Genomic DNA, 72,089 nt, shown 5'->3' with positions numbered 1-72,089 from the left:
AATTCTTTGCCCACTGCTGAGCTGGACACATTCTTCATTTTTGGCATAATGTGACTGAAAATAGTTACTGGGCTGAATGACTTTTCTTCAGGATCCAATATTATGAAAAAAAGCTGCCAACCCAAACCAAACACAAAGTATGGCAATGTGGAAAACCAATTTAGGGAGATGTACATCAGATGTTCTGTCTGCTCCTTTCATTAATTTTATAATTTAACTTATAAATTATATTACACTTTGTTTTTCACTAAAACACAAAAAAGAACCATTAAGATGTTCTATCTATCTGAAAGTCTGAAAGCAGCCAGTAAAACATTGTTTATTGCCTGAATACGTGCAATAATTAAATTATAACTGTGGTGATTATGAGGAATATATATGTTGTGCTGTAACTCAGACAAAGTGATGTTCAGAATGAATACGCCTTGTCCTGCATTCATGGTGCAAAGCAGTGACTCCCACAATTGATTGCCAATGACCTAAAACTTTTAACTCAGCTTACACCCTGGGCATTGGCCTCCAACATCTGCTTTCTATTAGTGCTAAAAATATCGCTGGATGAACCTTGTGGAAAATCTGACACAGGGCATAGGAATGTAAACATAAAACAATAGGAACTCCATTTATTTTCCAGAAAAAAAGCTTGGCTAAACTAAAAACATTCTATTTTTCCTCTTTTTCTCCACAGGTATGTAACAGGTATTCTCCCAGAAGCTTTCTTGACTAAGAAATAGGTTAGGTTACTAATCACATTTGTCATACATATAAACATATATGTCAACCACAAGACTTGCCATCATCACCCAGTCAGTCAATTTGTCAGGAAAGGTAAGGCAAACACATGTTTTGATGAAAAACAGAAGTCTGCAAGGCCACAAGGGTCCAGACATATTTGCATGTGGCTTGGAAGAAGGTTATTCTCAGATGACTTGCAGAAAGTTATAAGGTAATTCCGGCTCACAGCTTGGAAAACACATCAATTCCTGCACTATCAGGTCCTCCTGATGGAAATTCCTACATATAAAATAGCAGCTAAGGATTTTTACAGATGTACAGTTAAAATGCCCATATTTGTCAATTTGATAAGCAAATTAAGCCAAAGAATTATTTTGCTCATTAGAAATAGAACATCCTTCCCTTCATAGTAGGAAGAGAACTGTCAAGGATATTTTTCTTTCAGTTTTAGATTATGGTGATGTATTATATAAAAATCCTTCAGTTATGTACTATATATCAAGAACAGAAAGAAAATTAACATCTTAGGGACCAAGATAAGTACATTAACTGAAATAAGGTCTAAGGACAGGCAAATAGAAAGACAAAGAGAATGCGCACCTAAACAAAAATAAACAACATAAATTGTTGTGAAGAGTAAATGAGCTTTAAAGTCATTGCCATTAAATCAAAATAAAACCCCACAAAACATATCGTGAAATATTTTTTTAAATTTAGAATCTTAAATGGTTACCTTCAATATGATACAGACACAGTCACAGATGACATCACCAAGTGTGACTTCCGGCAAACGCTCACTCGAAACAAGTAGATGGGTCAAAACAACAGCAGTACAAAATTGTGATGACCATGCTGAAAACAAATTGAGTTGCCTGAGAAGATATTCAGATATTACTAGATGTACATCAAATAGATATTCAGATATTACCTGTTAATGAAATAAAGCTGTGCAAAAACAAAAGAGAAACTAAACACTCCATTAAGTAAGGAATACAACAAAAAAGTTGGAAAATCTACATTCAGTAATTGTGTGCCAGTACAGTAACCTGAAATAATCTACAACAGACTTTAAAACCCAGTTCTTCTGTGTTAATTTAAACTTTCTTTTCATATGAGTGTCAGGAGTAATTTGTGAGAGACAGTTATTAGCAAGAGTGAAAGGGAAGGTCTACAGGACATTAATGAGACCAGCTATGTTATATGGGTTGGCGAAGGTGGGCATTGACCAGAAAGAAGGAGACAGAGCTGGAGGTGGCAGAGTTAAAGATGCTAAGATTTGCATTGGGTGTGACGAGGATGGACAGGATTAGAAATGAGGACATCAGAGGGTCGGCTCAGCTTGGACGGTTGAGAGACAAAGTCAGAAAGGTGAGATGTCATTGGTTTGGACATGTGCAGAGGAGAGATGCTGGGTATATTGGGAAAAGGATGTTAAAGATAGAGCTGCCAGGGAAGATTAAAAGAGGAAGGCCTAAGAGAAGATTTATGGATGTGGTGAGAGAGGACATGCAGGTGGTGGATGTAACAGAACAAGATGCAGAGGACCGAAAAATATGGAAGAAGATGACCCGCTGTGGCAACCCCTAATGGGAGCAGCCAAAAGAAGAAGAGAGATCACATTTCTTTAGTCTGTATTTTGCTTGTGCTGATTGTTTTTGCTAATGTTGTAATGTTCTTGTTAAATTTCTTATTTTTATTTTTGGTTTCAATATTTCTTATTACATTTTAAAATGTTGGTATGCTCAGCTACATTTCATAATAGGTTTCACTTCGATTAATTCTACATTTATACAAAATGTTAAAATAAACGTTAAATATGATCATTCAACTGGCAAATTCAGATAATATTTTAAGATTTTTGTACAGTGTCTTTTCTGATTATTACTAAAGAAATGTATATTTGTGATATTTTTCAACACACCCTGAGATCGCGTTTTCTATTACACAATGGGGCCGCTCTTATTCATGAAATCCTAAAAGTAACCAAAGGAAATGAGGTACCCCATAGCCTCTTTATTACCTGCAAGAACTACTGATGAGCCACGGCAAGGATGAAGTATAGAACAGAACTGAGCCACTTCAACACCCATCTAGCAATTCCAGCTGTCTAGATATTTTAGCTTTAGCTTCATATATGAAACAAATTTCTCTCTTGAACTGTTGTATTTGTTTTCTTTTGCAGTATTCTGTGATCTTTATAAGCTTGCTCCCAGTGCCTGTATAAAGAATGCTTAATCATCTTAATAGCTGGCTCTAGCATTTTTTTTGCCCTAGGCGAAGCTGAAAAAGACACAAAGCCAGCCAATCTAAAACAGTTTTATGGAATTATTATGTCTTCGATTAAAGAATTATTGCTGTTTAACTCTTTGTTACCTATATATTTTGCTTGTAATCTAGTAGCTGAAATCAGTTCATAATCCATTTTTTTCATTCACATTAATTTATGCATTTTACATAGACTATAGGTAAGTATTTGTTTTAATGAATTTTACAATTTTTAGTAAATGATGCCAAAGAAAACTAGCATTTTATTACAGATTTGGGGTTAAAAGAAAATAAATTTGGCCTAGCATTTTAGAAACAAAGTATACTATGTTCATAAGAATTACTTACAGAGGAGAGATGGTGGGTATATTGGAAAAAGGATGTTAACGATAGAGCTGCCAGGCAAAAGGAAAAGAGGAAGGCCTAAGAGAAGATTTATGGATGTGGTGAGAGAGAACATGCAGGTGATGGTGAAACAGAGCAAAATGCAGAGGACAGAACGATACTGAAAAAGGATGATCCGCTCTTGAAACCCCTAACGGGAGCAGCCGAAAGAAGAAGTCAGGCACCTCCTGACTTACTGGTACAAGAACACCCCCACATGTACTGTAATAAAATGTTTGACTTGTCTTGATGTTTAGTTATGCAGGACATCAAGCTTTTTTGGGGTTCCCCTAATTTTGGCTCTCTAGACCTGAAAACCCCTAATTTTTAGGCCATTTTTGGATCATACTCTGTGCAAGAAATTACACATTTATGATAATGAGGAAAGCAATAGGCATATCCAGCAAAAATGATCAGAAGGACATGAAGTTGCGCATGCCACATCAACCTCACCACCCTAGAAGTTCATCCACTAATAAGATATGAGGGGTCAACGTTACTCCTTTTCACAAAACTCTGAGAAAATAGGGATCTTTAATGCAGGCATGTGAAGTGTCGTTTCATGCTATTTTGAGGTTGCTGAACACAAATATGATAATATTTTTGATATCTGATTCTTTATCGGTGGTCTTAGCCCTTTAAGAGATACTGCCAGAAGGTTAAAAACAACAAATTTCAAACCTAAGCATGTGGGAGTATCGTTTTAGACTACAGTTAGGTCCATAAATATTTGGACAGAGACAACTTTTTTCTAATTTTGGTTCTGTACTTTACAACAATGAATTTTAAATGAAACAACTCAGTTGCAGTTGAAGTGCAGACTTTCACCTTTAATTCAGTGGGTCGAACAAAAAGATTGCATAAAAATGTGAGGCAACTAAAGCATTTTTTTAACACAATCCCTTCATTTCAGGGGCTCAAAAGTAATTGGACAAATTAAATAACTGGAAATAAAATGTTCATTTCTAATACTTTTGAAATCCCTTTGCTGGCAATGACAGCCTGAAGTCTTGAACTCCTGGACATCACCAGATGCTGGGTTTCCTCCTTTTTAATGCTCTGCCAGGCCTTTACTGCAGCGACTTTCAGTTGCTGTTTGTTTGTGGGCCTTTCTGTCTGAAGTTTAGTCTTCAACAAGTGAAATGCATGCTCAATTGGGTTAAGATCAGGTGACTGACTTGGCCATTCAAGAACTTTCCACTTCTTTGCTTTAATAAACTCCTGGGTGGTTTTGGGTCATTGTCCATCTGTATCATGAAATGCCGCCCAACCAATCTGACTGCATTTAGCTGGATTTGAGCAGACAGTATGTCTCTGAACACCTCAGAATTCATTCGGCTGCTTCTGTCCTGTGTCACATCATCAATAAACACTAGTGTCCCAGTGCCACTGGCAGCCATGCATGCCCAAGCCATCACACTGCCTCCACCGTGTTTTACAGATGATGTGGTATGCTTTGGATAATGAGCTGTTCCACGCCCTATCCATACTTTTTTCTTGCCATCATTCTGGTAGAGGTTGATCTTGGTTTCATCTGTCCAAAGAATGTTTTTCCAGAACTGTGCTGGCTTTTTTAGATGTTCTTTAGCAAAGTCCAATCTAGCCTTTCTATTCTTGAGGCTTATGAGTGGCTTAGTGCACCCTCTGTATTTACTTTCATGCAGTCTTCTCTTTATGGTAGACTTGGATATCGCTACGCCTACCCCCTGGAGAGTGCTGTTCACTTGGTTGGCTGTTGAAGGGGTTTCTCTTCACCATGGAAATGATTCTGTGATCATCCACCACTGTTGTCTTCCGTGGATGTCCAGGTCTTTTTGCGTTGCTGAGTTCACCAGTGCTTACTTTCTTTCTCAGGATGTACCAAACTGTAGATTTTGCCACTCGTAACATTGTAGCAATTTCTTGGATGGGTTTTTTCTTTTTCACAGCTTAACGATGGCTTCTTTCACCTGCGTGGAGAGCTCCTTTGACCGCAAGTTGTCTGTTCACAGCAAAATCTTCCACATGCAAGCACCACACCTCAAATCAACTCCAGGCCTTTTATCTTCTTAATTGATAAGGACATAATGACGGACTTGAACACACCCGCCTATGAAATAGCCTTTGAGTCAATTGTCCAATTACTTTTGAGCCCCAGAAATGAAGGGATTGTGTTATAAAAACACTTTAGTTGCCTCACATTTTTATGCAATCGTTTTGTTCATCCCACTGTATTAAAGCTGAAAGTCTGCACCTCAACTGCTTCTGAGTTGTTTCATTTAAAATTCATTGCGGTAAAGTACAAAACCAAAATTAGAAAAAAATTGTCTCTGTCCAAATATTTATGGACCTAACTGTATTTCAAGGTCAGTGATAATCAATATTTTTTTTTGATCCTCTACTATCCCACTATAGACCTCTATTTAAGGATGAAAAATGAGAAATTTCTGTTACAATTTACTTTAAACATTTGAATTGAAGCACACATTTTAAAATTTCAAATATATATTTCTTATTAACAACCCAAAATAGGGTGGCTTATGCTAATTGTGACTTGTTCTGTTTACAAATTGTGTAAATATGCCCACTTCATCCGGAGCAGGGTCAGAAAGAAGCTGGAGCCTCTCCCAGGAAGAATCAAGCATAAGGCAGGAACAACAACCTGTGTAAAGAATGCAAATTTTAATGCTGATGCAGGTATGTGTGTTTATAACTGTATTACTGCATTCACTTTTGTAGTATATTTTGTTGTGCCGGCATGTGTGCCATTTTCTCCACCTCCATCGCTCCACAAGCTTTAGATATGTTAAGTATTTAATTATCATTACCAATTTTTACTCACGGCCATAAATATGTCACTCAGTCTAGACTACAGCATCCTTGGCACCAAACCATTAAAGCATCAGAAAAAATGTGATGAGTACAGGCCATTCAGCCCAGCAAAGTTTGCTAATCCAATCCATTTAATTCCTTCAAAACAACAAAGTCTAATGTTTGTGTGAAATTTATGTTTAACAAATTCCAAACTGTGTCCCTGCCTTCTTGTTGAACTCGATCCACTGTACTAATTCCCATCAGAATTTTAAACACTTCAATCCTGTCACCTCTTAATCTCTGTTTGCTTAAGCCTTAATGTCTGCTAACTTAAAAAAAAGTTAAAACTCTTGATTCAGAAATGCAAGGAAAATTAATTACCAATGAAAACAGTGTTTGCTCAAAACTCTGTGTATAAAAAAGGAGTTACATAATATACAAAGACAGAGGAGCAGCTTCAGCGACAGACTGCTGTCATTGTCCTGCTCCACTGACAGATTGAGGAGATCGTTCCTCCCCTTCACTATGCAACTCTTCGATTCCACCCTGTGGGTAAATGTTAACATTATACAAAGTTATTGTCTGATATACCTGCATTTTTATCAATCTTTAAGTTAATATATATTTTTTTTTTATCAGTACACTGCTGCTGGAGTATGTGAATTTCCCTTTGGAATTAATAAAGTATCTATCTATCTATCTATCTATCTATTGTGAACGCTGGCCCCGGCACAGACAGACGGACAGCATATTTTAAACCACACACTGTTTATTTACAAATATACAAAGTTACCAACACGTGCACTCACAACCCCAGTGCCTTCTTGCACCGATTTCCCCAAGTCCAGGCCCACAGTCTCTTGTGCCTGCCTGGCCGCCTCCCGTCCTCACTCTCCAGTTCCGTCTCCTTCCTCCCGACTTCCACCAATGACTGGAGGGAGGCGGCCCCTTAAATAAGGCTCCCGGATGAGCCCCAGGTGTTCCGCCCTTAGCCACGCCCAAGCGTGGCGGAAGTGTCGGCTGTCTTCCTGGCAGCTCTCCGGGTGCCACACAAAGTCTTCCCCCCGGCACTTCCTGGTGTGGCGGAAGTGCCGGGCTCCCGGGATAATTAGGCACCGGGCGCCGCCTGGCGGTGGCCACGGGTCCCTACAGGGCTGGGCTTCAAAGCCCTGTACCCGAGGCCCCCTGCCTAACCAGGACGGACGCCCCACTCTGTCTGGAGGAGGCACTCGCCTCCTCCGGTCCTCCAAGCCCCGCCGGGCTCCAGCCCGACCGGCAACCGCACGGGATAAACCCGGCATCGGGCGCCGCCTGGCGGTGACCGCGGGTCCCTACAGGGAAGGGCTTCCATGCCCTCAACCCGTGGCCCCCAACAGAACCAGGACGGACGCCCTGCGGTCTGGAGGAGGCACAAGCCCTCCTCACGTCCTCCTGGGCGTCCCGGCCGGGCTCCAGCCCCGGCCGGGGGCCACAGTGCCCCACCGCTAGCGAGGACACGTGGGTCCGAACGGCACAACCCGAAAGGGCAGCACGTCCCCAGCGAGGGTCCTACTATGTCCCCAGGGTCCAACACGGCACCCTGGGACATCTGTCTTCGGCACCCTCGCCGCGCAACGCCCCCTGTGGTCAGCGCCGCTCTCGCCCCCGCTGTTCCCCCCAGCGGGTTCACCGTAGTCCTCCCGGCGTGGAGCACTCCTGAGCGCCCGTTCCAGGAGGGCAGGTCCCTGTCGACGCCGGCCTCAGCGCCGCCGGGCTTCGGCCTGTAAAATAAAGGAACAGAGGGCCAGAAGCACAGCCAGGACACTCACCCCGGCGCCCGCCGGTCTCCGTATCGACCGTGCTCCTGCCCCTCCGACAGCCCCAACTTGCCTGCTGAAGTCCTCCACCGCAGGTTCCATGCCCGTCCGTTGTCGGCCTCGGCACCGCTCTCGCAGGCAGCTCGCCCAGCCGCCCAGGGGATCTCCTCTGCCCGCACAGAGGACGGCCCTTCTCTGGACGCGCGCACCCAGCGCCGCGTCCTTTCCTATCGGAGGAATCGGCATTCACCCTTCGATTCCTCCTTCTTTTCTTGGACGCGCTGACGGTCTGGGTCTGAGCACAGCAAAAGCTCAAATCCAGCCCGTCTGCGTCCAGGCAGAGCGACAGGAGACAGCTGCAGGCTTGAAGCGCAGGGCGCTAGGACCCAGGGCACTCAGCAGCCCCGATCCTACCAGCCCTTGCGTGTTCGAGCTCCTCGCCTCGCTAGCTGTCTGCACCGCCGCATCCGCTGTTGGGAGGTCGCCTACCGGAGCCGGTCGTCCGTAATCGGTCACGGCCATGTTCGCAACCCCCACTTGCTCTACGGGAACGGCAACACTCACCACTCCCGCCGTGTTCTGCCTGCCTCCGGTTCCAGCGCCGCGCCGATCCTCCGTCTCACTCGGTGGCTTTCTCGACGCGACCGCCACCTCCATCAGCTGCTCACACTGAGCGGCGAGAACACGTAGCAGCTCCTCTAAAGACGGCTTGGCGGGCCGGGGACTCCTCCGACACACGCCGAGCCGCTGGTGGAGAGAGAGAGACAGACGTCGGTGGGCTTACCTGTCCATCAGCTCCACGCGACGCCTGCCTCCTCTGGGCCACTCCTCTGGTCCAATCGGGTCTCGGTTTGGCACGAGACTGGCGTTCTTTGGCCCGCCTCTATCCAATCATCGGCGGGCATGCAAGACACACCGCCAATCCCGTGCCTGTCAGCGGGCGGGACCTCCGCCCGCTGCCATCTTGTCTCCCTGTTCTGGCTGTGGAGACGTGCCTCTTCGCCGCACCGCAGCTGCGGCTTCGATTTCGCGGCCTCCTCAGCGGCCGGCCCGCGCTGCCGACAGCCCGTGGCCCGCGTGCTCCTGCCACAGACGCGATCCGTTCGTCCCTCCCTGCGGAGAACAAGGTACATCCAACCGCAGGGCAGGGTACTCACCTCCGAATCCCGCCGTGCGAGGCCCCAGCCTCGTGTGGCCTTCATCGGCAACGCCGCCTGGCTGTCCGTCTCAACAACGCTGCTCGGAGCCGCTGCGCCCAGCGAGGTCCGTTCCTCCTCCGCACCGGGATGGCCTCTTCGTCCGGCGGCGGTTTCCGTAAACGCCCCGGGCCGCACGGGCCGCTCCTGCGGCCAGCGTGTGGGGTCCGCTGCTGCGCCGGGCCGTTCACAGACATTTTTGATTTTGAAGCAGGTCCCCGCCTTGTATCAGGCGGAGCATCCTGCCGACTACGCCACTGTGAACGCTGGCCCCGGCACAGACAGACGGACAGCATATTTTAAACCACACACTGTTTATTTACAAATATACAAAGTTACCAACACGTGCACTCACAACCCCAGTGCCTTCTTGCACCGATTTCCCCAAGTCCAGGCCCACAGTCTCTTGTGCCTTCCTGGCCGCCTCCCGTCCTCACTCTCCAGTTCCGTCTCCTTCCTCCCGACTTCCACCAATGACTGGAGGGAGGCGGCCCCTTAAATAAGGCTCCCGGATGAGCCCCAGGTGTTCCGCCCTTAGCCACGCCCAAGCGTGGCGGAAGTGTCGGCTGTGTTCCTTGCAGCTCTCCGGTGCCACACAAAGCTTCCCCGGCACTTCCTGGTGTGGCGGAAGTGCCGGGCTCCCGGGATAATTAGGCGCCGGGCGCCGCCTGGCGGTGGCCACGGGTCCCTACAGGGCTGGGCTTCAAAGCCCTGTACCCGAGGCCCCTGCCTAACCAGGACGGACGCCCACTCTGTCTGGAGGAGGCACTCGCCCTCCTCCGGTCCTCCAAGGCGTCCCGGCCGGGCTCCAGCCCCGACCGGCAACCGCACGGGATAAACCGGCATCGGGGCGCCGCCTGGCGGTGACCGCGGGTCCCTACAGGGAAGGGCTTCCATGCCCTCAACCCGTGGCCCCCAACAGAACCAGGACGGACGCCTCGCGGTCTGGAGGAGGCACAAGCCCTCCTCACGTCCTCCTACGCCCGGCCGGCTCCAGCCCGGCCGGGGCCACTATCTATCTATCTATCTATCTATCTATCTATCTATCTATCTATCTATCTATCTATCTATCTATCTATCTATCTATCTATTATATGGTGTCTTTCACATCTATCTATCTATCTATCTATCTACCTATCTATCTATCAGTATGTATACACCAAGCATTTACTGTACAAGTCCAATGCAACATGTTTGTTATTCATTTTCTCACTCTTCTTTAGAACTTACATCTGTCAGAGCTGGGAATCCATCAATATTACAGCCTTCTTTCAACACATGCTTGAAAATCCTGCAGCCCAGAATATAAAATCCATGCATATATTTATTTCTGTATCATCCCATCATTTATCATCTCACGCATTTAAATTATTATAAAGGTAACACAGAACAGGTCCAGAATGTAAATGCCACGCCCGGCTGTCATCCGTGTGTCCTTTGCACGTAAACATTCCATCTCCGACCAGTGCTGCCAGGTACCGGGTTACTTTTTTGATGGGATCCCACAGAGAAAATGGCTTTGAGGTTTTTGGGCTTCTTTAAAAAAAAAACAATGCAGTACTTTAGACTATTTTTTTAAACACAAAAATAACATGATAAAATATGATTGTGTTAAGTTCAGTTTCCATATCGTTACATGCTTTAGGACTAAAACTGCGCAAAAAGAATGCAAACCCACTACAAAGCTCCATCCCCTTGCTCAACTTGGTTGTGGTAGTTTGGGTCCTTAAAGTCATCAAGCAGGCCACAGACATCTAAACATCAGTCAGAGTAGAAGTAACAAGCCTCATAGCGTCAGGGTAGTTGGCCAGTGATGCCAGGTCCGGGGGAATCCCTACATTTTTAGGAGTCAGTAGGAGGCCATAGGGACGAGGAAATAAGGAAGATTTATTGGGGGGGGTTGGTGGATATTGGAGGATAAAAACATCAAATGGGGAGATTTCTTAAAAACAAGATGTTTGTTTTATGTGAATTAACTTCCTTTGGAAATATACTTCCATACAGTCCACATTTTCCCGATAACCCAAATGCTTAATACAGCCATCATCCATCAGTAACCAACTACTGGACAGTCACCTGTCAACACTCCGCCCATTCATTTAAAAGCTTATGTACATTAGAACACTCTAGATGAGAACAGGCCATTTAGCCCAACAAAGCTCACCAGTCCTATCCACTTATTTCTTCCAAAAAAACATCAAGTTGAGTTTTGAAAGTCCCATAAAGTCTTGCTGTCTACCACACTACTTGGAGGCTTATTCATCCACTGTACTAATTCCTTCATAATTTTAAACACTTCAATCATGTCACCTGTTAGTCTTCTTTTGCTTAAACCGTATAGGCTCAGCTCTTTAAATCTTTCCACATAATTCAACCCCTGTAGCCCTGGAATCAGCCTAGTCGCTCTTCCCTGGACCTTTTCTAGCGCTGCTATGTCCTTTTTGTAGCCTGGAGACCAAAACTGCACACAGTACTCAAAAAGAGGTCTCACCAGTGCATTATAAAGGTTGAGCATAACTTCCTGTGACTTGTACTCCACACATCGTGCTATATAACCTGATATTCGATTAGCCTTCTTAATGGCTTCTGAACACTGTCTGGAAGTCGATAGCTTAGAGTCCATTATGACTCCTAAATCCTTCTCATAATGTGTACTCTTGATTATCCAACTGCCCATTGTGTATTTAAACCTAACGTTTTTACTTCTTATGTGTAATACTTTACATTTACTGACATTAAATTTCATCTGCCACAAATCTGCCCAAGCCTGTATGCTGTCCAAGTCTTTCTGTGATGATATAACGCATTTCAAATTATCTGCTAATCCACCTATCTTGATATCATCTGCAAACTTAACCAGCTTGTTACTTATATTCCTATCTAAATCATTTATATATATTAAAATAGCAGCGGCCCTAGCACTGACCCCTGTGGAACACTACACTTAACATCGGCCAATTCTGATGAGGTTCCTCGCACCATCACCCTCTGCTTCCTGTGTCTGAGCCAATTCTGCACCCATCTAAAAACATCACCCTGAACTCCCACTTTTTTTAATTTGATGCCCAACCTCTCATGTGGCACCTTATCAAATGCTTTCTAAAAGTCCAGATAAATCACATCATAAGCTCCACTTTGATCATATCTTTTTGTTGCTTCCTCACAGAATTCCAACATGTTAGTAAAACACGACCTCTCTCTTCTGAACCCATGCTGACTGTTCAGAATAACTCCTATCCTTGCCAGATGTTGCTCAATCTTATCCTTAATAATTCCTTCCATTAATTTTCCTGTGATGCATGTTAAGCTTACTGGCCTATAGTTGCTTGGATCTGCCCCGTCACCCTTTTTATATAATGGGATGATATTTGCCATTTTCCAGTCCTTCAGAATCTCTCCAGTGCGCAGTGACTTCCTTATGCATAATTGGTTGAGACTGATGGGCCATCTGAGATTGCCATGATTGTCCCACCTCAGCCTGTACTCTTCCTGTTTTATTTTTTATCTTTATTATCAAGAGTCAGAGTTCCAGATAAGTGCAAATGTGAACCTGATTATTGGTATTAATTTAAATAGTTCTGTGAAATTTTTAGCTTAGCTTCTCAAGATTGCAATCAAACCTTCTGAAACAAATCCAGTAAAAATATCGGTAACGACAACTCTCAAAGATGCAAGCTACAGGCAGAGATTCCTCAGCAAATAAAGTATAGAACCAATGTTTTTAGGTAACATCTTTATTAAATTGTTTGCCTTGGCTTTTCTAAAAATTTTGGCTTGTAAAGGAAAAGGTGATTGCATATTATATTTTAGTTTGGTTTGTTATAAGTTGTTACAATTTAAAATTAAACTTCAGACCGAAGCACAGAATGTTGCCTTTACAAGTGAAAAGTAGATTTTACATGTTTATGACAGATTTAAATGTAGTAAGTTCATTAAACTTTAATATCATTAAGGAATACATCCACTGAGTGCATGATTGTTTATCACGTCAAATATTTTAACCTGTTTTCAATAGCAAAATGTCCCTGTCATTTGTGAATATCCTTCATGTAGTGCAAAAGGTAGTATTCTTTCACATATTTTATACAGGAATGCACTTTGAAGGTCAGAAGGGATTTTTTATTAGAAAAATGCAAAATATTTTACTACAACTGTAGCTAGAGCTAGTTCAATTACTGGCTTTGGCAACATAATTTACTTGTACAAGTGACAAAACCTTTCTTTACAACAGAACAGTAGAACAGTGTTCCTTTTTTGAATCAGTGGTTATTAAACTTGTAAATTACTAAATCATACTTAAAAGATTTGCTTTTACTTTCCAGAATGAGGGGAACATTCTCAAAATGGAGGAAACTTGACTTACTGATTAGGATGATTTTGACTCAAATACCTGGCAATGCTGGTCAGTACAGTCAGTTGAAGGTTAATGTCAATGAAAGAAAGGGTGAAAGAAAACCAACATCTTTTAAAATAATCAAACATCTACATTGCACAATTGACTGACAAATTAAATGAAAAATAAGGTATAGAAAAAAGTACTTACTAGTTAGTGCCAACAAGTGGGCTAGATATTCAAAAACATATCGGAAAGACTTGAAGAAAGAGAAAAATTTCAGTTTTAATGGAAAAATAATCTAAAAGATGTTTAGATAGATAGATAGATAGATAGATAGATAGATAGATAGATAGATAGATAGATAGATAGATAGATAGACACACACATAATATGGTCTGAACACACACCAGAATAACTGAAAAGGAAGAAAATTAAAATGAAAGAAAGCCCTCTGCCTTGATGGTCACAATCCCAGTGAGGCAGTGTCCTCAGTGTTGGTGTGTCAGAGAGAGGATGTGCAGCATTGTTCATAATGACACTCAGTTTTGTTTTAATTCTCTCCTTCTTGACTACCTCCAGGGGGTCCAGAAATCAATGTACAACGGAGGCTGTACTTTTAATTAGTTTGTTGATTTGGTGGGCCTCTCTTGAAGTGGTGTTACCAGCCTAACACACCACAGTATAGAAAATTGTACTGGTCATCACAGAGTTGCACAAGATGTGAAGGATGTCAAGATTCAAGAGTATTTATTATCATTTCATCCATATACAGTAGTGCAGCATACAGTGAAATGAAACAACGTTCCTCCAGGACCATGGTGCTACACAGAACACAGGACAACGAAGAATCCACGACACATAACATAAAGACACATAATATATAACAAGGTGCATGTGAGACAAATGTGCAAACATGTGCAACATTGCAGAGCAGAACACATATATCAGATATCAGATCAGTCCATGAGTGTTCAGGAATCTGACTGCTTGTGGGAAAAAACTGTTACACATTCTGATGGTAAGGGCCTGAATGCTTCGGTACCTTTTTCCCAATGGCAGAAGTGTAAACAGTGAGTGTGCAGGGTGTGTTGGGTCATTCACAATGCTGATGGCTTTGCGGATGCAGCAATTGGTATAAATGTCCATGATGGAAGGAAGAGAGACGCACATTACCCACATTAAAGGAATGTAGTCTCCTAAGGGAAAACAGTCTGCTGTGTCCTTTCTTATATAGTTCCTCTGTGTTATGAGATCAGTCAAACCTGCCATTGATGTGGATCCCCGGGTATTTGTAGGAGTGGACCATCTCTACATCCACTCCCTGAATAGTGAATGGGCATAAAGGCTCTTTGGTATGGTAAAAATCACTTATCAGTTCCTTCATTTTGCTGATGTTAAATTGCAGGCAATTCTCTTTTCACCAAGAAACAAAGTTCTCCACCTGACTCCTATACTCTGTCTCATCCTCCTTATCAATACACCACCATACGTGCAGACTCATCTGAGAGTTTCTGCAAGTGACATGACCTGGTGTTATATTTATAGGCTGAGGTGTACAGAGTGAAGAGAACAGGAGACAGGACTGTTCCTTGTGGTGCTCCAGTGTTGCTCACATCTACACCAGAGACACAGCCCTTGAGTCTCACAAACTGTCCATTAGTCCATTATCAAGGACACCATAGGCTTATCCACCTGCATATCCATGACTTTAACCCTTATCAGTGAAGGTTAAATGGTATAGACGGCACCGGAAAAATCAAAAAACAGAATCCTTACAGTGCTGCCAGCATTATCCAGGTAAGAGTAAGCCTTGTGGAGAAGATGGATAATTGCATCCTCCACTCCAATATTTGTCCAATATGCAAACTGCAGCAAGTCCAGGTGGTCAACAACAAGGGGGTTTATACAGTGGTGTGAAAAACTATTTGCCCCCTTCCTGATTTCTTATTCTTTTGCATGTTTGTCACACAAAATGTTTCTGATCATCAAACACATTTAACCATTACTCAAATATAACACAAGTAAACACAAAATGCAGTTTTTAAATGATGGTTTTTATTATTTAGGGAGAAAAAAAATCCAAACCTACATGGCCCTGTGTGAAAAAGTAATTGCCCCCTTTTTAAAAAATAACCTAACTGTGGTGTATCACACCTGAGTTCAATTTCCGTAGCCACCACCAGGCCTGATTACTGCCACACCTGTTTCAATCAAGAAATCACTTAAATAGGAGCTGCCTGACACAGAGAAGTAGACCAAAAGCACCTCAAAAGCTAGACATCATGCCAAGATCCAAAGAAATTCAGGAACAAATGAGAACAGAAGTAATTGAGATCTATCAGTCTGGTAAAGGTTATAAAGCCATTTCTAAAGCTTTGGGACTCCAGCGAACCACAGTGTGAGCCATTATCCACAAATGGCAAAAACATGGAACAGTGGTGAACCTTCCCAGGAGTGGCCGGCCGACCAAAATTACCCCAAGAGCGCAGAGACGACTCATCCGAGAGGTCACAAAAGACCCCAGGACAACGTCTAAAGAACTGCAGGCCTCACTTGCCTCAATTAAGGTCAGTGTTCACGACTCTACCATAAGAAAGAGACTGGGCAAAACGGCTTGCATGGCAGATTTCCAAGACGCAAACCACTGTTAAGCAAAAAGAACATTAGGGCTCGTCTCAATTTTGCTAAGAAACATCTCAATGATTGCCAAGACTTTTGGGAAAATACCTTGTGGACTGATGAGACAAAAGTTGAACTTTTTGAAGGCAAATGTCCCATTACATCTGGCGTAAAAGGAACACAGCATTTCAGAAAAAGAACATCATACCAACAGTAAAATATGGTGGTGGTAGTGTGATGGTCTGGGGTTGTTTTGCTGCTTCAGGACCTGGAAGGCTTGCTGTGATAGATGGAACCATGAATTCTACTGTCTACCAAAAATCCTGAAGGAGAATGTCCGGCCATCTGTTCGTCAACTCAGGCTGAAGCGATCTTGGGTGCTGCAACAGGACAATGACCCAAAACACACCAGCAAATCCACCTCTGAATGGCTGAAGAAAAACAAAATGAAGACTTTGGAGTGGCCTAGTCAAAGTCCTGACCTGAATCCAATTGAGATGCTATGGCATGACCTTAAAAAGGCGGTTCATGCTAGAAAACCCTCAAATAAAGCTGAATTACAACAATTCTGCAAAGATGAGTGGGCCAAAAGTCCTCCAGAGCGCTGTAAAAGTTATCGCAAACGCTTGATTGCAGTTATTGCTGCTAAGGGTGGCCCAACCAGTTATTAGGTTCAGGGGGCCAAGTACTTTTTCACACAGGGCCATGTAGGTTTGGATTTTTTTCTCCCTAAATAATAAAAACCATCATTTAAAAACTGCATTTTGTGTTTACTTGTGTTATATTTGAGTAATGGTTAAATGTGTTTGATGATCAGAAACATTTTGTGTGACAAACATGCAAAAGAATAAGAAATCAGGAAGGGGGCAAATAGTTTTTCACACCACTGTATAGTCCAGGACCAGCCTGTCAGAGGTCTTCATGATGTGAGACGCAGGTGTCACTAGTTTGTAGTCATTAGGTGAAGACTCACGTGCCTTCTTTGGAACAGGAACAATGCAGGATATTTTAGGCAGCAGTGGCACTTTCTGAAGCCTTACGGACACACTGAACAGGTGACAAAGGGTACCACAAAGTTGGTCAGCACAAGTCTTAAGATGTAGTGTCCTCAGTTGACTCCTTCTTTGGTCTTCAGTTATGGACAACCCATACTGATAATCAGAGGTGGACTTGTTACTGGACGTTCCAGGTGACTTAATAGGAATTGTTATAAAAGTAGGGAAAATCTGTTAAAAAAATTGGTTCAGGATGCTAGGTTTGTTCACATTATTTTCTAGCACGTGAGCCCGAGTCCAGTAATTACAGTCAGATTCATTGTGTCAGAATTTTCACAATTTTGGCTCTATACACCACCTAATAGATTTGAAATGAAGAAATAATTACATGACTGAAGTGTAGGCCTGCAGCATTAATTCAAAGGGTTTAGCAGAAATATCATATGATTGATTTAGGAATGACAGCCATTTTAATACACGCTCCCCAAACTTTCAGGAGGTCAAACGTATTTGGATATTTGTCTGACAAGATGTTCCATAGCCAGGTGGGAGCAGGTCCTTCATTATTTCATTAACTATCAAGCAGGTAGAAGGTCTGGAGTTGAGTCCAAGTGTAGAATTTGTATTTGGAAGCTGTCACTATGAACTCTCAATATGAGGTCCAAACAGCTGTCCATGCAAGTAAAAACAGTCCATCATTAGGCTGAAAAATTAAACAAATCCATCAGAGAGATAGCAGAAACACCAGGAGTGGTCAAATCAACCATCTGGCATATTCTTAAAGAGAAGGAATGCATTGGTGAACTCAGCAACATCAAAAGGCCTGGACAACCATGGAAGACAACTGTGTTTGATGATATCAGAATTTTTTCCTTGGTGAAGAAGAACCAATTCACAACATTTAGCCAAACCACGTACAGTCTCTGGGAGGTAGTTGCCAAAGTCTACAATCAACAGAAGACTCCATGAAAGTAAAGACAGTGCTTACCACAAGGTGCAAACTACTGGATAACCTCAAGCACAGGAAGGAGAGATGAGACTTTGTTAGAAAATATTAAAAAAAAAAACTGTCCAGTTTTGGAAGAATGCTCTTTGGACAAATGAAACTAAGATGAACGTGCTCTTGCCGTGTCTGTGTGGGTTTCCTCCGGGTGCTCCAGTTTCCTCCCACAGTCCAAAGACATGCAGGTTAGGTGCACTGGTGATTCTAAATTGTCCTTAGTGTGTGCTTGGTGTGTGTGTGTGTGCACTGCGGTGGGCTGGCGCCCTGCCCGGGGTTTGTTTCCTGCCTTGTGCCCTGTGTTGGCTGGGATTGGCTCCAGCAGACCCCTGTGACCCTGTAGTTAGGATATAGTGGGTTAGATAATGGATGGATGGATGGATGAACATGTACCAGAAGTATGGAAAGAGAATGGTATGGAGAAGGAAAGGTACAACTCACAATCCGATGAATACGACATCATCTGTGAAACATGGCGGAGGCAGTGTTATGGCACGATCATGCATGGCTGTGAATGGAAGACAGTCACTGGTGTTAATTGATGATATGACTGCTGGCAGAAGTGGCAGGATGAATTCTGAAGTGTACAGGGCTGTACTGTCTGCTCACATTCAGACAAATGCTGCAAAACGGATATGACACTTCACAGTTGAGATGGACAATGAGCCAAAACATACTACAAAAGCAAACAAGTTGCTTTTCATAGCAAAGTAGTGGAATATTCTTCAATGACCAAGTGCATTTCACTTATTGAAGACAAAACCTATGGCAGAAAGTCCAACGAACAAGCAGCAACTGAAGACAGCTGCAGTAAAGGACTGGCAAAGCATCACTAGAGTAGATTCAAATTTCAGGCAGTCATTGACTGTAAAAGATTTTCAACCAAGTATTAAAAATGATTGTTATATTTATGATTATGTTAGTTTGTCCAAATACTGTTGAACCCCTGGAAGCTGGGGGACCATGTGTAAAAATAGTTGTCTTTTCTAAATGGCTCATACAATGATTTTGTTAAATGCCTTAAATTAAAACTGCATGCTTCCACTTCAAATACATCTTGATCGGTTCATTTCATATCCTTAGTGGTGACGTACAGAGCCAAACTGAAAACTGCATCACTGTCTAAATACTTATGAACCTGACTGCATGTTTAGCAGGTAGTAGGACATGCTCATGATAAATGGTGCTATATAAAATATCGCCTTGTGAACTGCTGTAGCTCTTCCGTTTGGGCTATTCTTAAGGGGATTTCAGGCTGTAATATTTGGCACCCCTCATCTCTCTGTGATCCAGAGTTGACTCACATCTTGGATTTGATTTATGAGAAAGTAATCAATGTTACTATTTAGGAATAAGATTAGGTTTTTTTTACCTTGTATTAGGAATTTGTTAGTTTTCACATACCCCTTTGAGTCAGCCATTGTACAGCGCCCCGAAAAGATGCAGGTTAAGGGCCTTGCTCAAGGGCCCAGCAAAGAAGGATCCCCTTTGGCAGTAATGGGGATTCGAACGGATATCCTTCTGAATACCTGCGCAGATCCTTAGCCTCAGAGCCAATACTCCGCCCCTATTTTGTTGTCTCGAATGTTTTTGTAAGGGATCCCTACATTTAGAATGCTAATGATGTGCCGTTGTGCTCATACAAATGCATTTCCCCGTCGTGTGCTTTTCCAGAATTCTCAGTACTAAGTGTAAACGCCGCTGTCGGCTACCACAAGGGCAGTACTCGATTGTATTTTGCTTTGCTGGCTTTACATATCACAACGTTGCCATCTGCTGGCTTCTCACGGTAGTACTCCGCGTCAATACCGTCTCCACGACTCGAGCTCTTTGTCGTTCTTAGTGGAGGAGGATGGACGCTGCGTCGCTGTTTTTAACGTCACATAAAGCGCCGACTAAGTCAGCGGGATGATTGGTGTGCGCTGTGTCCTGGGTTGTGAAGGCACCAACATGTTACCTTGTCCGTGACTGTCGGTGACCGCAGCTTTGGCTGGAGGAGCGACTTAATCGGTGTGCACGATGAGCACTTTATGGATGGGAAACGTGAGTTGTGATATTGTTAAGTGCTCGGAGAGGGACGTTTACAGCCACGCTTTAGGTGTTGGATTGCTGTTACACGCAGGCGACTCTGTATACCAAGATAGCCGCAGACTGAACCCAGCAAAGAGCACGAATCATATCCGAGTTACTTGTCTGTTTATTCCATTTATAGACGTAGGAGAGCCAATCATTTTAAAGAACTATTGGTCGGCATGTTTCTGTTAGACATCAATACGTTTTTATAACCACAAACCTTTAATAAATCGAAAAGGACTGGGTTACCCAAGAAGTCAGGGGGACGGGACCCCCGTGATTTTTTTTGTAAATTTCTTTGTCTCTCGGCATTCCAGGAGGCAGAGCTGGACTCGCCCAACATCCCTCCTGCCCTCAACTGTACAGCCACCTATCAATGATCTGTACAGGGGTATGGCATTAGACATCGCTCAAGAGATCACAGAGGAAATCCACCTTTTGACAAAAGCTGTCAAACACGAGTCTCAAACACGTCTGAAACAATGCTAAGCACACTGGAATGACATAAGCAGTGGTGTCATGTTGATGTATTAGTAGCAACACACAATCAAGCATAAGGTGCAGGAGCTACAGCAGTTCACGAGGAGTTATTTTACATAGCACCTTTTATCGTGAGCATATGCCAAATGTCATTACAAAATAATGTATATGGCAGCACAGGATGAAATAATATACTTAAATGAGCAAAGGTTATAGTAAATGCAAGAAATAAAGTAATTTTGGAATGAAGAGTTTGGAAATCATTTATTGCTTATATTTTGCCAATAAAACATTGCATGACTCGATTGAATATTGTGTTCAGTACATTTACATTTATTTGCTTAGCAGATACTTTTACTGAAAGTGACTTACAAAAGAGGTTGGCATAATCAGGTAAACATCAGTCTGGGGGGCTGTTAAGGAACAAGTGTTACAGGACACAGTTACAAAATCAATCATCACAAGTGAAGGGCTCAAAACAAAATCCAAGTGAGTTACAATTCTGAGGTTTCAAAAACTTAACAGGTAACATCAGTTAGACAGAAATTCACCAAACAAGTCTTCATATGCTTCTTGAACACATTAAGAGAGTCAGAAGTTTGGATGGAGGTGGGCAGATTGTTTCTTCACTTAGGAGCTACTCATGAAAACCATTTGAAACCATGCAGAGTTGGCATTGCCAGATTCTGTTCATTAGCAGACCTGAGTGGTTGAGTAGGAGCACAGGACCTCACAAGTGTCTCCAAATATATAGGGGCTGACCCACTGACTACTCTTTAGTTAAACATCAAGGATTTGAATTTAGTATGTGCTGCAACAGATGTTGCATCAATGTAGTGATCTGAAAAGAGTATTGATATGTGCCCGCCTCGGCTGGTTGAACTCCAGATATGTAGCTGCATTTTCACTCATCTGCTACAGCCGTGTGACACATGCTGATACTCCCACCTTAATTCCAGACATGACAAGACCAAAGCCAGGACCAGGACTTGTGCTGTGTATTCTGTCAGATGGGGTCTGATCGTGTTAAATGGAGTGAATCTGCAAGACCAAGAGACGGTAGCAACCTGGTCAGTGAAGGATAGGTGGTCATGATCACCACCCCAAGGTTGCGTAAAGACTGGGTGTTAGCAATAATGATCCAAGAAAGTCCATCTTTGCCAGGTTGTACTGGAAATAGTGTTCTTTCTTCCAGGTTGCAGTGTCAGTGATACTTTCTGAGATTCTACCTGATACGCGTAGAGTGAATCTGCAAGATTGAGAAACCATAGCAACATGCTCCTTGAAGGACAGCTGGGCATTGATCTTCATCCCAAGGTTGTGTACAGACTTGGTGGGTTTTAGCGATAATGAGCTGAGCTGAACAGAAGTGAAGTGTTGAGTAGATGGACAATTTGGAATAAAAAGAAGGTCTGTCTTTGCTAGGCTGAGCTAGATATGGTGTTCCTTCATCCAGGTTGCAGTATCAGTGAGACATGCAGAAATTCAAGCTAATACTTGGGGGTCCACTGGAGGGAGCATCAAGATTAGCTGCGTATCATTAGCATAGCACTGATAAGAAAAACTGTAGAATGGAATGATAGGGTCTAGTGAGGAGGTGTATAGAGAGAATAGAAGAGGGCTCAGCACCAATCCTTGGGGCACTCCCGCAATAAAGGGGAGCTTGTGTGGGTTTGAATTATTGGATCGTGGAAGCATTACATACAATATATGCAAAGGGAATGAACCTACAAGGCCAAATGAGCAATTGAAAAGTACAGTACTCTACTGCAGAGCTGTGAAAAGAACAGTTTCAGAAGATCCCAGCAGTCACTCAAATTTCTGTATAGGCATACATTTAGAAGGATTTGTTGTTAGCGATAAATAGAAGTGTTGCCAGATTTAATATTATGTTGTAATTGCAGGCTTCACTAGTTTCTTAAAGTTTAACCTAGAACCTAATCCTATTTTTAATTTGCTGCCTTAGGTAAAGCAAAACACAAATACAGTATATACTTGCTAATTTATTGTGCCAAGCTAGAAATAACCTCCTGCTTAAATTACATTTTTCCTACAGTTTCATAATAATCATTTTTAGTTTACCTCAACCAGCAGCAACATTACAACCACACCACCATGCTGGCCAAATAGGATAATTAGATTTTGTAAATGGATGCCTGTTTTTCTTGATTAAATGCCACATGGTTAGGAAGGTGAAAAAAGGTATGGTGTAATTTCCTTCAATCATTCATTCACTTTGTAAACATGTTTATTCCAATTGGGTGGCACAGAGTTGCTAAACCTATCCTGGCAGCTTCCCACACAAGTGCAAGCCACTAGACCCTTTCAAGGCCCACTCAGTCACGCAGAGTTCGTTTAGCATCATTAGTCAAACTAACCTCCCATGTCCTTGGGCCCTGGCAAGAAAGACCACACAAAGACCTGGCCAGTAATCAAACCAAAGTCCCCGAGAGTACGATATAGTAGCACTAACCACTTTGTCACTGTGTTGTCAAATATCCTTAATTCTTGGCATATACGACAGCATTCCTGACAACTTGATGATACCAGTCATGTATCATATGGTCTGTGCAAGTAAAAAAAAAAAAAATAACACATAAATATGCAAATATACACACAACACAACTGGGACCAGAGGAGTAGGTAGGCAGCACTAATCACTATGCTACTGTTCTTCACCACTTTAGAACAGATGACACATCTAATTGGCAGGCAGTGCAGGACAATGGTAAAGGCTTTGAACTTCAAACCCTGAGGTTGTGGGTTCAAATCCCACTACTGACACTTCACGTGCCAGTGCTCCAATTGGACAATCAAAAGAAATGTAACTCAAATGTTGTAAAGTCACCTTGGATAAAAAGTTGTTAGTCTAATAATAATAACTGCCATTCTAAATTACCCAAATGTCCTGTATTTTGTAGTTACCACTAGATCTAGAGCACTAGAGCAACTTAAAATGCAACGCAGCAAAGAATTTGGTATTGGCTGTGCCAGTTAGAATCTCATTTAATAGAGGGAATGAACTTACAAAAAATATTAAAAAAGCAAGTGAAAAGCAGTGGCACATTATAAGCATTGGGTCGATTCGACCTGCATTTGGCATGTTACAGTGCGATCTTAAGGGTTTCCGTTACGAAGGTTGAAATTCTGTTTGGTGTAATCTGTTGCTGATGGACTCTCAGGCAAGTTTGTTGTTAAACAAAAATAAGGAGAGCTTTATTTGTATTTTAGTTACACATCAACCCCCCGTGAAAATCCAGTGCTCTCCTACTAAATTTGTCGTTGTGCTCACCTTACCTTGGGGTGGAGTTATTTATGATTCTAATTGTCATTGCCATTAGTATATGGAGCACGGAAGTCAGAAGAATCCGGTTTACAGCATACTTTTATTTTTCTATTAACTTAATACTAATGTATTTTGAAATTCTGAAACTTTTCTGCAAAGTTTTCTATAATAAGGTTTGCAAATAACATAGTATCTTGAACTGTGATTAAGTGTATGTAGCCAAACTCAGTGCTGAAATTACACCTCTTGATGTTTAAGTATATAGAAGAGTATTTCAGCGTATTCCTATGAAGAACCTCCCCATTTATGAGTGCAGTGTCTTAAAACAAATGCAGTTTGAAAAAATGAAACGCATCATAAACATAAAACATAATATTGCTGCACAGACAAAGGAAGCATTATGCAATATATGCAAAAATATGAAAATATAAAACACTCTAGCCACATCAAAGACAGGTAACAGAATACATTAGAAATACTTGATATGTATTGCCTTATTTGTACTTTCAGCACCTTTCCTCAATATCTTTGTGGGTCTGAATCTCTCTTGCCTGGTGGTCCCTCTCTCGAATGCATTCCCATAAAGCCTGCTTGCCAAACTGTCATTTCTTGACGACTTGTTCACCTCCTGTCCTCTTTTATATTTTCTGTCTGTGAGTCTCACACCTTTACTCTTCCTTGTGTATCTCATACTTGCATGTAGTCTTTCTATCTTATCACCAAAGCCAAACTAACCAATCAGATTGCTTGTAGGTACCGGGCACAAACATACACACACACACACACACACACACACACACAGACCTTAGTGTTTTATTATATAGTAGATCTATGCAAAGTGGTTTTAAGTTCAAAGTCTGTCCATAGCTAATCCTATACATGCACATATTTCTATCCATTTTATATATATACTGTATACAGAGAGAGAAAGACAGAAGGAGAGGAAGAGAGAGTTGACATGACTGAAGTTTTTAAAATTGTGAAAGAAATCAGTGGTGGATCCATCCGTTATTTTAAATTAAATTCTTCAACAAAAACATGGGGACACAGACGGAAACTTGTACAGGACAGATTTTGCTCTAATGTTACCATAATTCTTCTTCTCTCAGAAAGCTGTAGACACTCATAATAAATTATGAAGTATTTATTAATAAATTATGAAATAAGACAGTGCTAATGTAAGGACTTTCAAACTCATCTTGATGTTATTTTGGAAAAAAATGGATGAATAGGACTGACAAGTTGTATTGGGTTGAATGGCTTGTGTTCTTCAAACTTGTTCTAATGTTCTTAATACAATCAGCAAGCCCATCTTGTCCGTCTATTTTCTGATTTTGCTTTTTCCATCACACAGCTGCATTGGGCAGAGCCATTAAAGGCAGCATTGTGCACAGTCAACTCCGAAGAAGACAACAATTCATCCCAGGGCACACTTGTTGATCCCAGGCCAACTAAGATTCACCAGTTAACCTAACATGCAGAGAGACAGACCTAAGGAATATGTGACAATATCAAGAGACAGACAATGTAACCGAGTTGAGAGTTACAAACTTGGTCCCTTGCACTTTGAGACAGAGGCCACTTTTATGTCTGGCCTTCATAACAAAACGTTTAACAGATGTGGCTATGGAGGTGAGGGATGTGGTATATTAACAAGTTCTACAGCTGTAACTGTGCCTTTTGCCAGAATTTATTTAAATTCTAAACTTGTAGCCCATTCCCAAGAGTCTCTAACGTCTGGGCCCAACTATTATCATTTCACTCATTCTTTTTTTCAATTCACTAGCTTGAACCATATATGGATGAGAAGTTCATTGCCCAAGCCTTTGTCACTATGGGAGAGACTGTGACAGGAGTGAGAATAATCCGCAATAGAATTACTGGGTAAGGGAATTGTTGATAATTTCATAGAATTGTGATTTCTTTATGCGTTGCCCTGGTCTGACTGCAGATTGGGAAAGCTTAAACAGTTTTTCCAGTACTGAGTACAGGATCTTATTTTTAAAGTTTAATGACTAGAAAAGATTAGAATTTTGGCTTATTCTGGGAAAGGATTTCTAGGCTATTCCAAAGCATTTTCATTATAATAACTAATTTCTGGGTTTTTAGATCAATACATTTAAAAGGGAGAGGGTTTCCCATGGTGTCAGCTTCAAATGTTTATGCTTGTTCCCAAAAATATCGAAGTAAACTGTCTATAAAAACACGAGAAGAGGTATAAGAATTTGGATTAGCAATCTAAATTAAACTCAGCACATAGGTACTAAGTCCACCTAAATACTGTATATACAGAAATAAAAAGCTAGTGGCATGTGTCATCTGACATAGAGACTTGACGTGTGGTCTTTGGAACAACAAAAAGTGAAAAGAAAATGTTTTTTTCCACTTTTGAGAACAGCCTGTCATCTGTTATAGGAAAAGATAAATTGCCTGCCCATTTTAATATTTTTGCATTTTAATCTGGTGAGCCACTGCAGAAATTTCAAAACTTCTTTAATTTGCAGGAGCACTGCAGGCTACTGCTTTGTGGAGTTTGCAGACGAGGTCACAGCAGAAAGATGTCTTCTGAAAATCAATGGAAAACCTCTTCCAGGAGCCACCCCTGTATGTGAGAAGCCAGATGGGGGCGTTTATTTCACACACCCACAGACCTTCAATTACTCTTTAGTTTTATTTATTTAGGGTTTCTGCACACAGGGAGTTGTTTGTTGTATAGAGAAGAATGATAATTATAAACTACTTTTATATTAATGTGTAGATTTTGTTGATTTAATGCAAGTTTATTAGGGTCAATGGCATCTATTTAACCGATTCTGTAGGTTTATTGTTCATTTAATAGACTCGTTAATATACTGTACTTGAAACACTTTAAGCTTTACTTATTCAAGACCCATTTGGGAATTCCAGGACTGCTATCTAGAGGCCAATAAAACAGGAATTGTCAGTCGTTGAAGAACACAGACCATCTTGGCTGTTGTATGTGTATGCACATGAGCAAGCATAAGTCAGGTAAACATTAGCTGGTAATGGCCAAATTTGTGACTAGTGTCACGATTTATAAAATTAATTCATATCTGAATTTATATTTCTAAAAGGTTCTGCATATTCCATGCTTGTCATTTTAGCAGGTGGTTTATCTATAGGAAAATATTGTTGACTCAAAAATATTTTTTGCTTTATTTTAGCCAAAAAGATTCAAGTTAAACAGAGCTACTTATGGAAAGCAAGCTGATAATAGGTAAAATAATGAAAGTCTCAGTTTTAAAAGGCTGGTTTGTAGAGATGTCCCTCAATACATTTTCTTTTTGTTCATTTCAGTCCTGAGTATTCTGTGTTTGTTGGTGACTTGACATCAGATGTGGATGATGGAATGCTATATGAATTCTTTCTTAGTCGGTATCCATCTTGTAGAGGAGGAAAAGTTGTTCTGGATCACTTAGGTAACTCAAGGTAAGCCAACTATAAACTAAGTGGCATAAGCATTCTTCACTTGAGCTCATGTGTGTGCGTGGAATGAATTTTTTTTTTAGCAATCATGTTATCATGTTTATCAAAATCATACAGTAAATCTTTTATAAAAAAGGTAGCGTTTATACCATATCTTTTTCTTTTCTACTCCATTGGTATTTACTGCAGTATACAGTATACTGTAGGGAAAAAGAGACACACATTTTCTGCATTAAAGGGAATAAAGAAAATTAGAAATTACATATATTTTAAAAAATGTTTTAACTAAAGCAGATAGATGACCAGAGCAATTATTTAAAGAGCTGGTGCAGAATGGCTGGTATTATTGAGTCATGTACAGTATTTGGGTTACTATCTGCTTCATAGGATTTCTTTACATTTCAGGGGTTGTGGTTTTGTGAAATTTATGGATGAAAGTGAGCAGAAACGGGTCCTTGAGGAATGTCAGGGGATACTGGGACTTGGAGGAAAGCCTCTACGACTGAGTCTGGCAAAAGCGTATGTCTGTATTAATATGAATAAGAATTCCAGTGTATTTCCTTTCATCCTTTTATAGGGAAATATCACATATATGGTGTAGGTATTCTCAGCTGATGTATTGTAGGTAATTGCCTTTTATTATATATGTTTCTTCACTACTAAAGTAATATGCTGTCTATTTCTTGCCATTAGAAGCAAGATTTGTCCAACCTCAATGGGTTACCTCCAAACATGTGACTACAACTATAACCAGTACTATGAACAATACCAGAATTACTATGCACAGTGGGGCTATGACCAGAATACTGGCAGCTATAGTTACAGTTACCCTCAGTATGGCTACACACAGAGCACCATGCAGGTAAGCCAAGCCTTAAGCTGTAATAATTATTTTTAACAATGTATAGCATACTAGAAATGATCCTAAATTGTTTTTGCATATGTATGTATTGGATGTGTCATCACTGAGTGAGGTAGCTCAGCAGTCTTACTGTGCTCAAACTGAACTTCATTTATTCTTTATACATTGTAGTAGAATCAGACTACTAACTTCCCATTTATACTGTGCTCTCTCTCTGGTGGTCTATACCTGCAATCATCACCCTTTGCCAGATACTCTATAAGAAATACATTTATATATAAACAAAATTATATAGTAATATGTCATTATTATTATTATTATTATTATTATTTGGATTTTATTGAAATCAAATAACATTCCATACAAATGAGTCAAGTTTTACAAACATAGATTTGAAACAAATCAATCCCCACCCTTGAGAAAGACAGCTAGGCCAGCAGAGTAAAACTTTAAGCTAGTAAAATAAGTAAATAGATAAATTAATAAATAAATAAAGATAAATAGAGTAAAAAAAAAAGAAAAAAGAGGGGAAAGAATTTGCTTCCTCAATTTAAGTGTTTATTCTAAAATGTTATTGATTAGATCCTGCCAGGTTTTGAAAACATTTTGAGCAGATCCTGTAAGTAAGAATTTGAGTTTTCCAACGTCAAGTGGTATAGAACATTCTAATAATTATTAAATGTGTATAGTTTTAGGCCTTACACTTATGTAATATGTTGCACTTTGTTTTTACTGTGCTTTCCTTTCAGGTTTACATAAAGTTCTATTTATAAGTGTTTTTGGTGGGAATAGCAAGGCACCCCATGAGATATCATATTAATTTGTGCACCACAAATGCTCCCAACTGCTGCATAAATTCTCCCACGTATTTAAGGGACAAAAATACAAACTGGAAAAAAAAAAAAAAAACTATAATTGTCCTGTTATTCATAATATATTCCATTAAAAACTGTTGCAGTACTCTGGTGCATTGAATTTTTCACTTAGATCAAAAATCTATTCTCTACCTACCTATCCATCCATCCATCCATCCATCTTTCTTTCTTATTAAAGTCAGAAATAAATATGATTAGATTAAAAACAATTAGTTGAGGACCAGTTTTCATTGGTATTTGGGATTTCATTGATGGTGTTACAATTTTCTACTATATTTAATATAATATGCATGTATGTGTATAAATACATATGCAGTTAAAGGTACAATCTCGTTAAAAAAAGACACAATTTTCAAAAAAAAAAATAGAAAGCAACCAAATCCCCACAATATTTTGTGCTACTGCTTCCCAACAGAATCATTTTAGACTCCTATACGTGAACCATTGAATGTCACAAAATTGTAACAGAAATAGGGTTTGAATTCTTAAGATTTAAAATTTATAATGAAAAGACCCAACCTGATAGTGGAAACATAATCCCTCCTTCTTTCTCTGCATGATCTAAGTATTGCTAATTGTAAAAAACACAAATTAAAGCCAAGAGTGCATATATATGTTGAAAAAATAGTACATTAAAAATAAGTAATATCAAATGAAGCCCGTCATCCGACTCCTTTGACAGAGTATATACAGTACAACATACAACAAAACACTTGAGAAGATATCTGTCTGGGTTGACAGATGAATAGATATACCTGTATAAAGCAAATGGAACAATCAAAATACAGTACATGAAATTCTACCATTTATTAAGTAAATGCTAAGTACCGTATATGCAAGGTACAGTATGTATCCCGTTTTAGCTTCTGAAGGAGCTTACGGTCTCACTCCCTCTAATTTTTTAAATTAACTGTGCATCTAAGTGTACAATATATGCATCCTAAGTCACATTCATACACACAAAGACCTAGAATGGGTGCCATTTGTGCATCATTTGGCATGGTGTTGGGGTCATTCGGCAATCTCACTTCCACTAGGTCATGACTCCAAGGTTACGAATCAAGGCAAAAGAAAGAGAATTCAGAAAATATGGTCAGTAAACCACCTGAAACAATGTAGAAAAAAATAGTTGATTCCCTGTAGGTTGTTGTTACATTTCTTTATGAATGTTGGTGGTAAACATAGTATACAATATCGTTGAGTTCAGTGTTTATTGTCCTTATGGTGTGACACTGGTATTAATTTTACTTTACTTCACATACTTATTGTCTGTTTAAAAATCTGGCATGTAAAAGAGAGATCTATATTTAAACTTAACATAATATTTTTAAGCCTACAGTACATTATCCAACTTGGGACTGCAATGTAATTCAAAGATCTGCTCACTTCATCCATAGATCACTCTTTTAAAATGAGATCCTTTAGTTTTTTTCTGCTTACAGTCATGTACAATATAAATCTGTAAATATAGTCGGCAGCAATACAATGCAATCTCTGGAGTTCCTAATTAATTTTCAGATGCCCATCAATAAAGTTACTGTGTGTGTTTTATTGTACACTTGCAATATTTAACTCAAATTTCCTGTACTGGGTTTTTTGCTCTCTTAAATAGTAGTATTCTAAGCAGGAGCAGAGGTTTGCTTTTATCATGTGGTTTTAGATGTTTGAAACATCAACCATAGCAAACATCATTAACTAAAGAGTACCAAACAGACATATGCAGGGTATGACTGGTACAAGATGAGTGTCACATTTTTCATAGTTGGATTTTTTTTTCTTATTTGTTCATTAAGAAAGATTTTTTAATCAAATAGACAGACTCTGTACATACAAGTAGAGTTTCTGGCTGGTATTTTGTCTAGTAAAATATTGTGCACAGAAATTCTCCAGCTTGCTAGTAGCAGAGCTGCTTGCAGGACTACACTAGTGGGTGTGTGTGTTTGTCTTTTCAGTCCTATGAAGAAGTAGAAGATGATGCCCTTGAAGGTTAGTACTATAATTATGAAGAATTTCAATGTTTGTGAGTTAAAACTAACTTTGTAACCACACTAGGCTTACTTTTGTTAATAATGGAACTTTATGCCTAGTAATGATGCATTTAATTATCTAATAATGCATGCAAAATTATCTAAAATATTTTGATGAAAACAGCCTTGAACAGTTGTCACTACAATGCTACATTTAAATGTACTAATTTTAAGTAAAGTTGAGTTTAACAGCTTTGTTTTTAACAATAGCAACTTTTTATTTTTTATAGTAATCAAATGTATTTTATTATAACTTTGATCTGAGCTGGTTAAATTTTAATCCAAGCATCAAAAGTAATTTTCCTGTTGTTAAACATTACAATTTTGTTTACCTACTGTACTCACTCATATATATTTAGGATGGCTATTTATCCATGAAAACTGCTCACCATAGCTGCCTTATTTACTTTACATGTGGTACATGCTATGAAGAATACTTTTGTGTCTTTTTTCTAATTGTAGATCCAGCCCCCCATACTGACGTTGAAGAAGCTAATAGGCAGTTTGTGGAGCAAAGTGAAGAACTTTATGATGCATTAATGGACTGTCAGTGGCAGCCACTGGATTCTGCAAGTGCTGAAATCCCTGTGCACCTTTAAATAGCGATTCAAAACAAAAGCAGCTTCAAGCAAACTCTTATCCTTCTTGTTTGTTTCTTCTGTGAAAGTGGCAAATGAACTGCAACCACTAGTTGTGAACAATACATAACTGTACTTTTTTAGGTGTGTTGGCATTAAATGCTGTCATCGTGTCTGTCTGCCTGTCTGTTCTTTCATCCATATAAAAAAACACTCCCCCAGTGGACTCATTTCATCTTCAAAGAAATTTCAGTTTAATTATTGTTCTGATATCTCCAAATGCAGGTTTTTGTAATTTCTTTGTTTAGATTTTAAAAACCCCAATTTAAAAAGGAATGGCAAAGTTAAAAAAGGGAAACATTCTCTACAACCTCATTTACTCAAGTTTATCTCTTGTGTATTGCATACTTTCCTCATTTGTATATTCAATTCCCACCTCTGATGGCCAAATAAATCCCCAGTACAAATTATAAAAATGGTAGCTGAGTCATGCTCACTTCAACAAATACTTATTGGGTACATCTTTCAAAAATTTCATATTTAAAAACTATGAAGGACAATAAGCCATAGACCCTCCACAACCAACAACTAACAACAGGACATCAATCGGTGTAATTTTTACAAAAATGTCTATGAAAGCAAGTTCAGCCACCATAAGCTTATTTGTGCTCGGCTATTATAGTAAGCTATTAAAAACATGTATTTAACGTACATGTAATTACATTCTAATTTCACTGTTAATTTTTTGATATAACTTGTTACAAAATTTTTTAATAAACAAAACATGTGCTCTCTTTTTGAATAAGTAAATTAAAAAAAGTGAAAAATGCTCCCAGTTTTAGAATACATCCCTTAACTCACTTTAATGTTACACCATACATACATTTTTTTTAACTTGATTAAATGAGCTTTTACAGTTAGTTAAGTGTATTGGTTTGCTACCTAATTCTGAAACAACTGTTAATTTAATTTGAATATTTAAGCTGTTAATTAATTAACAATTACTACACAGACATTTGTGTTATGCCTTTGCTTGCTGATTGTTTGGATTTTGTAATAACACTGAAGGAGAAAAAATATGTCAGCTAGTACATGGCTTTGTCCCTGTTCTCACACTTTCTTCATACAACTTTTTAAGGTGAATTAGCCTAAACCAAGGTTGTATGTTAGGAATTTCACTGCCATCCATCCGTCTGTCTGTCTACCAGTCTGTGTAAAATGTATTGAAGCAAAAACTATTTTAAGTAAATCACGTTGTCCGTTAATGCTGTTCCCTGACAGGCTTTTTAATTCAGCTGCAGTGATCAGCCGAGAGTAGCTTAAGTCCAGTATGCTTGTGTAAGAGCTTAGCAGGTAATGAATTTACAGTAAATCAGTTTTGTGAATGGAGATACTTACTGAAAATTGTGGTCAGTATTTAAAAGAAGATTTCAGTCAAAAGCAAAATGTGAGAAAACTAAAAATCTAAATGGATGAAGAAAGCTGAAAACACCCTGAAAAATACATTAAGAGTGAAAACCTTGATGTTATGTGAAGGCTTGTGGCTTGCTGTAGTAGCTACATTCAGTTATCTGGATAATCTTCAGTAATACACTGAAAAGTCACTAGCAGGCTGTTTTATTTGATTGTATTTATTTTATTTCATTTTTTTTTTTATTTAAAGAAAAGAACATTGCATAAAATCAAGTCGAACTTAAATAACAAATGACTTCATAGTAAGCACATGAACACAAAAAAGCTAAAAGCAGAAAAAACAAATTAAAAGAAAAACATCAGAAAGTTAAGAAATGGAAAGCAACAAAACCAAAATAAACACCCTAAAGGCTATTTTATAAATAATTTCAAAAACAGTAATGAGGCTTAAAATCTAAATTCTACTTAATCTCCCTAAATGTCGGCATAATTTTTATTTACTTTTTTTTTAACAGAGCAAAAACTTTCTTTCATTACAACTGCTTGATGAAAATTGTTTAATCATAACCATTGCTGTTTTTTTTTATAAATAATATATTCTTATTTAGGTTTATTTTATTTTAATACATGCCTGGATTTTAACAAGTCTGTATGTATGCCTACAATCAATGTTAGTTTAAATCAACAGTGGATTTCCTGTAGAGGAAATGTCAGCGATGTCTTAATTAGTGATGTGTACTTTATGATACACTAAAATAAATTAACCAGAATATGTTTTAAATGCAATAGCATTGCTGGAAACTTTCAACAAATTATACTAGATATCAGAGTTTTATATAATACTCTACGTCTCAGCATTTACTGGAGGAACATGGATTATTTTGGAGTGAATCTCAGGAATGGTTTACATTTTTGCTTCATAGGGGTGAACTGCATAACCAGTCTCAACAAATATACATTGCATATATAAATCAATCTGTGACGCATTAACTATCATACAGTATGGCATGATCTGTATGTCAGTGGAACCCAAGGTGGGAATATTATACCATTTTTGATATATTTTTTTTAAAGCAACATTATATAAAATAATAATTGAAAATAATTTGTCTTTTTTGTACCTAACTTAACAACGTATATACGATATTTACTTCAGTAGATTTCAAAATATTTTATCAGTACACTTCAAACACAGTGTATCTCCCTGAGTTTTAATAAACCCCATCAACCTCAGACACACCATCCCATTCACAGATGTACACACAAGGTTCTCTGTAGTATTAACAGCATTGTCACATGTACCGACTACAGTGAAATTCTAATTGCACGTCCAAACAACATGTAAGGTGTTGCCAGTCCCTGGCACTATGGTAAACAAGAGTGTTTTTAAAGGCGTAAAGTAAGTTCATTTTAATTCATAGCAGACACAAATCAGCTTACCAGATATACTCCTTACTCCTGTTTTTAATTATATTCTCAAGTAATAAAGTTAATCATAAACAAATGCTAATATTACTACATTGTGAATGTGTGAGTACACATGTGTACCTTTGCTGTCATGCCATACTATACCATTAAACAAGAAATACACAGACTAAAACAATAACAAAAGTTATCTTCCTTGAATCTCCATGTAATACTGTATGTGCAATTCCTACCTTAGTCTGACTGAGTAGAAAGTTAATTTAATACAGAACATATTCTGTAGACAAAAGAATTTGAGACAAACTGAGTTTAAAGATTAATAAAGTATAACTGGGCTAATAGGGGTGACTCCAGTGATTACAAACCCTGGCCTTACATGGAATCAGTGGTGAATGGGCAGTGCCTCTGTTTCAGGTTTGGCCCAGCAGTAGTGATAACCTTTGAAGCAGCACCTCTTGTATGGTGAAATATTTCAGACCAAATTAATTAAATAATTAAATATGCAAATAAAAGTATTGTTGAAATGTGACAATAAAAAATAGTAATGTAACATCTGAGAATAAACAAGTAAATGTGTCATAAATTGTCTCATATTACTTCTCTATTTAATTACCAGCCACATTACATGTCAAAGGCCAGATAACAGAATAATTTAAACATATGTGTTATCTCTTGCCCCATGTGTACCTTCAACATCTTTCCTCTATATTTATGCGACTGTCAGACTGTCATTATTTTGGAGGCACCTTTCTTGCCTCTGGTCCAGTCTTATACTTTCCATCAGTGTGCACCTCTACCCTTCCTTTGTTCGTCTCACAGTCACATATGCACTTTTGTTGTGTCACCAAAGCCTCACCAAACTGACCTTTCACACCAAAGCCAAACTGACCAATCAGGTTGTTCCAAGGGACAGGACACACAGACCTTAAGAGTTTTATTATATAGTAGATTTCTTAATTTATGTATTTTTCTGATGCTGGTTGCAACATAAACCCTGAAATGAAAACTATCTCTTCCACTCATCAACGTAAGAAAGTGGGCTCCAGCAAGTACTGTTATTTGATTGGTGAACTGTTCACAGAGTGGACATATGCACTTTGGTTGACTTGGGGATCCTGTGGGTTATTTGCAAGCTCAAAGTTGTGACTCTGAGCATCAAATATAAATGCAAGAAAAAGTTACTGAGAATTACTTTGTGAAGCGGTCACTTTAATTGAACAAACTCCAAATTCAGTATCTGCTGTAAATGTGGCACCTGATGGCCGAAGGTTCATGTCTAGTACACTAACGATTTACCAATCAAAATACACTAGTTGCTAGAGCTCATCCCTTATCTTCAATGAGTGAAAGTGACAGTTTTAATTCCAGGGCTTATTTCATGTTGTGTGCAGTGTCACTAAAATAACAGTATGAAGAAATAAATACATAAAGAAATAAATAAAACATGCAACTATATTTAACTGTTTTTTTATTTGCATATTTTTTAAATTTTATTGCCCATTCTGAAACAGACAGCATGAACTTATTTCAAGAAGTGAGTGTAGACATATATTGGCGAGTTACAAATGATGCACACAAGTCTTTAAACCGCCCTGGCATTAATCCTATACGTGACTCAGACTCAGAATTCTATATTAAGTATTGTTAAGCCCGAGTCAGACTATGGGTTATGTTTAATGATCCACTTTACTGTGTTAAGCACAAACTCTTGGGACAGAATTCTGCTCGCTTCAACTGGATAAAATTAACATCCTGCAAAAAATCTTGAATATTTCTATGTGTTTTGCCACCCTAAGGTAACTCATCAATATTCATGAGAGGAGCGGAGCCTTCAACCAAAACACAATGGCATGTAAACAAGAAGATGTAAAGCCACTTTTAGAACAAACTGAAACTGAACCATTAGTTGAATCAAGTGGTAGAGACGACAATGTGAATTGGTCATTGGACATTGACAAAGATAGTGAAACTTGGCATATCGCAGTACATGACTGAACCACTGTGATATGCCTGGTGAATTTGGTTGCCTGAAGGTTCACCATAGTGCAAGTAGCTGCATGGCAGAAATGAAAATGAGTGGAATCAAGCAGAAAGACAAGAAAGACGTAACCCCAAGCACTGTTCACAATGCAGCAACTGTTGTTTATGTTGGGGGGAAAAGTGGTAGCCTACAATAATACAAGGTCTGTTTGGCTGTGCGTTGGTCACTGTTTCAAAACATGTCACAAAAAGGATGTGACTAAATCTTCATCGGTACAGCAGTTGACACATGACAGACCCTTCATACTGTATTTATGTTGATGTTTACTTACATGTTTCTGTTACATGCAATAACATGTGTCCTTCTTGAAAGAAATTCAATGTTTCTGATCTCGTTTTTCTGGAGGAAAACATAACGCAAAGGAGGCTATTGCCAGTTACTTTAATCAGTGCACTAGCACACAGTAATGATAAATTAAAAACTCCACAACTGTTAATTCAAAATGCATCTAGAATTTAAATGGTGTGTTTGAGTCATACCGTCCCCAAAGTAAAGCCATGGAGGTTAAAAAAAAAACAAAAAAAGTTTATTAAATAATAATAAAGGGGATGAACATAAGATGTAAAAACAATGAAAATAAGTCGAAGGAAAACAGTAACCATACTACTTCTCAGGATCTGCCTAAACAGGCCTTAAGTATCTTTTTTCTCATGGGGTGGCTGTCCACTTACCCAACTTAGTATCACACAAGGGACTCTCAATGTTCACCTCTGCCTCTTTGTCATCAGACCTTGGCTTCTCTTCCTCCTGCCCATGCAGCCATTGCCCAGACTCACTTCCCACCCACTAGCACACTGTAACAATGACCAGAAGGAGCTTTAATGGGTCACCTCTGGTGCCATGAATGTCTTCTGGTGCTCATTGTGCCTTACTCTGAAGACACCCCAAGGTGGACAGTCCAAGGTTTGTTTTAAATCATCACATATGTGTTGCTATTGTGACATGTCTTGGTACTGAATGGGCTGTGATTGGCCAAGTCTTAAGGGAAAGCACTTTGTGTGGGCTCAGGGCACCTTCCTAGAGAGAGCTGAGTGACAGGATCGGGGACAGAGGGGAGCTAATAGTAAAAGAGCAGAAAGAGATTCCCCTGGAGAAGCAGTTCCTTCAACAGGTTGTCACAGTATCATAGACTTCTACCACCACTTGTAGACACACAACAATTATGGACTGAATGTTGCTAGGCAATGCAGAGTGTTGCATTCGTGGTCTGTACTACTGTAAGACTTTCACAAGGCTCACAAAATGTGTTTTACTCTGAGTTTCTGGGGGGACCACTGGCTGGACCACACGGAAGTTTCCTCTGGGCCACATATGACCCAAGGACCTCCACTTGAATAGGCAGGCTCTACATAGTCAGTAACTGGGTGCAGATTCAAAACCAGGGTAAAGGATCCATGAGGTCATAGTGTTTCCTACTGTGCCACCCCAATTAAAAACGTAACATGAAAAATAAAATGAAACATACACATAATACATGATACTGAAACATAAAGAAGCATCATCCAATACAGTATACATCAAAATATACAGGGTTTATTATTTCAAAATCGTTTTTGTAACACATTAAACTGCCTGGGCAATTTGTGGGGTTCAACTCCCACTGTGCACCCATTCCAGTTCACATTACTCTCCAAAACAATATACCACTGTCCGCACACTTTCCCTTCACACTTCTGCATATCAACTGCCAGTGACTCTCTCCTCATGCACCAGCTATAATGACTTACACCCACCATTCTGCCAAACTCCCAGCTACCCAGGACTGACCATCATGGCAGATCAGGTAAAGAAGCAACTATGGAATCTGCAGAAATATTTTGTTAACACAGCCATAGTTGGGTGTATCAGTGGGGCCAGAATAATAAATAAGTCAGCAAGGAAGGACTTTATTGAATGGTACAAACTGAAACACCTGCGCTGCAACATCAGTAAGTTATAAACTCCAGTCAGTTATTCAGGAGTTTAATGGCATTGGAAAAGAAGGAGTTCTTTAGCATGAAAGTCCTGCATTTCATACTCCTATACCTCCTGCCTGAGGGTAGAAGTGTGAACAGTTCGTGTTGGGGGTGAGTGGAGTCCCTGATGATCAAGGGAGTTCTCCTGCGGACTCTGCAGTTGTAGATGCTCTGCAGAGAGGGCAGTGGGGTCCTGGTGATCTTCTCAGCAGTCTTTACCACTCTCTGCAGGCATTTGTGGTCCCTAGCAGTAGTGTTGTCATACCACACGGTGATGCAGCTGGTCAAGATTCTCTCAACAATGAAGCTGTAAAAGTTGCAGAGGATCTTAGTTGACATACCAAACTTCCTCAGCCTCCACAGAAAGTAGAGCCGCTATTGAGCCCTCTTGACCAGCTGTGTATTGTTAAGTGTCCAAGTGAGGTCCTCACTGATGTAGACGCCCAGGTTTTTAATGCTGCTCACCCTCTCCACTTCAAGCCCTCAGATGAACAGTGGCCATTGAGGTCTCCTCTCCTTCCTCATGTCCACCATCATCTCCTTCGTCTTGTCAGTGTTGAGGGTGAGGTTGTTGTCCTCGCACACCAAGACGCCAGACTGTCCACCTCCCTCCTGTAGGCCACCTTATCCTCACCAGTGACGTGTTCAATCACTGCAGTGTCATCTGCGAACTTCAGGATGATGTTATCTTTGTGGGAGGCGACACAGTTATTGGTGAACAGGGTGTAGAGGATGGGGCTGAGGAAGCATCCCTGTGGGGTGGCTGTGTTTGTGATAATGGTGGCTGAAATCTTATTACCAATCCTGACAGACTGGGGCCTTCCAGTCAGAAAGTCTAGGAGCCAATCACAGAGGGTGGGGTGCAGGCCAAGTGCAGACAGTTTATGGGTGAGTTCATGGGTGAAAACCGTGTTAAAGGCAGAGCTGTAGTCAATAAAGAGCATTCTGATGTAGAAGTCTCCAGATGGGAGGGGGAATAATGTGGTGTGGCTGCAATGGCATCTGAGGTGGACCTGCTGGGCCGGTAGGCATATTGCAGGGGGTCCAGGGTGTCCGGTATGCTGCTCTGAATGTGGGCCAGCACCACTCCCTCAAAACACTTCACGATGATTGAAGTGAGTGCTACCGGCCTGTAATCATTCAGGCAGGTGGGTGGGCTTTTTTTTAGCAAGGGGGGGCGATGATCGTACTCTTAAAGCAGGACAGAATGATGCGCTGACTGACGGAAAGGTTGAAGATGGAGCAGAGAACATCAGCTAGCTCGTTGACACATGCTTTAAAGCCTGCCCAGGGATGTTGTCTGGTCCAGCTGCCTTACAGGGGTTGATCTTCCTTAGTGCTTTGTGTACCTGACCTGAAGAGACCGTTGGGGCAGGGAAGGGGGGTTGTGTGGTCCAGGTGTGTGTGTGTGCCTCCACTCTGTGCTGTTGCTGGATGTCTCAAAGCAGGTGTAGAAAATGTTGACATCATCCAGCAGACTGTCTGTGGAGCTGATTGTGTGGTGGTAGTCCTGTAGTCTGTGAACATACTAACATACTGAGATAAATGTGCTGCTCCAAGAAATGGTTAGTAAGATGTTTCCACCTTTAGCCATCAGGGACTATAATGAGCCATGCCCTGGCTGAAAAATGGTAATGAGCTGATGTAGTAGACATCTTAACAGACAATGACACTATCTGTAATAAACTGAGCGACATCCTGCACTGTGAAATTGTAACTTAAATGTATGTGCAAATCTATTCACTTTTCACTTAGTACATACCAAGACTTTGTAAATTTACTTAAAGACAAGTCTTGTTATGTGAATATTTGTAACTTGTCAGAAAACTTAACACTATTATAATTCTTCTTATATGTAAATCTGTGCCTCTTTTGTCTACTGCTGTAACTCTGCCATTTCCATTGGATTAATGAAGTTTCTAGCATTTTTCTATTCATGTAAAAGAAAATACATATTATAATTCACCCTGCTCTATTCTGATTCCATCCATCCATTATCCAACCCGTTATATCCTAACACAGGGTCACGGAGCTCTTCTGGAGCCAGTCCCAGCCAACACAGGGCGCAAGGCAGGAACAAACCCCGGGAAGGGTGCCAGCCCATCGCAGGGCATACAGACAACACACACACACACACACACACACACACACACACACACACACACAAGGGACAATTTAGGATTGCCAATGCACCTAACCCGCAAGTCTTTGGTCAATATTCTGCATTCAGCGCCACTCCTGTCCATAGAATAAGACACGGGTAAGCAATGTCAGTCCTTAAGGGCAGGTTTTTGTTCCAACCCTATTTCTTAATTAGAAGTTAATTATTGCTGATGAAGCACTTATTGCTCAAGTCACATTTTCATGCTTTCATTTTAGTGGTTTCGCCTGTAAGGTTCCCCACCCTTAATTGCTTATTTCAGTCTTAAGCAGCTGCAGTCACTATTTTAACAGCTCCTTATTAGCAATAAGATGCAAATGACAAAGAGGCCAGTAGTTCTCCATCTGACTTGTTTCCATTCACACCTGTGTGTGTTCATAATGCACTGTCTGTTTAATAAAACTCTTAAAAGAGAAAAATGTGACAGACTGAAAATGATCTGTTTTAGTCTTAAAATCATTTGGGTGATTTCCTTGGAAAAGAAAAATCTACAAAATAAGAACATTACATTGCAGATAACCATAAAATTAAATAAGGTCTGAGACTGGTAAGGATTGGTTTCTATTTAAGCAATTGGGTTGGGATGAAAACCTGCTGCCCCCCAGGTCCAACATTGCCTACCCCTTGAATAAGACATCAGAGTGATTGGAAACTTTAGGATTCAGTGGCTACTAGCACAATCTTAGTTCACATCACATAAGCTATAATTATGAGGAGTTGAACAACTCCTGTGATGGGGAAAGTGACCATTGTTGAGTCTTTATAACAAACTCTTCCCATCCCCAGCTTTATTTTCTTCAAATAAAAATATTAATTGGTGATTTTTTTTTATTACTTCTGATTACAATTAACTATTTTATTTCATATTCAGCCCTTCTGTTTTACTGTTCGTTAACCGTATTATACGTGTTTACATATGTAAATGATGGGTTTCTACCTTACTGTAAATATGTGTGTTTTGAGCCTCTATACAAGAATGTATTTAAAAAAAAATGTGAATCACATTTATGTACGTCATTTTAATTAATACATTCTCATTAAGAGGCAATATTTCAAAAACTACTTACAAACCTACAAGCCATTCTTTCTCACGAGGACCGCATGAAACGGCACGTCCTCTTGCCTTTACATACTACGATACAACTATGGATTATCTGGCACTCATCAAGTCCTAATATTACACGAATATAACCTTAGGTGTCAAACAATACGAAACATTTCAGTTTGTAATGTCGGAATATACAAGGCACTTATGAAAAATAACTACGCTTTAAGATATAATGTAGGCTATAATCACAAATATATTTGCAAAGTTAATATAAATTCAACATAAAACTGCTTCACTTTTTATTTAGCAACGAACTTACCAGCAAAATGTTATCATCCTAAAACGGATAAAGAAAAAAGTGTATGTCTTTTTTTTTAATAATACATCACGCCATTTTCATTTATGCCTATTTGTAATAGTATACAAAAAACTGCATGTCTGCGCATGCGTGGCGCAACCTGATGACGTAAGAGAAAGTCAGATGATGCTTGATCTGTCGATATATTTTGTAATTCATTGTCCCCGCTGAACTCGACGCAGAAAAGGTAGGGTCGATTTTTGAAAACTGTACATATAATATTTATTTAACCACATCTGCGTTGTTTAAGAGATCGGGTTTGTTGTCATGATTGTTTGTGCAGTCGCGATTCAAAGCCGGAAGAAGCAGAGCTGCCCTTCTGGTTGTTGTCTTCGTGTGTGTCACCGGTAGGGCGTTGTTTCTACTTTTTGGATGTAATATCTCATTTGAAAGAACTGTTGAGGTCAGTGGCAACTGGTGAGTTAAAGACATATCTTTTAGAGCTTCTCAAGGCGTCAGCTTACTGACGCAACGGTGGTTTTTCAGAGAGATTTGTTTTTCGTGCTTTGAGAATGTGGAATGCGTTTAGTTTTATTCTTTTCAGTAAAAGCAAGTTTCTTCTTATGTTTTAAATACAATGCAGGGACGAATGTGCTGTGCCTATTCTACTAGTTACGGTACATTGCATTTTCGTTTCATGATGATCGTTAAATAAGGGCCCGTTCTCCTAGCACTAAACTAACGGGAAACAATTTCCTGTCAAGCCTCGCGTTATGCCAGCACCATCTTAACTAACTGCCAAAATACTGTTTATTATGAAAAAATGTATAAGTCGTTCATATTTTTGGTGTTATTAAACGGTTTTGCTTACTGTGGCATCTCGCCAGTTCTACTGTACGTAAACTAATGTGACACAGGAAACTGGGGGCCGAGGGGTGGAGCTGCTAAATCTCATCGCCCCATGTAAATACTACGGAGATGCTGCCTTCGTGGATAGGTCTCAGATTGACTTAATAGGGTGTGTGTGTGTTTATAGAAATCTCCACGTGGCCTGCGGTTATTGCTGTGAAAGCCTTTACCGCCATCCAGTGAGTCTTTGCTGTAGTGAAACAAGTTGAGTCTTTTCAGAAATATAGTTGAGGTTGCCTTCTACTTTAGCTGCGCACGTCTAAAACAAGACCTACAGAAATGTAATGGCGACCCTGCGTTATTTATTGTGGGTACTGTCATCCTTTCCATTGTCATTGTGACATCACTTCAGGAGAGGCCCACCATATCAGTAAGCTGATTAAGAAGGCTGAAGGAGTAGCGGCGGAAAGATTGAAGAGAAAACTGATGGCCATTGTAAACAATGCTGCACATCCTCGCTCAGAAACACAAGCCTTGAGGACTTTCAGCCATCAAATTATTAAGAAGTGTGCCTAGAAAAGCTGCAGGGCTTCGCTATACTAATAGCAGCATGCCTTTGTAGTGTCTCGCTGTGACTGCGCTATTAATTTTTTCCTTCTTTTTTTTTTTGTTTCTAATTGCTTAGTGTTTGTTTTGGGGGAAGATTTGTGTCAGAATATTTCTTGAGCATCCATAAAAGTTAAATTACACCATTGTGACAAATAAAGATCTATACCTCAAATCTTCCTCTTTCTCTTTCTGGAATTACGGTATTTATGTAAATACTTGAGCCAAAACTATTATTTTAGGATATTTATGATTGTAATAAACACCTCGCCTACATTCATTCTTATATTAAAACAATAGTCCCACTGAAAAAACAATTGTTGTACTTCATCTTAAATTTCATGTTTTATTACCTTTCATTTGCTGGATTTTCTTTCTAAATACTAGCTTGTTTCTACATTAACTTTAAATGGTATGGCCTGGTATTTTTTAAGTCAATTAATTAACTCCTTCAGACAGATTGTCTTGTTAAATTAGTCATATATAGTGACTACAGTAAAGAACAGGTAAATAAACAATGTAAAAATGTCCAAGTGTGAAAAAAACAACGCACAAAGCAAAAGAAGAAGTTGACGAAAGTTAAATATTTAATATAATTCTTGCAAACAACTATTTGTTTGGTACTTGTGTGTTATGACCCGCTACTCAATCCAGATAATACTACTCCATTCAGTCCTCGCCACAGATGGAGAACTAAGTTGAATGACGATGACTCTTTCGATTTTATACTTGATGACATTCGAAACTTCGTGTCAGAAGTAATGTTTCAAAAGTAATTAAAAATGTAATTTTGCACATTCTTGTTTTTCTTTTGTAAATAAATGAATGTAAAAAAAAAAAAAAAAGTTTTTCTCTTGCCTGTGCCTGTGGTGGGGTTATAACACATGAGTACCATTTTGTTTTTTTAAATATGTTATAAATAATTCTCGCTCAAGTGCCCTCCCAGCTTGCTAGTACATTCTTTTATTGTTTGTTAGCCACATTATCCATCAAAGACAGGTAATATAATACATTTTAAAAGTTATTCCATCTTTGTCCTAACTTGTACCTTCAGTGGCTTTCCTCTGTATCCTTCCTCTGTATCCTCTTGAGAGGCGGAGGCACTCCTCTGTTGAGCGTGTTCTCATGAAGCCTGCTTCTCAGAGTTTGAGCATGTTCATGTGAAGCCATCTGTTCGGAGTCTGTTATTTCATGGCACCTTGCTTGCCTCCTGTCTGCTTTTATACTTCCTATCTTTGAACTTTAAAGTCTGACATCAACTCTTTGCGTGCCTCCTATGCCTTTACTCCTGCCCATGTGTCTTACACTCACACTTGCTTTTTTGATTGTGGCATCAAAGCCAAACTGACCAGTCAGGTTGCTGTAAAGGACCAGACATGAACTTAGACCTTAGCGTTTTATTAAATAGTAGATAGAGTCTGGATTATACAAAATCAAGATAGCAATTCTATTGTCATTCCCAGCTAATCACTCCTTCAGTTCATCAGCTGGTGTGTAAGTGTATTCTTACCTCAAGAAAAACGTTCCAAGAATCTGTGATAATTACTTCTAGTTTTCTTTCATTATAAAAAGGATGCCTCATAAATGCGGAAAACACATACTTTCTTAAATCAAAATCTTTTGTGCTACAAAGTGAAACTATTCAGGAAGTGTTATGGCGTTTTCAATCACCTGTGCACCCTTGTACCCTTTAGCCCCATTGTAAGCTGCACAAATAGGCAAAATATTTAAAAAATCTATTAAAAAAACTCTTCACCAATAAAAAAAACTCTTCACCTTTGAACACTGATGTATGTGGCAAATTAATTTATACCATGATTGTGAAGAAATGTTCCTTGAAAACTACTAAACTTGTCTTTTAATGACCTTTGTACAAATGCTCTATCTAGAGTAATACTATTAACTGACGGCCAATATGCTGATGCCAGTAATCCATTATCTGATCCAGCCAGTGTAGAATCATGTAAAATTCATAATTGTGTCACCTGAGAAAAGGGTTATGAAGTAATATTTATATCAAACAATAATAACTGTTGGAATGACAAATGCAATACAAGCTGTATTCCAATGGTGCACTGCAAATGTTAACCCAGAGGTCTACAATGATTACTAAGATTTCAACCCGCTATTGGTATATTAATAGAAAAACAATTAGTATTTACCACTTGTGGAAAGGCTGCTGGAGCTTTCTTGTCATTGTGTGTGTGTGTGTTTTTTCCCCTAAATTAAAGAAGTGTTTGTGTTTCTGTGGCTGTGTAGTAAATTTCTGCAAAGGATGAAAGATTTGATGTTATCTTGGTTTTGTATAATGGAGAATATTACATCAACAGTAAAAGAATGTACTGAAAAGCAGTGAAGACACTTGAGTAATAATTATTAACACTGAACTAGATGCTAAAGTCATTTTGTATTTCAGTAAATTGCTTTTTGGGGAAGAATTATATTAAGCTGTGCTGGCTGAGATTGGCTCCAGCAGACACCCGTGACCCTGTGTTAGGATATACAGTTAGGTCCATAAATATTTGGACAGAGACAACTTTTTTCTAATTTTGGTTCTGTACATCACCACAATGAATTTTAAATGAAACAACTCTGATGCAGTTGAAGTGCAGACTTTCAGCTTTAATTCAGTGGGTTGAACAAAAAGATTGCATAAAAATGTGAGGCAACTAAAGTATTTTTTTAACACAATCCCTTCATTTCAGGGGCTCAAAAGTAATTGGACAAATTGAATAACTGGAAATAAAATGTTCATTTCTAATACTTGGTTGAAAATCCTTTGCTGGTAATGACAGCCTGAAGTCTTGAACTTATGGACATCACCAGATGCTGGGTTTCCTCCTTTTTAATGCTCTGTCCGAAGTTTAGTCTTCAACAAGTGAAATGCATACTCAATTGGGTTAAGATCAGGTGACTGACTTGGCCATTCAAGAATTTTCCACTTCTTTGCTTTAATAAACTCCTGGGTTGCTTTGGCTGTATGTTTTGGGTTATTGTCCATCTGTATCATGAAGCGCCGCCCAATCAATTTGACTGCATTTAGCTGGATTTGAGCAGACAGTATGTCTCTGAACACCTCAGAATTCATTCGGCTGCTTCTGTCCTGTGTCACATCATCAATAAACACTAGTGTCCCAGTGCCACTGGCAGCCATGCATGCCCAAGCTATCACACTGCCCCCACCATGTTTTACAGATGATGTGGTATGGTTTGGATAATGAGCTGTTCCACGCCTTCTCCATACTTTTTTTTTCTTGCCATCTTTCTGGTAGAGGTTGATCTTGGTTTCATCTGTCCAAAGAATGTTTTTCTAGAACTGTGCTGGCTTTTTTAGATGTTCTTTAGCAAAGTCCAATCTAGCCTTTCTATTCTTGAGGCTTATGAGTGGCTTGCACCTTGCAGTGCACCCTCTGTATTTACTTTCATGTAGTCTTCTCTTTATGGTAGACTTGGATATCGATACGCCGACCCCCTGGAGAGTGTTGTTCACTTGGTTGGCTGTTGTGAAGGGGTTTCTCTTCACCATGGAAATGATTCTGCGATCAATCTTTTTGTGTTGCTGAGTTCACCAGTGCTTGCTTTCTTTCTCAGGATGTACCAAACTGTAGATTTTGCCACTCGTAATATTGTAGCAATTTCTTGGATGGGTTTTTTCTTTTTTGCAGCTTAACGATGGCTTCTTTGACCTGCATGGAGAGCTCCTTTGACCGCATGTTGTCTGTTCACAGCAAAATCTTCCACATGCAAGCACCACACCTCAGATCAACTCCAGGCATTTTATCTGCTTAATTGATAAGGACATAATGACGGACTTGCCCACACCTGCCCATGAAATAGCCTTTGAGTCAATTGTCCGATTACTTTTGAGCCCCTGAAATGATGGGATTGTGTTAAAAAAATACTTTAGTTGCCTCACATTTTTATGCAATCGTTTTGTTCAACCCACTAAATTAAAGCTGAAATTCTGCACTTTATCTGCATCGGAGTTGTTTTATTTAAAATTCATTGTGGTAATGTACAGAACCAAAATTAGAAAAAGTTGTCTCTGTCCAAATATTTATGGACCTAACTGTAGCAGGTTGGCATATGACTGGCTGACTGACTGACTTACTTCTATAGCATGACTGATTTAACATTTAATCTGCCCAAAGGAGGAGTTCATTGAGACAGGACAAAAGGTGTTCTGTAATGGGAAATTGAACTACATATTATCAGCTCAAGGAATTTTGGCAGAATCCCAACTGCAATGAGGGAGACTAAATAATGGCTCTAATTCAATTAGAGTTGCCATCAGCAAGAAACAAGATAATTGTAGTTCTAAAATGTCTTGTGATTCCAAGTCATTGCCTTTTATATACATAATGTCAGGAGCTACTCCAGAGGTTGCCAGTTATTCCAAGCATTTAGATTCACACATCTGTTCCTCTGAAATACAGATAGAAACAAAAGTGTTCCTGGTCATCAGCTTATCTCCCCTTTTACGTATCATCTCTGTAGGTAGGCATAGAACTGCCAAGAAGTGCTAAAACTGTACAGTATTCATTAAGTGAAGAGCTAATGATTAGGCAGATTTTTTGTTTCTTCATATTTCTTCAACTATATTGGTGTTAAAATATGCATATATGAAAGTTAATAAACGGTTCAATTTGTCTTGTATGTTTTTGTTGATACTGTAGATATCTAAAGCATAATATTTATGAATAGTCCTTGAGCCTCGTCTGTCTCTTTCCTCATATGGTCCTTGGATTTTTTTTTACATTCTTAAATATGTCTGTGTCCCAAGGTTTCTTTGCTTTTCTTTTCTTCTCCCTTTCATTGTTTTCCTGTGTACTTTACAGGTCTGCTTGCTTAAGATTCAACTATTTTTCATTTTTAATATTCTGATCATTTCTTAATAGACCATCTCTTCCTCCTCCTACACTCCATACCTTTCAATTTTAGTCACTGGATTCTTTTCTGTTTTCTTCTTCCTCTTCAACTTTGCTTTCATTAAAACTGGTTATTGTCTGTGATGATATCCACAGCATGTAGGAGCAAGCCTTCTTTATGCTATTTTGATACCTTTGTCACTCTGTGATGTAACAATTTTGAAATCTTGAACACATCAACACACTGTTGCAGACATAGCCCACCTTTGTGACACACTCTCTTTCAGCTTTATCTAGTAGAAAAGCCACTTCTCCCTGGTATTCTTGTTCTGTTGAGTTAGAATGGAGTGGAGAATCAATCCCAAATTAACTATTTTTGCAGCCAACTATTCATTATTACTAGTGCAAATGAAATTATTTCACTGTTAAAAAAGCAGTAAATATTCACAATTTTAAAAATAATGTTAAAAAAAAAATAAATAAAAATGTATGGATGTGACCTGCAAATACAGTCTTGGAGAACTTGTGCGATAAAGGTATGCAGAAAAACTGTTAAAACCTTTGAGTTCAAGATCTTTACAGGTGACCTAGTTGAGTCGTATTTTGTTTCTGTGACTGCCTGCCACAAACTGCTGGAAAGTGAAACCAGGTAACCTGGCCTTAAGGTATTTCGGTTTTGATACCGGAAACCTCCTTGCAAATTATGGAAACTCCCTTCTGTTGTAAATGCTGTGTTCATTCAGCCTTAGCTAACCATATTATGGCAAGTGTAATATCTGACCTGTTAAAATCCAATTTAAATGCAAGTTTCTTACATTTGTTTTAAATTTTAAAATAACAGACATCCACACATCCATCTGTCTTCTTAACCTATGTATCCAGGGTAGGGTTGCAGGGCAGCTGGAGCCTATCCAAACAATCATCAGGTGCAAGGCAGGAGAAATCTCTAGACAAAGTGTCAGTACATTACAGAAAAGAATAGAGGTATGAAATTTAATATGTCGTGCTGTGGGTGGGTGTGTGTGTGTGTGTGTGTGTGTTCCTGTGGGTATTTTTTTCCACCACTTAATGCAAATATTAAAACTTAAATCTGGTGATGGTAACTATGTTGCTTTTTTGTCCTTTTTAGGAAAGAAGTGAAGAATTTGTTCTCCTTGCATAAATCACAATGTCTTACAGAACAGGAGACAGCTATGGCTCACAGCCTAGAGATTTCAACACATTAATCCAGATATGCAGCTCCAACATCCAAAAAATCACACAAAACAGTAAGTACACTAATAGTCATGTTTTTTTAGACATTCTAAATTAATTTTTTTTTTTGAATAATTGCAGATTCATCCCATTAGGAAACAATGCCCTTTTTGTGAATTGTATAACGCCAGGTCATTTAAAAACAAAAGCTTGCATGAAAGGATTGAAAACATTTGAGTTCATTAAATGTACTTTTTGTATAATAGACCAAATTTTATACATGGATTTATATACTTTGAATGATAATTAACATGTACCTGGTAAAGCAGTTATAAAAGTTTTTTATAGTAGTACTGCTTCTGCCTGCCTGTCTGTAGTTGTCCAAGGTATATTTCAACATGGTCTCTACATATATCATAATAATAATTCATTTTATTTATAAGGCATTTTACATTTGTAGTAGACCTCAAAGTGCTACATAAAAAATGTAAACAGACACAACAAGATAAAAACAAAGATAAAACAATAATTAGAGGCAATTTTATTAATATGCTTTCCTAAATAGAAAAGTCTTTAACTGTTTTTTAAAACAGCCCACAATCTGCTGTGTTCTCAGGTTCTCTGGTAGGGAATTCCAGAGCCGTGGCTCGCTCACCCATTGTACATTGTGTATATACAGTATACATTGTAGTATATTGTTATACATTGTAGTATATGAAAACATATTACTGATTGTTTATTCACTGAAATGGATTTTCATAATGGTCATTGTGTTAAAAGGCAAAGTTGAATGTATATTTTAAGTAGAGCACTCGTCACTGAGAGTTTCATAGTGTTGTGCAAGTGTTTCTTTATAACACCATTAAAAATGTTAAAAACATAGTAAAACAAGGTCATGCAGTAAAAACGTAAATGTACCACACAAAAAGATATACCATGTAGTTTGAAAATGACTCTACCGAGTCCTGAAAGTTGGATAGGCGTCTGCAGATCTTATTGGATCAGCTTAGATATTAGCTGACCAAACAAGCTTGATGGCCCTAGCCGCACTGATGTCATTCAATAGCGCAGTTCTTTCCTCTGCCATAGTCTTTGTGCACTCTGCCTGAGTTGTTCCTAAAATAAAATTAGTTTAAGCGTATAGAAAATCTCAAAATATTTTGGCCACATAATGAGAAGACAGGTTTCCTTGCTGAAGTCTCTTGTGTTAGGGAATTTGGAAGGCTAAAGCAGCAGAGGATTACAGAGACTAAGTTGGTTAGACAGCATTACTGAGACCGAGCGTATGACCCTAAAAGAACTCGGAGAAGCAGACTCAGACAGAAAGGCCTGGTGCACTAAAGTTCCATCAGGTCATGAAGAGTCCAACTTGACTAAACGATTAGATGACAACAACAATAAGAGTATTGTCTTGGTAAAGCTATTAATGTATTTTTGTATTTGAAGCTAGTGATTTATATCCATATCAGTACTTTGTAACATCCATCCTCTTCCGCTTCTCCAAGGTCGGGTCGCGGGGGCAGCAGCTTGAGCAGAGATGCCCAGACTTCCCTCTTCCCCGCCACTTCTTCTAGCTCTTCCAGGGGAATCCCGAGGCGTTCCCAGGCCAGCCGGGAGACATAGTCCCTCCATCGTGTCCTGGGTCTTCCCCGGAACCTCCTCCCGGTTGAACATGCCCGGAACACCTCGCCAGGGAGGCGTACAGGGGGCATCCTGATCAGATGCCCGAGCCACCTCATCTGACTCCTCTCGATGCAGAGGAGCAGTGGCTCTACTCTGAGCCCCTCCCGGATGACTGAGCTTCTCACCCTATCTTTAAGGGAAAGCCCAGACATCCTATGGAGGAAACTCATTTCAACCGCTTGTATTCGTGCTCTCGTTCTTTCAGTCACTACCCATTGCTCATGAACATAGGTGAGGGTAGGAACGTAGATCGACTGGTAAGTTGAGAGCTTTGCCTTATGGCTCAGCTCCTTTTTCACCACGACAGACCGATGCAGAGCCCACATCGCTGCGGATGCCACACCAATCCGCATGTCGATCCCTCGCCCCATTCTTCCCTCACTCGTGAACAAGACCCCGAGATGCTTGAACTCCTTCACTTGGAGCAGGATATTGCCCCCAACCCTGAGAGGACACTCCACCTTTTTCTGGCTGAGGACCATGGTCTCGGATTTGGAGTTGCTGATTCCCTTCCCAGCCACTTCACACTCGGCTACGAACCGATCCAAAGAGAGAGCTGAAGATCACGGCCTGATGAAGCAAACAAAAGTTATGAACAGAATCGGTGACAAAGGGCAGCTTTGGCGGAGTCCAACTCTCACTGGAAACGGGTTCGACTTACTGACGGCAATGAGGACCAAGCTAACATGTAGAAGTAAAATCAAGTTTACTGTAGTTTTTAGGCAGTGTTAGAGTTTGTCTGGAGGTATTTCATGACATGCACTTTTCCTGTATGCACAATGCAGTGGAATTTATTTTGTTTGCAAGACAAGATTCTAATGTAAAATAAATTGTAGTGTTTTAGTACTTAAAGCGGTATATTTTATACTATTTTCAGGATACTAATTTGCAGCGGGATATTTAAATGCTAATATACTTTTTATCCTCTGCAGCTGCTCAAATAAAGAACATGGTCAACCAGCTGGGAACAAAGCAGGACAGCAGCGATCTACAGGAGAGATTGTAAATGTCTATCCTTTTTTTTTTTTGGAACCACTATTTCCTGTTACAGGCAGTCAGAACCTATCATGGCATAAATTTGGTAGTCATTAACCATAGGAAATAATTAACTGTTGTAAAAATATTGTGCATAGGTAAATTCCAAGTTTACTAACTAAGCAATTGGTTTAATTTACTGTAATGCAAAATGATTTCAAATTATTGTAGTTTGGACTGCAAATGTACAGAAATATTTTTTAAAAGTTGATGTGACAAGAAAAAAGTTACTATTCCCAGGCCTAATTAATGTTTATTTGGAATTTTTTAAATGAAATTGTTTCCTGTATTGTTTGTTGTGGGAAACATGTGCTTTTATTTCTATTCAGACAACAGATGCAACACAGTACAAATCAGCTGGCAAAAGAGACCAACAGGCACTTAAAGGAGCTCGGATCCCTGCCAGTTCCACACTCTCCTTCAGAACAGGTAACTTCACCTTCTCTCCAGCCACTCCTTTCCACATACTTTTTGCTTAATTCTGAAGCATGTTGTTATGCCACTTTACCATTACCTCAATAAATGTGTTACAATTACATTTTTTTCACTTGTTTCTGCACTCCTAAATGTACACTAAATGTAGAAAAGTATTAACTATGTGATATGTGTTTGTGATTTTTGTATTTCCCTTAAGCCATTTATTGGGTTAGAAAATATGTTTCAGTTTTCCTTGATTTAAGAGCATATATAGCATTGTGATCTGTACTATAGCAAAATTTCTGATTCCCCCCCCACCACTTCCTTGTGGGCATTTTGTTCTTTTTCCTTTAGAGGCAACAGAAGATCCAGAAAGAAAGACTAATGAATAATTTCTCTGGAGCACTAAACACTTTACAGGCAGTCCAACGGAGAGCAGCAGAAAAGGAGAAAGAATCTGTAGCCAGAGCAAGAGCTGGATCTCGCCTCTCGGTATGTTGAGTCAACAGATATTTAAAACTTAATTTAAGCTTACTGATATGTGCAAGCATTTTCAACTACTTTTATATTTGGCTATCAGTGTGTGAAATTTAAAGGTTACTGGACTTTGTAACAAATAAATATATAAAGAACACAATTTTTTAAAGGCCGTTTGAAAATTTCCAAACGCTTGCTAAAGCTGTAAAAGACTGATGCCCTCTTTCTGAAAGAGCAGCTTTCCAGTAATGATATGCATGGATTTTGTTTTATCACATATCAATTTTACTACACATGGTTTTATCCTCTCATTAGATAAATTGGTATTCCACTTTTTGTTCCACGTCACATGCAGAAATTTTTTTTTTTTGAGTACTGTGTTGCATACATGTGCATGAAGAGTTAATATCAAATACCTAATAATTGCTTATACTTAATCTCTGTTGTCAGAAAGGATTATTTAAGACATGTTGTAATCTTCTTGGCTGGTAGTGCCAGTCCTTGCTGCCTAACCTGCAGTCCATGGTGAGGGGAACTTGAATCTGATTGGTTATTAGCAAGATAACTAGATATTTAATCTCTAATAATAATAATAATAATAATAATACATTTTTATTTATATGGCACTTTACATTAGTAGTAAATCTCAAAGTACTACATAAAAAAAGTTTGAACAAAGGCAAAGCAAGATAAAAACAGAGAAAAAACAACAATAATTGGTAGCATTCTTGTTAATAAGCTTTCCTAAATAGAAAAGTCTTTAACTGTTTTTTAAAACAGCCCACAATCTGCTGTGTTCTCGGGCTCTCTGGTAGGGCATTCCAGAGCTGCAAAGGCTCTGTCACCCATTGTACGAAGTTTTGTCACAGGGGGCCGAAGGCAGTAGGTATTTACAAAACGGAGGTTTCTTGTAGTGGATTGTAGTATAAGGAGTTCCTTAAGATATTGTGGAGAATTTCCATGGATACACTGGTGAGTAAACAAACAAGAGTTTGTATTCAATACGGAGGTGAATAGGGAGCCAATGAAGTGACCGAAGGATTGGTGAAATGTGTTCATATTTCCGCACCCTCATCGGGATTCTTGCAGCACTGTTTTGAATTTGTTGGAGCTTTTGAAGGCTCTTGTTGGAGATCCTGATGAGGAGTGCATTACAATAATCAAACATAATTATTTGCTGCATAATATTCCAAAAAGTCACATGCATTTGATAGATTGCTTAGATATTTTTTTGTGCAGTCCTTATTGAACAATTATAAAATCCTCTTCACACTATGTAAGAGGTTTTTTTTTGGTAATATTGAGCATTGTAAACATTTTTAAACAAATATTACTTTTTTTACTTTAAGGCGGATGAGGTACATCGTGATGAGCAGTTGGTGTCTTTTGAAAGGTAAGATGTCTAGGAAATAGTTGAGTAAAGTTTTTTTTTTTTTTTGTTTCATGTTGAATGGGTGCTTATTGTAAAGTTTATGATGTGGGAGCTTTAAATTCAAGCATCACACCGCATAAGCAGAAAATAGGAGTTCTTTACTGTGTCCTAATTTTGCCTCAGTTGTTAGATGGCTTCCAAAGGAAATAAGTTTTAATATCTTTTCTGTAGTAATGATGACTGGCCACAGTCACAGGCACAGACTGAAGAGGTAGCCATCACTGAAGAAGATCTGGAGCTCATTAAAGAGAGAGAGACAGCAATTCGACAGCTTGAGGTACTCTAAATGAACTATAGGCCCTGTCTTTTGACAGCCACCCAGCCTTGACACTCTTAAGAAGACAAGAAAAAACTGACACTGAGCTATGCTGGTTACACTTGGTCAAATATTTCAATTCTTTTGCATTTTGATCTGGTACCTCAATGTGATTTAAAAGGGTATTTTAAACACCAGTTGTTTTACTCCCGGTTGCTATCTGTCTAAATCCTGGCCACTCACCACATTCCACTAAGAGCTGCAGTGCTGGTTTCAATTCAGCCAAGACCTGCTTTTAATTAAAAGTCCTATCATACTTACGCATACTTGTATTTACTGCATTACAGATTTATTGTATCATTATAGAATGGCACAATAATATTTACCTTTTATAGGAATTTGAAAAAGTATATTATGCCAAAACTTGAAAATTTGCTGTTATTTATTTTGAAGTGAAGTTGTTAGATAAGCAGTTAATTAAAGGGACTCCTGTCTATTGAAATATATGGGGTAAAACTAAGTTCACATAAAATATGACTGCAAAATGAGAGTAGGGACATGCCAATTAATTGCATAGTTAATTATTATTAATGTGCAAAAGAAACCATGTTCATTATGTGAAAACTGTAATAATATTGTCCTGGAAAGATGTCCGAATTTACTTTATTTGCTGGAAGGTGTGTAATTCAAAAATACATTCTTAAACTTAAAGGATATTTATGGCCTACTGTAGGGAATTGTGTTACATTTATGAGAATTGCTACAAGGAAAGATTTGTAGAAGTAACTAATTATCTGTTCTACATGTTATAATCTTAACTGGCTTCTAAACTGGTCACTGTTAACTTCAATTTGAATAAATCATTTATTGACCATGTAAGATTTGGCTTATATGCTCTTACATTGTCCACTCAAAATCTCCATGGATATGTTATTAGCTATCAGTGTAAGACGTGTGTCCACTATTTTAGAATTATATGTACTATGGCAGTAATTTAAGACTTGCTTGTGTTTTCTTTTTTCATTTCCAGTCAGACATTCTGGACGTGAATCAAATATTTAAAGATTTGGCTGTGATGATTCATGACCAAGGGGAGATGATTGGTATGCAGTTTTTATCCACTTTAAACCTGGTGTTTTTTGTTCACAGAAAGTGGCAATTGTCTTGTGTAACATTTAATGTACATTGGATTATAACCGATGTATCCCAGGAGACATTTGGGTTAACCGTTTTTGCACAGAATTCTATACCTGACATCAAGGAGGTTGAAGTAAGCAGAAGGGCAATGCAAGAAATGTTAAGGCTAATTGGAGACAGGTCAGCCCATCAAGGTTGTTTGGTTATCTAATAGCTAAGTTGTTCCAAAATAGCATCCAAGTACTTTTTAAAAGCTATGTGAGTTAGTTGTTCAGGTTGCCACAACACTTTGTGTGTAGACAGGTTTCCTGGTTTCTACGTTCAAAGCATTTTTCTTCAATTTCCAGGTGTATTGAAGTATTTTATGATTCTTTAATTGAGTTTTCCTTGGTCAACTTTATCAATTCCTTTGAGAATTTTGACGATGTCTGCATTATTGCTCTAAACTAAATAGGTTCCCATTGTGTGTTTAGTGCAGAATATGTACTTTTTTTTTTCTTTTTTCACTTAAATGCAGCTGCTTTTCAACAGCAAAAATTACTGCATTACACACCTTTATAAAGTTATTAAGGGTCTTGTCATTCCATATGAAACACTGTCATTTTGCACTTTTGTTTTTACATTTCATTTAGCAGTTGTAGAGAAGTTGTATTCTTACTGTGTTTGGTTTTGTTTATGTTTGGGTTCATTTGGTGGCACATTTTATGGACTGTCGCAGCAGCTGCTGTGACTGGGAGTGTGTTCACACACATTGGCATGAAACGTCTTCTTTGCTATTTTATGAAAATGACCAAAAAAAGGATTGGGATTGTTTTATTAAACAATCCTATTTTTTCCTCTGAGGTAATTTCTGACTCAAAGTAAATAAATGTAATTCTAGTTGACATGTACCACACCATACCCACAACAGTCACCCCATACCCAATTTGCATTTCTTTACCCTGTGGAACTTTTTCTTGTTGCTTATTAATATACAAAACACATTTCCTCAGCAAAGCATAGATGGTTGAGTCCAAATGAATTTTATTTGCAACAACTCAAGAGTTATATTCTGTATATTAAGATCACAGATCAGCCACTGACCTCATGAATGTAACAAATTCCTATAAGTTCACATCGGTTTTCTCCCACCTCCTATAGATGTACCCGTTAGGGATGATTGGTGACTAGGGCTGTGCGATATGACCAAAATCTTGTATCCCGATATTTCATTTCATATCCCGATATCACGATATAGTACATTTTCTTTGTATTCAGTGAATAGTTTATATAATCACCACTCCTTTTTTTTTTCATTTAAATTAAAAAAATCAAAAATGAGAAGTACTTAACTTGTAATTATTTCTGTTCTTTTATTTAGAACATTTGAGCAAATGTTTGACTTAGAATGTAAACATAAAATGTTAATGTATCAAATATAAAACACTTTTCAAAAACAAATTACTAAAGGCCCAATATAAAATACTGCTATATAAAATGCCTGACATAAACAAAATGTGAACTGTAGCAGCAATAACTCTCACAACATATATTAAATATAAAAGGATCAAAGCACTAACAACTAAACTATATAAGGCCAATAAACCCTTTAAACAAAATAAATACAAGTCTAACATTAACTGTCAAAACCAAATGTAAACATTGTACTTCAAACTGTAGCAGCAATAAGGCTTACGACAAAAATATATTAAATATATAATATTAAATATAATATTTTTAGGCTACATTCTAGTAAAATGTTAATTTGCACATCGTAGTGTGGCAAATCTCCGTTAATGAGTTACAGCTGATCGCCCGTCGTGGGACTGGGCGGCGCTAGCGTGTTGATGCCGTCCAGCCCCAAGCACGGGGCGATCCGCGGTAACTCGTTAACGGAGATTTGCCGTGTTAATGCAGTTGTGGTGTAAACATAATTTTAACAAGATTAACGCTGACAGCAAACGCTGCAGGGGAAATTATGCCTTAAGCAAATTGTTTTGGTAGCAATTAATCTTCCAAGCTTTTAACATGCTCGTTTAAGTAGTACCTTTACAACTGTAATATCCTACGTGGCCTGCCTCTCAGTTGTAAACTCTCTGCATGCTCGCTCACGTGCTTTTTGCGGAGGTGGTAGAAGAGGTTTGTCGTGTTGGAGTCTGTGGTAGCGATCGGTTTGCAGCATAATTTGCACAGTACCGTTTTCTGGTCCGTGTCAGACTCTTCAAATCCAAACCATCTCCATACTACAGAGGTAGCCCCTCGTTTAGGAACAAGGTCCTTCTGTGTGGAGCTACCTGGTGTTGCCTCGTCTTCATCAGCCATGCTAGTGTGTCTGCATCCACGTGGTGGCCATCAAAACAATGAAAAAAATATTGCCGTAAACAGTTTATTTTGCGACACCACGAAACAAACGATAGCGTAATGTGCAGCGATAGACGTTTTCATATTGTCATCCGATATATATCGTTATATTGAACAGCCCTATTGGTGACCTTTATGTAATCTGTGATGTGTGATTTTGAACCCTATAGACTGGTACCTCATATAGATTTGCTTCTTCTATTAGTACCTGTTGCTCCTACCTACCAGTACTGGAAGAAATGGATGGATATAAAGAAAATTGAACCAAATCTAAAGATCATCTCAACACATTCTTCCAGTATGTGCCCCAACCACCTTCTGGGTACCCTGCCAAAAGAACTTCTAGGGTCCTGGCAGACATCATGAGTTGCTGGTGGTGTGTGGGTAGTATAGCCCATAGCGGCGTATATATTGGTGTCCTCCCCAGTATACCTGTGAGGCCACAACACATCACCCCTAGTAGTCTGGGGAACGTATATTATGACCTACAGGGTCTTGTGTGACCTGCTGTCATGGTAAAATCCTCTGTTGGTCCATAAGGGTACAACTTCCCAGATTACATTCACACTGTACAAAGAATATTAAAGCTGTCAAAAAATTGCCATCTAGCATGTGTGTCGATACAGCATTATACATTCAGCTAGAATTCAATGTAACGTCTGCAGTCTTTTGAACATGGGCACATTGTTTTCATTATATGAAACAGTTTTGTTGCATGGAACTGTACTTAAATTTACTGGTAATTCAACAAGATGTTTACACTTCTCTTGTTAAGAGGCTCCCCTGCATCTCAGAAAGTGTTTTTTTTTTTCTACTTTGTTTTAATTCCTAAAACAAATTAAACTCCTTACTACAGTTTTTTCTCTTCACTGCAGCCATTTCCAACAGCAACACATGCAAGACAGAGTCCCATCCTAGATTGAATGCTGGTCCATCAAAGAACGCTGTTAAGCGTTATATATATATATATATATATATATATATATATATAATAATCTCATAGGGGTTTTACAATTACCTGAAATAACTGTCTGTATGCTTTTGAACTGTGGGAAGAAAACAGAGTCTCTAGTTGGAAACAAATACCAGGGGAATATGCAATCTGGGTTCTGCATATTCTGTAAAAAAATCATCACTCTTTTTAAGATGTTTAGTTAAATTGTGCAACATAAACATGTGTTGTCACATCAGCTCATACCTAAAAACAGCCATCACAAGTATTTGAATCTGTTCTAAAGTGTTTGAGTACACAAGTGACAAGGCCTTTCAATGTTAAGATCCAGTTTACTCTGAAGATTTGATTTTTGTAACCCCAGTTGGGGGGCACAGCAATAGTAGAATTTGCATCCTTAATGCCAAGTGTGCCCATGATGGTGAAGAAATGTTGCTTCCAGAAATATACATACATACATACGTATATAATGTACGTTCTGAATGGTGCCTTGATCTGAATTCAACGGATCAATGCCGACTCGTCTCTGTGGAGCTACTTACTAAAGAAGAAGTGCAAGATGCCAAAGATTTAAATAAGTAAATCTTGTTAATGTAATAATCACTTGATAATCAGTGGTACTACAATGAGGACATTTTCCTAAGTCGCTGTGAAGTCTTCATTTTTGTTTTTTTTATAGGGTGACATAACCACTGTTAGTAGCTGTTTTTGTGCCCACTTTGAAGTGCATGTGCTATAGAATGTTCTGTACTACTTGACATTGGAAAAATCAAAACCTTTTTAAAATATGGCAGGATTTAATCGGTAACATTTTACAATAAGCTTTCATTTCAAGGAAAAGGATACCCTTCCTTTCTTGTTTCTTTTATAGAGTAGCATTTTGTTTTTGGCTCTCCTTTCTTTCTTTCAAGCGGGGGTTGAATTTTGCTTTGCCTCGTTAAGTTTGACTGGGCTGTATGGAATGTTATCTGCTTCTAAATAAAATCAAATAAAAATGAAGTGCATGTGCTTAGCTGCCACAGAACAATTAAAAAATGAAAAGGAAATAGTAAAAACATTATTACAATGGAGAATAACACATTTTCATTTGTAATCTACAATTTTTCAATGTTTCTTCTATTACACCTTAATTCAAGTAAAAACACATATCATCTTGCCTTATGTCTCTGATAAACCACTTTACAGCTCTTATTTTAGTCAAATGGTTGTTTCCTGGTGCCTGATGAAGCATTTTATGCTGGCTGATGTTTTTGCAAATGATGGCACACACACACACACCCACCCACCCTGTTCCCACTTTATAACATTGTTACACAGTGAACACTCAACAAAGCCATTTAAAGCTTTTCCAGAAATAAGCCGTTTTGTTGTGGTTGCTTTCAAGTGACAGGTGGAGGCATTTTCATGTGTGTATGTATGAATTTGTGTGTGTGTGTCTATAAACTAGAATTTTCCATCCTTCACTGTTAAGTAGCACTAAGCCGGAGTCATGTGACCTAGAAAGAGCACCTCTCAGTGTCTCATGAGAATTTAACTGCATGCATTTTAAACAGGCACAGTAGATAAGTGCTTTGTGGCACTTGTTCATTTAAAATACAGAGATTACAATTTCTACATCTTCCTCTGCAGAGGTCACCTGTAATATATTTTCCAAAACTGTACCTGGACTGGTCACCTACAATATACAGTATTTTCTCAAACCTGTTATGACCACTGTGGTGTAAGGCTGTACTTTTAGCCGCACATGTGAACACCTGTGAGATTGAACCTGCAGCCACCCCCATACAAAACTATTCTGGATTCAAAGTTACGTAAATATGCACATTCTGTAGTTAAACTATACATTACATTAAGAATTCATATGTTACTATAAGGCTTTTTTTTTCCACAAAAAAGAACTATCAAATCAAATGATATATTGTACTGTATGTCTAATGCCTTTATTTAAATCTGTGTTGTTTTCTGATGGTGTGACTGCATAGACAATAACTGGTTTTTGTATTTAATCCTGCAGACAGCATTGAAGCAAATGTAGAAAGTGCTGAGGTGCATGTGGAGAGGGGGACTGAGCAGTTACAGCAAGCAGCCTACTATCAGGTATGTGTCAGTCATAGCAATGCCACTTAAAGCATGGCATGTGAGTTACATTATGCCAACAGTACTGCATTTCTAGGCTGCACATGAGCATGATGTCATCTTTTTTAAGGTGTTTACACTGAAAACAATGTTCATAATTCAGCCTTGTTGATCTCTACTTTTCTTCTCTCAGATTTTGTACACGTGTCTGATTTTTTTTTTTTTTTATTATTTCATTTACTGTACATGGTATTTTTATGTGAAACGTGTTTTGTCTTACACAGAATTATGCACTTGACCTGCATTGAATATGCAATTGTGCATAGCTTGTTGGACTTATAAGCAGAAATAATGGATAATATTAATACTGACAATATTTACTAACAGCAGATTTTAGTGCTTTATTTTAAGAGACCAATGAATTCAAGTGTTTGAAATGTGAACTTTAGGTAATTCTTCTATGGGGTTCTCCTTAAAACTAGTAGTGCAGATCTGAATATTTCAAATTAAAAATATGTATTTGGTTGAATATTTCCATCCACCCACTATTCAACCCACTATATCCTAACACAGGGTCACTGTCTGCTGGAGCAAATCCTAGCCAACTCAGGGTGCAAGGCAGGAACAAATCCCGGGCAGGGCGCCAGCTCACCGCAGGGCACACACCCACCCACTCACACACACTAGGGACAACTTAGAATTGCCAATGCACCTAACCTGCATGTCATTGGACTGTGGGAGGAAACCGGAGTACCTGGAGGAAAGCCACGCAGACATGGGGAGAACATGCAAACTCCACTCAGGGAGGACCCGGGAAGTGAACTGTGAGGCAGCAGTGCTACCACTCTGCCACTGTGCCACCCTTTTGAATATATTCAAAGGTGAATTAAAATAATTTCTTATTAAAAGAAGCTTTCATGTCAGAATTAAGTAGATGCACCTTTGGCGGCCATGGCAGTCTTGAGTCTGTGTGCTCAGATCTCTCTCTTTCTCTCTCTCTCTCTCTCTCTCTCTCTCTACATTTGGACATTACCATACAGGCAACTTTACGGCTGTGCCATACTATTTCTATTTCTTAATGACCAATATAATTGGACTTCAAGGGATTTCCAGTGACTTGAAGATTTTCTTAACTCCATGTCCTGAAATGTACGTTTTAATTGTCATTTCAGAGACTTTGCTTGTTCTTTTGTCTTCATTTTTTAGGTTCCACTGACCAACTGCAAGTAGGCCCTTTCACATTCAGGGGCATTCATACAAAAGTAACTTGAAACCCCAGACAGCTGACCTCCTCTGAACTAATTCTGTGACTCCTAAAACCAATTGGCTGCACCAGTGATGATTTAGGGGTGTCCTATTAAAGGGGGTGAAGACTTATATGATCACTGATTTTCTGTTTTACATTTGTAATGATTTTAGACCATTTTGCAGAGATCTGTTTTCACTTTGACATTAAAGAGTTTTTTTTTTTCTGTTAATATCAAAAACACCAAATTAAATCCACTGTCCAACAGGGTGAATACTTTTTGTAGGTACTGCATGCTATATTATTGGAATATGCATTTTTTTCTCATGTATGCTGAAACATAAATGACACCTGAATATTTAAAAATTGTATTGTGTATTTGACTATATTCAATTTGCAGGTACAAGTATGTCTACTGTATGACTTTGTCATGAATCATTGAGGTTTTACAGTCTTCCTTACTGTTAATTAAAAATAATTTTTGGTTAAAATGAATATGACAGGTTATGCATTTGATCCATATTCATCATTTCTTTTTTTTTTCTCTTCCTTCTTTAGAAAAAGTCAAGAAAGAAGATGTGCATTTTTGCTGTGGTTATGTCATTGATTGCAGTGATCTTGGGGATCATCATTTGGCAGGCCACTAAATAAGGAGAATGGTTTTTCCCGGAGATCTGACAGCATTGTTGTCCATTCAAGTGGAAAACGATTTGCACTGACAGAGAATAAACTGTCTTTGAAATGAAATTCTCCGTAAGAGAGAAGCACACTTCCATGGAGCTCTTTTAGAAACACACTTACAAGTTCATGTGAAGACAAACTAGTCGTTTCTTGACATATGAATTCAGTATTTGTTATTGTAAAAACAAAACAAAATACATTATGTAATTTCCATGCTCATTCTATTTTTCCATATTGTTATTATTTACTGCACAACACTAACTCCTAAGCTTATTTTTCAAGATGTGTAATATACAGTATGTATGAAATGAAAAAAAATAACCTGCATTTAAATTATTGTCAAGATATCTAACTGGCAGTTTTATTTTCTCTTAATGAACCTAAAATCTAAGACTTTTCTGTATTAGACATATAGTAATAAATAAAATATAAAATAATTGGAATTTTAGAGTTCTGCCAAAATGAAGGCTATTCTTTGAATCTCTTTTTGATTATTAGGTAATTTCTGTGCAAATATTTGCTTTATAAACGTACTTTATAATGTTTTGGCGTAACAATTTTTTAAAAGAAAAACAGTTGCATTTATATTGATTTAGACAGGTCTGGTCTCTTCACGGCCTCATGGGAGAATAAAAAATACGTGGATACTATCAAGCCAGGCTCTCCACACCTTCATTTGGAGGGCAAAAACAAACTGGTTGTTCCAAAGCTGGCCACATTACTGGTGAATTGCTAGTATTTTAAACTTTTTTATTATTGTACTGCCTGAGAGAAAAAACAATATCCTGGCCACTTATTTTATTGTTTTTTTTTTAATTTATTATTATTTGTCTTATTGGAGATTTTTGTGGTGGTGTATTAGTACTGTGAGACTCAAATGCGTCCATGTCAGGAAACAACCATTAGGAACCGACTCTGAATCCTGGACCTTCACTCGAAGCTGGAGTTCCTGAATGAGGATGTGCTTCAGCTGCTTAGTTCTTCATCCACCAAATTTATTCTTTGTAACAAAATTGCATATTTTTTTGTCATGGATTATTTTAAGGCTTGTGTTTAGCTATTGTTTGATTATATTGCCTTTAAAGGAAACCTCGATCAAGAGGCAGGGAGGCCATCTGTCTGTTCTGTAATGTGTAGAATGTGAACCCTGATTACACCAGTTCTCACCTGCTCCTTGGTAATCTGTATATTTTTATCAAATTATAGGAAGCAGTCCATTTTTACCGAAGTAATTCTTGAAATACTACAAACAGTGGTGTTTCCAAATACTTCAACTGTAAGTATGCTTGTCCTTAAAAATGTGAATTTTGTTTTTTGGTTAACATGAATGCTTGATGTTAGGAAGAATAAGAACACACATTCCCTGAATCCATTTCTGGCAGCGAATTATTTTTTTATTATTTTTTTTTTTAATAAGATCATCTCATAAAAACCACATTTTTGGGAAATCTTTTGTGCCTACTTCGTACATTTAATTACCAGTTGGTCAGTTGCCAAACCATTTGTTGAAAAATTAAAGGAAGTGAAGTTTCATTCACCGTAGTCTGTCATTTTTAAGAAACATTTTATTGAAGAGATTCTTGGTTTCTTGTTCAACGGCGACGTGATCCTTTCTTTTGTCATATTTGAGTATTTCAGTTCCAACACTATTTCTGTTTACAAAGTTTTCTGTAGCAGTCTTGTAAATGTATGTTGGCCATAATTTAACTTTTAATTATCAGTTTTAGATGTCTTATTACTGCAAAAAAGACAGTGGGTATAGACTTCAACTGCGTTTAGGAGCAAGTAAAGTATTTTACTCAAGATGTGCATGAAGTGTGTTAGTTGCTGGACACATGGTTGAGTTGGGCAGATTTTGACGCTTTGTCTGGTAAGCGTAATAACCATAATAAATCTCCTTTTCTTTAGAGCAAGAATAAATGTTTCCTGACGATATTTCAGTACATTGTAAATTTGCTTTTAAACATTTGATACTGATATACAATAGAGTTGAATAAGTGTGTTGTCAGATTAAACCAATTTTCTTGCTTTTATAATGTTTTTGGAGTCAATTATTAATTTATATATTCTGTTGCAGTACTGTGCAAAAATCTTTGGACGGTTTCTATTTAAACTCGTGTATCTGGGCAATAAGTGTTTATTTGCTTGTAAAAACACTTTAGGATAAATACAAATAAACCTTGATGCAATAGAAAATAAGAATTTGTATTATTTTCCAAAAGCTTACCGAGATCTTAGGAGATGGCAAGAATAACACTCTACTCGAGCCACTTTAGCCATTTGATTTAATTAAGTTTCAGATGAACGCTGGTGATGCAGTTTAATAAATAACCTCATTTGTTGGATGTACACCACAAATACTGAGAGGTCTCATGGAGAGCTTTGGAGGAAACTCGGCCAACAAGCTTCAACAAACTGAAAATCATACTTCTGTGCCACAGAGGCTATGATGATGAGCAATGACGCACTAAGCCAGATTTTCAAGATGTGGCACTCAAGCTCTCATAAAGCAACTTGGAAGAATGTGGGAACACACAGTGAAAGATCGTGAACTCGACTTAAAGGGCGCATCCTTAAGGGACAGGAGAGCCCCAGTGAAGTGCTTGGACTGCCTCTCGTACCAAAGTGCACACTTCAGCTTTGTAAAGAGGTCTTATCAAAGAAACAGGTCCTGAAGGTGGTGTTGGAGTTAAGAAATCATTCAAGCAGAGTTCCTACAACTGGAAGAGAGCCACTGGAGCAACAACCAGTGGCAAAAACTTTTATGGAGTCTACATTTGAAAATTTGGGTTTGTAAATACACAAATGTGTCACAAGAAGTGTTGGCAAGAATTAAACTGATGCTTGTCTTCTGGGAGACACAGTGATGGCTCCATCATGGTCTGTGGGTGCATTTCTACCAGCTGTGTAGGGGATCCGGTCAAAATCGATGGAATGACGGCATGTGAGAAATATAAATAGATGTGGATTCATCATGTTGTTCCTTCAGGGAAAGCGTTGCCTGTTGGCAAAAATCTCATCTTTTGCCATAACAACATCCTCAACCTCTTAATGAAGGCCTACATGGAGTAGAAGTGGAATGGTAATAGTATTAGAATGGGCACCCTAACCCTTGGATTTCATTGAAGGTGTGTGTGAGATCATTTGGACAGGAAAAAAAAACAAAAAGCAGTACGACAAGTTACGGCAAATCCTGGAGGAGGTTCAGAAGAATATACCGGAGGTCGTCTTGCAAGGATTCTACAGCGAGGTACAAAGCAGATTTCCTGAGTTTTACATTTTAAGTGAGGCCACACACAATGCCAGTGTTTTAACAACACAAGACATTCTTGTCATTTTATTGTGCTGCTAACGTTTTTTGTGTGTGTTTATTCAAATGTTGTCTTGCATGTGAAAACACTTATTGTTCAGATCATTGACTTTAAAAACAATTGTCTTGGGTGGCCTAAGATGTTCGCACAGCACTGTCATTTTCTGCAGTTTTGAAAACCTGATCAACAGCCTGACAATCGAGGTTACTCAGTCCACAAGGTTTTTGTATTTTTGTTTGGTATTCTATTCATGTTTATTATTATTTAACTATTATTAGAGAAAATACTCAAGTACTGCATCGCCCTGTTTTACGTGTTAACTTCAGGGTGCCGGTCGTTGCTTTGTGAACTTCAGCTGCTATGAATTCTACTTAAGCAGGCAACGTTTGGCAGGTGGAAGTGCAATGGGACAGACGGGTGCAAATTTGGAGTTAGGACGCTGAACAGTTTGTTCTCGCAGAACTAAGGATACTTAAGCTTCCATCTTTTTCTGTGAATCAACTTTTCTGATCCAGCATTATGGGGAGAGGTTTAAACATACACTCTGTGAACTGCAATAAGTCACCAATCCAGGGGGGCAAAACGGCTCTTGGCTTTCAAAAACACAACCAACTTGAAAACACTCATAATATAAAGAAAGGATGGGAAGTGGATGAGTACAAGAATTGATTCTTCTGATCAGTGCCATGCGAGGGTCCGACAGAGTGCTTAATCAGGTTGTATTCAGAGTTGAGAAATGACTGTGTGATGCTGTGATTTGTGAGCCTGTTTTTTGTTTAAAATATATCGCATGTATGCATACGTTTGCGAACTGAAGCCAAGCACACATATCATTCGGGTAGGGACCTTTAAAGGCTTTTAGTGATTATAGAGTAGATGCAGTGTTCATAAGTAATGAAAGAATGTGCTATATCGGGGGTCTTAGAAAGTGCAGTCTTGCAAATGGCTCACTGAATGTGCTAAATTAGAGTCCAATCTATACATCAAATCAATCAGTGGCGAGAAGGGAGGTATAAAAGCCTGTCCGGCAGCCTCAAAGCTACGATGTGATGCTGACTCTGTGCCAAGAAAAATATCTCCACACACTTCCAAAATGAAAATTCAATTGTCAAAAGACCCCACTGAAGAACTGTAAGACAATTGTATTCTTCCAATGGCTTCTCTTCAGTTCTCATTTTGAGTAAAGAGTTATGCTTCAATGTATATTAGGGGGGAGGCTCAATTTTAAAGCAAATTAAATGTATCCTTTCTTCTGTACCGTGTTTCTCTTGTCTTAATATCTCTGCCGTGGATCTGTAGGGGTTCAGGGGTGGACTGCAATTCTTAAAGAACATGTGGTGCCCCCTGTTAGGCACACACACACACACACACACACACATTCATCAGCTAAGATGCTCACATTGGGAGAAGTTCTGGTAACTGTTCAACTTCAGTTTAAAAATATTCTGTGTAGGGCTAATCCCATCTTCTAGAATTTCATAGAATAGAATTTAAGTGTTTATCTATTTACTGTTGGAACTATGAGAGGTCAAGCAAAATGACACCTTTGACTGGCTAACTAAAAAGATTACAATATGCAAGCTTTCGAGGCAACTCGGGCCCCTTCTTCAGGAAGTTTGTGATTTGTGAACAGGTTTGATTATATCTTGCCTGAAGAAGGGGCCCGAGTTGCCTCGAAAGCTTGCATATTGTAATCGTTTTAGTCAGCCAATAGAAGGTGTCATTTTGCTTGACTTGTCATTACATCCATAATAGCTAACACAGTACGACACCTTAGTACTGCTGGAAATAGGAGATGCAAAATGTTCCTTTTTTAATCATGTGTAAAAGACGGCCATGGGTGGTATGCAGCACCACTTCTTCTTCTTCCTTCATCACCAATTTGCAGTTTTTTTTAAGATGCCCTAAAGGTCAATGTGGTGTGTAGTGACGGTAAGAGGTTGACTGGGCTTGCATGGACCACTTACTGAAAGCAGCCATCATCTCAGGAATATTGTCATACAGTGCAGCTGAGTATGCTGTTGACATACAAGGGCAGAAAGTTTTGAAATGTTAAGATCTCTCAACAGGAAGAAGACTTCAGACAGATCTAGAAACCATCACGGGCAAAGACCTAATCCAGATTACACACGAGATGCCTGGATCAGTAGATAAGGTGTCACTTCTCATCCATGGTAAATGAAGTGCAGTTTGTTTAAATGCTCAAGCGCTGCAGGTTTGCATAAGCCACAAAAGATGTTGCTTGCTGAAGGAAGTGTGGTTTATTGGAGGCAAACATTACTTACTGAAATGCTATTTAGTGAACATGTAATGTGTGCCGAAGTGTGAACGTCTTACGTACGCACATAACAGAGCAGTACATACAGTTGTGAAACAGCCGTTTAGTTTAAAGATCTGCATTTGCTGTGTGTGAGGAAAAGCTTATTTAAGTAACCTTATAAATAAATATTTATAATAAATCTGTGAATTTAACCCTTTGGAATTAATAAAGTATCTATCTATCTAAAAGGAATGACCTTGATGCACCGTAAATAAAGTGTAACGATCATGACGATCTACTTTATAGTATCATTTATTGACCTGAATGGCAAGGCTGTGATGGCCGGCACTGCTGTGTCATACTACTCTCCTTATTTAGCTATTTATTTTTGACTGCCGTCCATGTTTATCGTACCTCACTGCCTGTTTTGTGTTTTTGTGTGTTCTACTTGTTTTATTTTTTCCTTTTTCTCTCTTTTTTTTCCCCTCAGCTAACAAGTCTCCTCTTATGTTCCAGGTCGTTTTTGATTTTAAGTCCCTGAATGGCATAGCCCCTTCTACTGCCCTTCATGATCATTAAGGTCCTCTACCTAGAAGTTACTGATCATGTCGAGATCTAACCTTGAGTTTAGAGGGGGCCGTGCTTTTGCAGTAGCTGCCCCTAAGATTTGGAATAATCTGCCCTTTTACTGTATGTTAGGTCAGCACCAACTTTGGTTACTGTTAATTCCTGCCTGAGCCTAAACTTGTACGTTGGTGTTTATTTTGGTACATTTATTTACTGTATATAATATATATGTGTGTGTTGGTGTATTTATGGAAGCTGTACAGCACTTCAGTCAACATCTGTTGTTTTAAAATTGACTTGACTTGATGACATGAGGGAGGCAATATTACTTAGTCTGGTAGCCAATGGTCACGTCACCCCATTTATAAGGTCATGGCTGCCATCTCTGTGCCAACTTGACAAGAAGGTCCGGAGGTGGGCCAAGATTATTGTGCCTCATTTGTGTAGAAATGTCAAGACACTCTCATTTTGGCACTTTTGTGTGTCTGCTTTATTTGCACCATAGCCCTGTGGTGATTTTAGTGTCCATTAGTTATGTCATAGGGAAGTGCTCTCGCTCACTGGACAGCAGGGGTCTACAAGGTGGATTCAGGGAGGGCCATAGTGGTTGCAGGTTAATGAGAAGTCAATCACTGCTGTTGAAGCACTAATTGCTCAAATATCAAATCATAATCATAATTTACAGTTATTTGTTAGACTGACACCTTCATCCAAGGTGACTTACAACATTTATGATATAATTGATCAAGTGACTTGTTCAGGATCACACAGTTCCACTAGTGAGATTTGAACCCAGCACCTCAGAGTTTGAGGTCCAACGCCTTAACCACAACACCACAGTGCCTAATCTTAAATAAAAGTATTCACTCTTTGTTCTTCTTCTTGCTGCTTTTGTTAGGGGTTGAAACAGCGGATCATCTTCTTCCATATCTTCCTGTCTTCTGCGTCTTCCTCTGTTACTCCCATCACTTCCAAGTCCTCTCTCACCACATCCATAAATCTTCTTCTCTTAGGCCTTCCTCTCGTCCATTTGCCTGGCAGCTCAATCCTTAACATCCTTCTCCCAATATACCCGGCATCTCTCCTCTTCTCATGTCCAAACTACGCAAGCTCGCCTCTCAACCGTCCAACCTGAGCCGACCCTCTAATGTCCTCATTTCTAATCCTGTCGCTCTTTCTAAATGCCCCTTATTAGCAGTAAGATGCAAATGACAAATGAGCCAGCCATTCTTGCTCTAACGTGTCCACACTTACTCCTCTGTGTTTCCATTACGTAATTCCTGGTTTGATATAATATTTGGAAGGAAACTGGAGAGGGAAAAAAAGTGAAGAACTGAGAATTACTAATCCGCTTCAGACTACAAATCATTTGGATGACATCCTTGCAAAGGAAAAATGAGGCTTTATAAGAGCGAGATGACATAGCTGAATGATAAAACTAACAGGCCGTAAAATGAAATAAGATTTGTCATTGGTAAGGAATGATTTCTAATTAAGCAATCCGGTTGGAACAAAAATCTGCAGCCACTACTGCCCTCCAGGGCTGACTTTGGTCTACAGGGTCAGGTTAGTAAAGCAAGTCCTTGCGGGCTCTAGTTAAGGCTACTGTTTTCTAGCTCTCCATTATTTATGTCCCTATTGCAAAGTGTTTCCATATCTGTCTCCTATCACTGCAGAGAACAGGCAATCTGGTGGTGCATTTTGTGCCCTTTTGTTTAACTGTCATTGCATGGAGGTTGTATGTGTTACATGTGTTCTTGTGGGCTTTGTTGGAAGATTTCGGTCCAAAGAAATAGTGTTGGGTGGATTGAGCTGGAGTGAGCCCATATTAGTGATCCCTTAGGTGGACTCTTCAGAGAATGGAAATCAATAAAGAATGGATTTATTTACACAGATGACTGGCTACGTTTTGGTTGAGAAAGCAGTTTATGTGAGTTGTTGATTTTTCTTTACATGTGAACTCAGCCCTGGCAGCACATTCAGATGCACTTTAAGCACATACACTCACCTAAAGGATTATTAGGAGCACCATACTAATACGGTGTTTGACCCCCTTTCGCCTTCAGAACTGCCTTAATTCTACATGGCATTGATTCAACATGGTGCTGAAAGCATTCTTTAGGCCCATATTGATAGGATAGCATCTTGCAGTTGATGGAGATTTGTGGGATGCACATCCAGGGCACGAAGCTCCCGTTCCACCACATCCCAAAGATGCTGTATTGGGTTGATATCTGGTGACTGTGGGGGCCATTTTAGTACAGTGAACTCATTGTCATGTTCAAGAAACCAATTTGAAATGATTCGAGCTTTGTGACATGGTACATTATCCTGCTGGAAGTAGCCATCAGAGGATGAGTACATGGTGGTCATGAAGGGATGGACATGGTCAGAAACAATGCTCAGGTAGCCTGTGGCATTTAAACGATGCCCAATTGGCACTAAGGGGCCTAAAGTGTGCCAAGAAAACATCCCCCACACCATTACACCACCACCACCAGCCTGCACAGTGGTAACAAGGCATGATGGATACGTGTTCTCATTATGTTTACGCCAAATTCTGACTCTACCATTTGAATGTCTCAACAGAAATCGAGATTCATCAGACCAGGCA

General features: G+C 39.0%; 2 protein-coding genes across 6 annotated transcripts; both read left to right on the top strand.

Annotated features, from left to right (window-relative positions):
- The first annotated feature begins 19,995 nt into the window (after nt 1-19,995).
- On the top strand, nt 19,996-31,926 carry LOC120517449 (tRNA selenocysteine 1-associated protein 1-like). 3 transcript variants are annotated; one of them, XM_039739779.1, is made up of 9 exons: nt 19,997-20,162; nt 25,745-25,842; nt 26,463-26,562; nt 27,144-27,196; nt 27,277-27,408; nt 27,811-27,924; nt 28,099-28,267; nt 31,095-31,128; nt 31,632-31,926. In XM_039739779.1, the coding sequence occupies exons 1-9, from the start codon at nt 20,139-20,141 to the stop codon at nt 31,766-31,768; spliced, it is 861 nt and encodes a 286-aa protein (XP_039595713.1). In that variant the 5' UTR covers nt 19,997-20,138; the 3' UTR covers nt 31,769-31,926. The 3 variants fall into 3 exon arrangements, with proteins under 3 accessions (XP_039595715.1, XP_039595713.1, XP_039595714.1); XM_039739781.1 differs by lacking the exon at nt 27,811-27,924 and having other exon boundaries at nt 19,996-20,162; XM_039739780.1 differs by lacking the exon at nt 31,095-31,128.
- Nucleotides 31,927-42,244: 10,318 nt separating this feature from the next.
- On the top strand, nt 42,245-65,533 carry LOC120517361 (syntaxin-12-like). Of its 3 annotated transcripts, none has more exons than XM_039739625.1 (10): nt 42,245-42,335; nt 49,541-49,679; nt 52,221-52,290; nt 52,653-52,752; nt 53,095-53,232; nt 54,567-54,610; nt 54,821-54,926; nt 55,936-56,008; nt 61,349-61,431; nt 63,215-65,533. In XM_039739625.1, exons 2-10 carry the CDS (start codon nt 49,580-49,582, stop codon nt 63,305-63,307), a joined length of 807 nt encoding a protein of 268 aa, XP_039595559.1. In that variant the 5' UTR covers nt 42,245-42,335; nt 49,541-49,579; the 3' UTR covers nt 63,308-65,533. The 3 variants fall into 3 exon arrangements, with proteins under 3 accessions (XP_039595559.1, XP_039595560.1, XP_039595561.1); XM_039739626.1 differs by lacking the exon at nt 42,245-42,335 and adding an exon at nt 42,469-42,565; XM_039739627.1 differs by lacking the exon at nt 42,245-42,335 and adding an exon at nt 42,531-42,551.
- Nucleotides 65,534-72,089: the final 6,556 nt, after the last annotated feature.

The sequence above is a fragment of the Polypterus senegalus genome, chromosome 17 (assembly GCF_016835505.1).
Source record: "Polypterus senegalus isolate Bchr_013 chromosome 17, ASM1683550v1, whole genome shotgun sequence".
In the NCBI taxonomy this organism is placed as follows: domain Eukaryota; kingdom Metazoa; phylum Chordata; class Cladistia; order Polypteriformes; family Polypteridae; genus Polypterus; species Polypterus senegalus.
The sequence above is the reverse complement of the archived record's forward strand: the minus strand, read 5'-3'. Positions and strand labels throughout refer to the sequence as shown.

Bases quoted from the DNA above. Each gene is read 5' to 3' on its own strand.
- LOC120517361 (XM_039739625.1), top strand. From the start codon at position 49,580: ATGTCTTACAGAACAGGAGACAGCTATGGCTCACAGCCTAGAGATTTC. The intron at 52,753-53,094 runs GTAACTTCACCT...TTTTTCCTTTAG, and splicing joins CACACTCTCCTTCAGAACAG to AGGCAACAGAAGATCCAGAA. The intron at 61,432-63,214 runs GTATGTGTCAGT...TTCCTTCTTTAG, and splicing joins AGCAAGCAGCCTACTATCAG to AAAAAGTCAAGAAAGAAGAT.
- LOC120517449 (XM_039739779.1), top strand. From the start codon at position 20,139: ATGAGCACTTTATGGATGGGAAAC. The intron at 27,197-27,276 runs GTAAAATAATGA...TGTTCATTTCAG, and splicing joins GGAAAGCAAGCTGATAATAG to TCCTGAGTATTCTGTGTTTG. The intron at 27,925-28,098 runs GTATGTCTGTAT...TCTTGCCATTAG, and splicing joins CGACTGAGTCTGGCAAAAGC to AAGCAAGATTTGTCCAACCT.